General features: G+C 37.6%; 10 protein-coding genes, 1 non-coding gene and 2 pseudogenes across 13 annotated transcripts; 6 read left to right on the plus strand and 7 right to left on the minus strand.

Annotated features, from left to right (window-relative positions):
* Positions 1–4,143: 4,143 nt before the first annotated feature.
* LOC137710596 (agamous-like MADS-box protein AP1) lies at positions 4,144–8,587 on the plus strand. Of its 2 annotated transcripts, none has more exons than XM_068449663.1 (8): positions 4,144–4,523; positions 5,848–5,926; positions 6,449–6,513; positions 6,629–6,728; positions 6,886–6,927; positions 7,181–7,222; positions 7,319–7,434; positions 8,139–8,587. In XM_068449663.1, exons 1-8 carry the CDS (start codon positions 4,339–4,341, stop codon positions 8,275–8,277), a joined length of 768 nt encoding a protein of 255 aa, XP_068305764.1. In that variant the 5' UTR covers positions 4,144–4,338; the 3' UTR covers positions 8,278–8,587. The 2 variants fall into 2 exon arrangements, with proteins under 2 accessions (XP_068305764.1, XP_068305766.1); XM_068449665.1 differs by having other exon boundaries at positions 8,142–8,587.
* A 684-nt stretch (positions 8,588–9,271) lies between these two features.
* LOC137710599 (universal stress protein PHOS32-like) lies at positions 9,272–12,296 on the plus strand. Its single transcript, XM_068449668.1, has 3 exons — positions 9,272–11,158; positions 11,285–11,370; positions 11,802–12,296. The coding sequence occupies exons 1-3, from the start codon at positions 10,819–10,821 to the stop codon at positions 12,090–12,092; spliced, it is 717 nt and encodes a 238-aa protein (XP_068305769.1). The 5' UTR covers positions 9,272–10,818; the 3' UTR covers positions 12,093–12,296.
* Positions 12,297–12,351: 55 nt separating this feature from the next.
* On the minus strand, positions 12,352–15,600 carry LOC137710598 (ADP,ATP carrier protein ER-ANT1-like). The gene is made up of 6 exons (XM_068449667.1): positions 15,368–15,600; positions 14,805–15,083; positions 13,879–14,250; positions 13,293–13,732; positions 13,112–13,216; positions 12,352–12,985 (listed from the first exon to the last, which is right to left on the minus strand). Exons 2-4 carry the CDS (start codon positions 15,060–15,062, stop codon positions 13,421–13,423), a joined length of 942 nt encoding a protein of 313 aa, XP_068305768.1. The 5' UTR covers positions 15,063–15,083; positions 15,368–15,600; the 3' UTR covers positions 12,352–12,985; positions 13,112–13,216; positions 13,293–13,420.
* A 2,770-nt stretch (positions 15,601–18,370) lies between these two features.
* LOC137710597 (hexosyltransferase GAUT11-like) lies at positions 18,371–23,167 on the plus strand. The gene is made up of 2 exons (XM_068449666.1): positions 18,371–18,869; positions 21,375–23,167. Exons 1-2 carry the CDS (start codon positions 18,717–18,719, stop codon positions 22,827–22,829), a joined length of 1,608 nt encoding a protein of 535 aa, XP_068305767.1. The 5' UTR covers positions 18,371–18,716; the 3' UTR covers positions 22,830–23,167.
* Positions 23,168–25,098: 1,931 nt separating this feature from the next.
* Positions 25,099–26,151, minus strand: LOC137710229 (flavonol sulfotransferase-like). The gene is made up of 2 exons (XM_068449166.1): positions 25,267–26,151; positions 25,099–25,233 (listed from the first exon to the last, which is right to left on the minus strand). Exons 1-2 carry the CDS (start codon positions 26,149–26,151, stop codon positions 25,099–25,101), a joined length of 1,020 nt encoding a protein of 339 aa, XP_068305267.1.
* A 492-nt stretch (positions 26,152–26,643) lies between these two features.
* Positions 26,644–27,738, minus strand: LOC137710230 (flavonol 3-sulfotransferase-like; annotated as a pseudogene).
* LOC137710767 (isoaspartyl peptidase/L-asparaginase 1-like) lies at positions 27,651–30,124 on the minus strand. The gene is made up of 4 exons (XM_068449890.1): positions 29,922–30,124; positions 28,858–29,088; positions 28,673–28,759; positions 27,651–28,298 (listed from the first exon to the last, which is right to left on the minus strand). The coding sequence occupies exons 1-4, from the start codon at positions 30,081–30,083 to the stop codon at positions 27,798–27,800; spliced, it is 981 nt and encodes a 326-aa protein (XP_068305991.1). The 5' UTR covers positions 30,084–30,124; the 3' UTR covers positions 27,651–27,797.
* Positions 30,125–30,298: 174 nt separating this feature from the next.
* Positions 30,299–30,372, plus strand: TRNAI-AAU (transfer RNA isoleucine (anticodon AAU)). Its single transcript has one exon. It is a non-coding gene; the product is annotated as a tRNA-Ile (tRNA).
* A 1,342-nt stretch (positions 30,373–31,714) lies between these two features.
* LOC137710523 (isoaspartyl peptidase/L-asparaginase 1-like) lies at positions 31,715–35,639 on the minus strand. The gene is made up of 4 exons (XM_068449568.1): positions 35,412–35,639; positions 33,108–33,338; positions 32,900–32,986; positions 31,715–32,480 (listed from the first exon to the last, which is right to left on the minus strand). The coding sequence occupies exons 1-4, from the start codon at positions 35,571–35,573 to the stop codon at positions 31,980–31,982; spliced, it is 981 nt and encodes a 326-aa protein (XP_068305669.1). The 5' UTR covers positions 35,574–35,639; the 3' UTR covers positions 31,715–31,979.
* A 14,138-nt stretch (positions 35,640–49,777) lies between these two features.
* Positions 49,778–51,141, plus strand: LOC137711416 (protein BREAKING OF ASYMMETRY IN THE STOMATAL LINEAGE-like; annotated as a pseudogene).
* Positions 51,142–51,258: 117 nt separating this feature from the next.
* On the minus strand, positions 51,259–54,204 carry LOC137711415 (protein MICROTUBULE BINDING PROTEIN 2C-like). Its single transcript, XM_068450654.1, has 6 exons — positions 54,101–54,204; positions 53,789–54,029; positions 53,451–53,534; positions 52,465–52,809; positions 51,834–52,052; positions 51,259–51,539 (listed from the first exon to the last, which is right to left on the minus strand). Exons 2-6 carry the CDS (start codon positions 53,999–54,001, stop codon positions 51,387–51,389), a joined length of 1,014 nt encoding a protein of 337 aa, XP_068306755.1. The 5' UTR covers positions 54,002–54,029; positions 54,101–54,204; the 3' UTR covers positions 51,259–51,386.
* Positions 54,205–57,131: 2,927 nt separating this feature from the next.
* LOC137709755 (uncharacterized) lies at positions 57,132–59,790 on the plus strand. Its single transcript, XM_068448733.1, has 5 exons — positions 57,132–57,188; positions 57,367–57,461; positions 57,861–58,451; positions 59,003–59,388; positions 59,512–59,790. The coding sequence occupies exons 2-5, from the start codon at positions 57,444–57,446 to the stop codon at positions 59,624–59,626; spliced, it is 1,110 nt and encodes a 369-aa protein (XP_068304834.1). The 5' UTR covers positions 57,132–57,188; positions 57,367–57,443; the 3' UTR covers positions 59,627–59,790.
* A 4,008-nt stretch (positions 59,791–63,798) lies between these two features.
* LOC137710627 (dof zinc finger protein DOF5.4-like) lies at positions 63,799–65,653 on the minus strand. Of its 2 annotated transcripts, XM_068449701.1 has the most exons (2): positions 64,545–65,653; positions 63,799–64,128 (listed from the first exon to the last, which is right to left on the minus strand). In XM_068449701.1, the coding sequence occupies exons 1-2, from the start codon at positions 65,516–65,518 to the stop codon at positions 64,086–64,088; spliced, it is 1,017 nt and encodes a 338-aa protein (XP_068305802.1). In that variant the 5' UTR covers positions 65,519–65,653; the 3' UTR covers positions 63,799–64,085. The 2 variants fall into 2 exon arrangements, with proteins under 2 accessions (XP_068305802.1, XP_068305803.1); XM_068449702.1 differs by lacking the exon at positions 63,799–64,128 and having other exon boundaries at positions 64,414–65,653.
* Between the last annotated feature and the right edge of the window lie 2,755 nt (positions 65,654–68,408).

Genomic DNA, 68,408 nt, shown 5'->3' on the forward strand with positions numbered 1-68,408 from the left:
TTCACACTTGAACTTTGAATCACTACAAGTGCAAAACAAAAAGGAAACAGATGCTTCATATTAGGGGTGGGCAAACGAGTATAAGAACTGCGGGTTGGGATGGGTAATCAAGGTTTGAGGTTGGTATGGGATGATTCCTAATTTTAAAAAAAGAGAAACGAGGCGGGGCTAGGCTTTGAAATTTTAGGTTCGGACTAGTTCCAAAAGTATGGAAAAACGGGTACTCGAACCGGCTCGTTTGCAAAAATACCCCCGTGTTGGGTATTGTCTCCCAGGCCCACTTCCTTTTATTCTCCCCTGTGACATTTTTGAGTCTCATTCTCGAGAACACTTCACACACACACATACCCCACTTCCCCGTGTTTCCCCCTTCCCAAATCTTTCGAACCTTCTCCCTTGTTCCTCTTCTTTGTTTCTTCTCCCCCCATCTCTGCAACTTTCCTTCCCGAAGCACAAACTCATACCCCATCGAGAAATGATATGCTTTCGCCGCCCTCCTCCACCACTAACTCACCTGTCTTCTCATCCGATCTCGACACCGAGGTAACTCGTTTCCCTCATTTCTTCTAATTTCATCAATTTCTTAATTTTGATTTACAAAATTTGTGAAAAGTTATGAAATATTCAATCGCATATCTGGTTTTTGGCACTCATTGTCTGGGATGAAGATGGTCTTGGTTGGCAGGTATAGGTGCTTGAATGATAGGTTGGGGTTCTACTGGATCTCCCCGTTTGAGTCGTCCAGAGCAAAAAAATGTGGCTTCTATAATTTTGGGTGGAGGTACCGGAACTCGCCTTTGTAATTATTGTTGGAAAAGCAGGAGCAGTTACCGGGGAAGATGACTGGAGTGCTGGTGGGGATGGGGTTGAAATCAGACATGTTTTTGGCGGACGCGATCTGAGTGGAGAGGGAGTTAAGGAGGTAGGCGATGAAGGAGGGGAGGGAGTGGAATGTGAGGTAGGAGAGGCATGAGGAAGCAACACCGTTGTAGTGTAGCCGTTGGTGGTGTTGTAGTGGTTGTAGCAGTTGAGATGGGCTGGACTTCGGACATGTTGTTGGCAGAGGCGATCTGGGTGGGGATGGAGTTGAGGAGGTAGGCGATGGATGAGGAAGAGTTGTAGAAATGAGGGAATGACCCGAAGGTGAGGACATGTGGAGACTCGTAGGAACTAGCCAGTTTCAAGGGTTAGGTCCGGATCTTATTTTGAAAAATCCAAAACCCGCCTTGCCCCGCCCCATGTTATTTATAAATGGATCGGTCTGGTTTCTTCAATTTTGGGCCCGGCCCAACCTGTGCCCACACTTACTTCATATAACTGAATGATGGATGCCCCAAACGTCGATGTCACAGCCAAATTTGATATATGTCATTCACTTTAATACTTATAACTTGATGATTATTTAAACCTGAAACAACAGTATCCTCCATAGTCAAGATGTACAAACCCCCAATTCTTTTTACACGACTAATTATCTTATGAGTTTGAATGTCTTAAAAATAACAATACATGGGTAGAAGTGAGTGGAACAATATAAGATATCAAGTAGTTTTCATACCGACAAAAGATTGCACTTAACATCAAGAACAAGTAAAGCATAGACTAGTGACAAAGTCAAAGTAAGAGAGATAGTGTCTTCACTTTTCACAGGGGAATGTGCTCCATTTGCACTAGTAATATACGGATCACAAATATAGTCATGTAACTCATCAAACACTCTAGGATCACCAGTCACATAATCAGTTAGGGGTGGAAATTTTTACCAAATTACCGTACCAACTGCCTTACCAACCATACCATACCAAATTATTACCAAAAATTTGTACCAATTGGTAATGGTACGGTATTTGTACCGTACCATACTATTTCGGTACGGTACTAGTATTCAAAATCAGTACTGGTGGTATACCATACCTACCAATATTATTAATATTATATTATGTATTTATTCATATAATTATTTGAGGGCAAATTTAATAATAATTATTGTAGAAATGTGAAAAATGTGGAAAAAAAATATATACAATCACTCATAGTGACAAGCTTTACAACTTTCATAAAGAGGTTAGCTTCAAAATCCAATGCTATAATCCATAAACCTTAAATTTATATTTAGCCATCAATTGTCATTTACGCTGTATTCTTCTTACTGAATTTCATTTTTAAAATTTTCATTTTTGAAAACATGATCATCTGGCGGATGTAAGAAGATGAACGTTCAGATCTTTGATATCACGTTTCGATATTTACGGTTAACTGAAATATGAGTCAATGTCATATATTTTGTAGAAATTTTGTAAACATCAAGCAATATTTTTACTAACTGTAAAACTCTGAACATAATATCAACGATCCAAACCGTTCATCTTCCTGCATCCTATAATAGATCATGTTTTCAAAAAAGAAAATCTGAAAAAAACAAAATTTGATGAGAAAAATGAAGTGTAAACGTAAACAACAATCAATGGTTAAATTTTGATCTATGATTTATATGATTATAATGGCGAATTTCAAAGTTAAGTTCTTCACGAAAGTTGTAAAGCCTGTCATTACGAGCGTTTATATATTTTTTACACTTCTACATTAATTAAAAAATATTAGATTTTGGGCAAACTAAGTGGCGTAAAACAAAGTGGCAATTACTATTGACATACCATACCAACCAAACTATTTGGTATACCGATATTCGGTATACCGAAAGTTTGGTACGGTAATGGTAATAGATTTTGCCGTACCAAATATTTGGTATGGTAATTGGTACAAAGGTTTTGATATAGTAATGTACCAAAACCACCCCTATAATTAGTGACCCCAGTATCAATTATCCATATATTTGTTTTACCAAGATGCATAACAATACTTTGATTATATTCATCCATTTAGCTAAACCACGAACAATAAAAGCACAAAAGGTAAGCAGTGAAATTAAGAAAATTTACCAGAAACTGTAGCACTGTTCACAAAAGGTAAGCACTGTTCACGGACGGTAAGCAAGTTACTATTCACAACAATGTAAGCACTGTTCACGGACTGTAGCAAGTTACTATTTACCAGAAATTAAGACAAAAGGTAAGCACTGTTCACGGACTGTAGCAAGTTACTATTCACAACAATGTAGCACGGCACTGTTCATCTTTTTTTTTTTATTTTATTTTATTATTATTATTATTTAAAAAAAAAATTATAATAAATTTTTTATTTTGAAAGGGGAAATCACGACAAAAGTGCCACAAACGGAAATCACCAATATATTATACCAATTACAAAAAATGTTAAGTGTACGACCCCATACGAGATGCTATCGATCAACAGTTAAGCCCGATCTCTAATTCATTACCTCACCCGTAGACAACGAAAATGAAATTAAAAAATAAAAAGCAAGAGAAAGAAACTCAATTCATACCTCCAGCACAGGTAAAAGAATTCTTTTAATCTTTTCGGTAAATTACCTCCTACATGATACTGAATCTTCACCTCTGAAAATTAGTTCCTTAAAAAAGCAGGTATATGTTACTAGTTAATAGTTTTTGACATTAACAATATGGTAACAAGCATGATGGTGGTCATGGAGAGACATAAATGCTTTTGTGAGTCTTCTCCACTTGTGAAAGGATATATTACCATGACGAAATCATCTGATCTATTTTTTAAAGAGGAAAGAAAAACAATGTGGTAAAAATAACTTTTTTTACCTAATTATGGGTATGAATGGAAAAAATATGTGGTTTCAAGCCATTCGGGTAATCACAGTACCTCTGCCCAATCCCAAATCGACAACGTTTTTGACGAAACCACTTTGGTTTCCAATCCCACCCATCTCATCTTACAGCGGTTTTAAAATATCCTATAAATATTTCATATAAATACAAGAAGGAATCTGTCCTCGTATATGGACAGAGAAAGAGAGACACCAAACCACCTACCTTGCTATCTATTAGCTCATTTTATATAAGGAAAATTAATAAAAAAAATTTGAAAATTTTGAGTTTCAAGGATAAAGATAAAATAAAGGGTAAAATAAATAGTACCATAATTAATTTTTTAGTTTAAAAATATGATTTTTTTGTTAAAATAAACTATATCAGAAGCTTTTTGTTAAAGTTTTCTTTTATATATACAAAGAAGAGAAAGAGAGAGGAGAGAGAAAGAGAGAGAGAGAGAGAGAGAGAGAGAGAGAGCAGAAGCCATCTGGTTCTCTCTCCCATTTTGAGGGTTTCTTGGTGGCCTTTCTGGTTTCTCTAAATTAAGAGATCAGTTCACCAGGAAGGACCTTATATATAACTAGGACATTATTAGTTATTAATATATATATAATAATAAATAATTGTACAAGAGATTATGGGGAGGGGAAGGGTGCAGCTGAAGAGGATTGAGAACAAGGTCAACAGGCAGGTGACCTTCTCAAAGAGAAGGTCAGGGCTGCTGAAGAAAGCTCATGAGATTTCTGTGCTTTGTGATGCTGAGGTTGCTTTGATTATCTTCTCTACCAAAGGCAAGCTTTTTGAGTACTCCACTGATTCCTGGTATATATGTACCCTCTCAACTACCCTTTCTTTCAGCTACTATACATTTTTTCCCAAAGAAACCTCGGCCGTACGATTGAAGTTCATTGTTCTACTCGATTATCTTTTTTACTCTGGTTTTTTAGGGCGTGCTATATGCTTCAGTTAAATTATTTGGCAATTTTTCTACCCGTACGTTACATTTTTTTTCACATGCGGTGCTTTTGATATGGGATACCCTTCTTCTGGTTTATGCTGTTGAATTTTCTTGCTTCACAATTGTGTTTCCATTAAATTGATTTTTAAAAAATATATTAAATTTTCTTGAGTTTCTTTTGTGGGGATTTTCTCTCTCTTTGATTTCATGCAAAGACCAGCTGTTCGTTGAGTACCAGTGTACCACTGGAAAGGGCGAGAGAGAGAGACTGGGTATAGTGAGGGTGTGTGCGTGAGAGAGAGGGAGATGGAGAGGGAGAGAGAATATATAATCCTCCGTCCGTATCTATGTGAAGGTAGGATAAACCTGTTCATCCATATAAAACAAAAACGGAAATAAGAATACTTTTCGTGATGATAACATGTGGTGTCTTTTCGCTGATCTACTTGGGGAGAAAGTGGCTAGCTAGACAGGTTACTGTAAAACAGACTGAGTGAACAGATTATTCAAACCCAAATTAATCTGGTTTGGAATCCCTAATTCAATTATTAGGATCTCCCAACCAGTCATTTTAATTATAACAATAAAATACGACGGACTTCCGCTTAATTTGTTGGACTTTTGAAACGTAGCTAGACCAGCTGGAGTATCCTATCTTTTCTTTCTTGTTTTCACACACACACACACACGTGTGTGTGTGTATATAGGTTTGTATGTGTGTTTGTTAACATATATGCATTTATCTGTGTTCAGACTTTATATAAATAGTAATTAATTAATTGTTGTCTGAGAGTAGAGTTTAGATTACACTCCCGCGCAAGGGTTTGTGTGTTATATTTGTTTTGTGAGTGGCATTATTTTCTTAACCACTTGTTTCTACCTTAGCTAGAGGATATCCTGTAAGCAAATAGTGCATCAAATCAGCATGACGAAGCTTATGTAAGACCCCATACTTAAAACTATTTCAGAAAGCTATACCATAAGAAGTTTCTACGCCATGACACCATCGATAATATCGTGTTACCTGTTTCCTTCTAAAATTTATTTTTCAGCATTTTCATGCTTGTTATTTAACATAAGAAACACGAGATTTTTATTAGTTTCATAGTTTTTATATGCATAACGTCTGTCTTAAATACTATGACTACTTACTGGTACATAATTTCGTTTCATTTTTCATATTAACAGCATGGAAAGGATCCTGGAAAGGTACGAAAGATACTCACATGCAGAGAGGCAGCTTCTTGCAAATGAAAATGAATCCACTGTATATGCCGCCACACCCTCCTCTATCATTTATTGAAAGGCAAACGAAATTTTAGAAGCCAAAAGGAACACCATGAATTTGGCATCCATTACTTAGTTGGTGTTAGTTTCCTAGCTTAGGGGCTGTATGATAATCATTTCGTTTGTAGCTTTTAATTTTCACCTTTTCTTGATATGGAGAGAAGGAATGTAATGGAGGAATGTGTAATGAAAGGATGGTGAGGAGAAGGGAGAAATGAAGGAGAATGCAGGAAAGAAAAACTAGAAACGGAAACCTACTAAAAATTGGTTTTTAAGTTTTTAGTTTCCATATTGTCTATTCCATATACATTTGTTTCACTCCTTCCCTTCGTCCACCTTTGCGCATCCCCACACCCCCCCCCCTCTCCTATTCCTAACAAAAGTGAAAATTAAAACTAAAAAGAAATAGTTATCAAACGTGTCCTTAGCTAGCGTTACTTTTCTCGTGTTCTTTTTATTTGAAACAGATCTTTCATGCCATATATTTATTCTTGTTTTATAGGGTAGCTGGACTCTGGAACATGCAAAGCTCAAGGCTAGGGTGGAGGTTTTACAAAGAAATCAAAGGTATACCAAGTTCAAGTATAAGTATCCCTCTTTAATTCCGTTATAATTGATAATATAAAGGTCAAGTAATCAGTACTAAGCATACTACTTTTCACTGATCTTGGTTGGTTTGCAGTCATTATATGGGAGAAGATCTCCAAATCTTAAGTCTCCAAGAGCTACAGAATTTAGAGCAACAGCTTGATTCTGCACTAAAGCGCATAAGGTCAAGAAAGGTAAAACCAATGATGAACAAATTAACCCTCAGAAAGTTTTTTGTTACATAGACTAAATTAATATTGGGTTTTAACTTTTATTTTAAAGCTTTTTCATTTTTATTTTTCCGAAAAAGGTTAACTGATTGGAATATGATGAATTTTTCATCACATACAGAACCAAGTCATGTACGAATCGATTTCTGAGCTCCAGAAGAAGGTAAGCCTGAGCTAGAAGGCATTTTATATGGAGAATGAGAACAACACATCCTTTCCCTAGTGCTACACATTCTTGTTTGCTGTTTTTTTTTTATTTATTCGATGACCAAAACCAAACTGGACTGTGTAAGAGGAGAAGAATAGTGTGCGATTTTCATTTCATTCTATATATGCATGCAAATACATGCATATATAAATCCATACTTCTGTAACAGTAATGGTAGAACATTGTCTGTGTGTGTCTTGCATGACAGGATAAGGCATTGCAGGAGCAAAACAACTTGCTGGCAAAGAATGTACGTAACAATATATATGTAGTGTGTTTAAAAATGTTTAATTTCGTAATTCTCATCGTACTGGCATTGTGTATATTGTGTATTTAATTGAACTAGGTAATGGAGAAGGAGAAAGCAGTAGCTCCACAGGCACAATTGGATCATGCGCAGAAGCAGAGCTTGGACTTCTCCTCCACCCTTCTACCACAGGCATTGCAGTCCCTGAATTTCAGGTTAGCCTTTCCCTGTGTTTAGTTTGGCTTATTTTTATTTTTAAATAGAGATGGAGAGAAAATATATGGGAAAAACGAGGAATGAAGGATGATTGGAAGGTGGTGGGAGGGAGGAGAAAAAAATGTAGATTATATGAAAACAAACATGTCAAGATCCGTCTGATAACCATTTGGTTTTAGCTTTTAGTTTTGTATTTGTGAGATATGTGGAAAGTATGGTTGAAAGGAGGGGTGAGAGGAAGAGAGAATGTATAAGGAATGGTACACAAAATGAACACTAAAAATAAAAAAATTATTTCAAGTTGTTTTCACTTTCAAGATGTTTCATTCAATCTTCTTTATTCTGTTTCTCTCGCTGGCTCTCAATCACCACCCTTCTTCTTCCGTCATTTCTTCTTTATACTTTCTCCGTATCTCAAACATAAAAACTTAAAACTTAAAACCAAAAACCAAATGGTTATCAAATAGATTCTCAAATTTTTATTTTTACTTTCCATTTTGTATGTCATTCCTTTCACATTTCTTCCATGGTCCAACCTCCAGTACTCTTGATTTTCATTGTTTCTTTCTCCCACTACTTTTTCTCCATCTGTAACACTTGTGTTATGGAAACCAAAATTAAAGACAAAATAGTTATAATACAAGTTAAATTAATTGGTTTATGAATGTGTGTGTGTATATATATACATATTATATTGTTGCAGCAGGTCCAATTACCACCAGGCCATTAGATCAAGTGATGGAATATCAGGAGTTAATCAGCAGGATGGAGATGAAACCGCGATTCCACATAGACCTCACACGCTGCTGCCCCCTTGGATGCTCCGCCACCTTAATGAATAGAAGCATTTCATCACCATGAAATAATATATCCAAATAATATTAAAACACCAATTAATCAAGCAAACATATTACACTTATGTATGTATAACTAGAAATTAATTGGTATGTGCCTGATCAAAACCCTAGCCTCGATCTAGCTCCAAATGTGTATCGTATGTTGGAATTCAATTACTGGAATTAATAGCCCAAAAACTGTGTTAGGGGTTGTCTACCTCTTGTAATTAAGGTACTATTTTTCAAATTAACTTGGGACACGTCCATGTACACTTTGTCCAATATGGATTTGATATGCTGCTTAATTTTTCTGTTCCTTCTGGTTTCTGGCAGCTCGTGTGATTGAGGTGAATCTTGCAATATCAATGTTTATAGTATTAACGTCATAGATGTGGATTATATCAGTTAGTTATATATATTACCGTATTTTAAGGAGTTAAGTATAGATCTAGTAACTCTATAAACTCTATGCATAGATTACATCAATCTTGAAGTTCTAGTGCCACAAGTTGAACCTGTGACTGTAGATTAGCTATGAGCTGGCTAGCTAAATGTTTAGGGGTGTGCTATCCACACATCCCATTTTACTTCTCACACACCCATTGATAATTTCTGTCCGTTGATATTCTTCAATTCATGTAATCCGACAACTGAAAATTAAAAATGTGTGTGAGAAGTAAAATAGGATGTGTGAATATCACACCCAGTATTTAAAAGTACTATGGACCAAACCCACATTTTAAAAACAAAATGTAAATATATAACATTGTAGAGTAGTTGGTCCTCATTATTTTAGTGGTACAATAACTGCAATGTGTGCGTTCCTACGTTATCAGTTCTCAATAGAACAGAGCAACTTTCATGGTGCACATACACTATTACCGTGATCTTCTATGTGGTAAAATCCTTCACTCTAGAGTACAGAGAGGAAGTTACATACATACATACATACATATATATATATATATATATATATATATATACACACATATATCAGGAACCCAAGTGCAACTGTAGAACTATATGTTTCAACCCTAATGACTTTCATTTAGCTTTTTTCTTTCTCCTTCTTATTTAGTAAAGGAGAGTGAAATCGGACTCCAGACTAATATGTACGTGAGTAGAGAGAGTAGAATTCCTTTACCACATACACATGGAAACTTTGCCCAAAGACCAAACTAGTAGTGTGAACCAGTGAGTGGCTGATCATAGACATTAGAGATAATATGTACTTCCTAATCCAAACAAAATCATCATGCAGTCTGCCACTTCTGCCTTGCACTTAGCCATATATAGCAGTATCATTATCTTCAAGAATATATTACAAATTAATCATGCGTTTGATCTTTATCTCCTAATGATTTGTGTTTTCTGTTGGCTAGTGATGTATTGCTAACGTGGAGCTAAAAATAATCAAGAAAAATATGGAGGCGACATGTGGATTTTTGGGTAAAAACGAAAAGATTATTCTCAGGCATATTGGAACTCCTACGTGCGAGCAATAAACAATCATTACTCAATCAAGGTCAAAAGTGATCAAAATAAGTATTCATTCAAAACCAGTTGTTGGTTTGGGAGCCAGACTTGTGGCTAGGAGGAGGCTGAAATGTCTCTGTGAGTTTTTCCGGCCCCCATAAGGGGTGGATAATTGTGGCGTGCCACCAGTTGTCCTCCCTACAAGAAAAAACAAAAGAAAAAAAAAAAAAAAAAACTCAATTGAAGTGGAAACTATTTGTCTATTCAATTACCATGCTCTAATAATCTCTAATTTATTTATTTTTCTTCTAAATTATTGAATTTGAAGTGTTTCGTATAGGAAGCTTACTTAATTATATACGAAAAGCCATTGTAATTTAATTTGATTTATTTTAGTTTGATAACGCAAAAGGTGCGAGAGAGTTTATGTGGTTGCTATTGTTCAATTTTTCTAATGTAACATTAAACTTCATAATTAATGTTACACCTTTTGTCTACAAAATGTTCGGATTGTACGTTTTTATTTCTTTCTAGTTGAAAATTTGTGTTTTGCTATCGCGATTGGCCTAGGAGTGTGCCCTATTAATCTGAGAGATTATGACATGCTTAATTTGATTTTAATATTGGGAAATGATGCATCTCTAAACTCCTTGACTTGTTCTCTCGTCATACAAGCGTACTCTACTAAATTCGGATTTATATATCTATGCACGTTATACGTATCTAGTAATTTAGGGGTGATGGGCACCCTGTATGAAAAAGTATAAATATCGTACCAATCCATTTTTTTTTGGGGAAATTAGTCAAACTCCCAGCTACTGGTTTTCTTCCAGTGTGGGATGTATGGGAACAAATAACTATATATGAAATGAAGCCTACAAATTAATTCATGGAAAGCACGTTCAAGAAGTGGCCTACCACATAGAAAAACAAAACAAATAAACAAAACAAGGAACAAATGCCCTTCAAAAAAAACAAAAGGTTAATTCCAAGTCTAGGCCTAATTATTTGTATATATATACATGCATAGCCAGCCATTTTTCCCACCGGCAAAACCAATATTATCAACAAATGAGCAGGAAATATGCAAGACTGTGTGGTGCCCGGCCGACTGTTTGTCTTCCAATCCTTTCACTGTCTCACAGGTCGAAACGCAAGTCTAGACGGCGTTCCGGTTCCGTCGAAGCTACTACTGATCATAACAGCACAAAGTTCTGGAAGAATATTAGCAGCAGGGGGGATGACGACTTGGGTAGTACTGCAGAAGATGTGAAAAATGGGAACAAGATAATGGTTGTTGTGGATTCAAGCCTTGAAGCTAAGGGAGCTCTCGAATGGGCACTATCCCACACTGTGCAACCCCAGGACACCATTGTTCTTCTTCATGTAGCTAAACCCTCCAAACAAGAAGGTCAGAAAACTGAGATTAATCTTCTTCTTTTTTTTTTTTTTTTTTTTTTTTTTAAATTATCTTGTTGCATTGATGTTAATTAACATATAAGCCTAATGTGCTAAACTAATATTGATTAATTTGCAGGTGCAGACTCAAATGGGAGCACTAATTTAAGGGACTTTGAACTGCTTCGCTCGATGAAAAATGTGTGCCAAAGGAAAAGGCCTGGGGTAAGTTTAATTCACAAATTCTGTGTTTTCCCCAATTTTGTTTCTGTATAATAGCAAAACTAGTAATGAATATATCTAGTGACAAAATGTGAGTATCTGACCCTGATCAGTTAGCAGTGAACGAGAAACTCTACGATTATTTAAACATTTATACAGGGCTTTTATTTTTCCGACGTGGTTGGATTTTACTCTTATGTGCATAACCATTTAATCTAATAGCACACAATCTCCATTATAAAAGTCCTGAGTTAAATTTCGCAGCGGAAAATAGTATACTTTTTAACTCATATCAATAATTTTGTCAATGTAGATCAATCATAGAGATGCCAACTACACACACACACAAATAAAGATCTTTATTAAACAAATGTGAAAGGGTGTACCATTATCCTTGATATTGCGTTTGTATTGACTATTGAAAATTGAAATAGGTGGAAGTGGAGGTAGCATTGCTTGAAGGGAAAGAAAAGGGCCCAATAATAGTGGAAGAAGCTAAGAGACAAATGGTGTCCCTACTTGTTCTTGGCCAAAAAAGAAAGAGGTCGACGTGGTGGCAGCTAATCAAGAGGTGGACAAGGAGCAGATCATCAGGGGAGGTTTTTGTGGAATACTGCATTCAAAATTCTGCATGCATGACGATTGCTGTGAGGAGAAAGAGCAAGAAATTGGGAGGTTACTTGATCACCACTAAGCTTCACAAGAATTTCTGGCTTCTAGCTTGATTGAAATGCGTGAAAATCACAGTTTGATGTGTGCACAAAATTTTTTTTATATTGAAATTCAAGAAAATGTTTTTGCATACATGTCAAATTCTGATTGGAAATGATTTCCGCACACTCATTTGCTTGTCCATGCACACTCTTGTTTATTTCTAGCATTTTGATATAATAAGTCAAACGAAAATTGAGAGACAAGAATAGACAAAGATGTGCAAAAAGAGAAATTTCCAATCCTTGTTCATTTTCAATGAGAAATGACTATCACAAGTAAAATGGGAAGTATTTTCCAAGCAGCAATGTGGAATATATGGGTTTTGATATTGTGGTGCGTATAGGGTGCGGTGCCGACAAAAATGTAGCACTCCTCTGCTGTCTCCCCATACAAGACATGGTTGTGGTGACTACAAAAATGCTGGTAAAAATTGGATGTCAAGGAAACGTGTTTGAATTTAAGTAGCCCTGGTTGGAGATTTTAAAAATCATATAAAAAGATCAAAGACAAGAAGTTACAGGGATTTGGTTGACTTTGCATTGTAGTTGTGGACTCAACCCTAAGTGATTGACACCAACTGCATAGCAGCTTCTAAGTTCCATCTCTGAAAGTACTTGTACCAGACATTGTAATTTTAAGTCAATCTCCTTCCCTCTTGTAATTCACAATCAAAACATCAAAACCAAATCTCATGGCAATTTTGAGATGAATAGTTTTTCTTCGCAAGCAATTTACTTCAAATACGAAGGCGGAGCGAAATCATATTCTCTGTACATTTTGAATAGCAGAAAAAGAACAATGCTTTGAGAGTTGAACGCAGACGTAAATTGGAAGACAAGAACAGCTTCTCTGTATTCCATCTTCACTCAGCATTACGTCTCGGCAGTGAAAATCTAATTCCCATCTGAAAAAGAAACTCCATTGAAATTGAAACAGAATGATTTCCATGCGCAAATGTGGTATGTGTAGGTTAAAATCGCAATCCTACCACTGGCAATGCAAATAATTGAGTATAATTATTCAACTTCACCTTAGGATTTTCCTTAGGCATTCCAAGAAGCAGCAGTGTCAATTTCATCAACAACCTTCCTCACCTTGTCATGCCCTTTTCCTCTTTGCCTCTTTCTTCTTAAATCTGTTTAAAATATGTGTAAGAATGAATCAAATGAAGAGGTAACACTAGTATACAAATCTGATGTCGTGACATTTACTTGAAAACTGTTTGTCGTGGATCAAACGAATGACCATGTCTATGCGCCATGTCTGGCCTTTCACTTCAATACTCTTTGATGTAGCTCAAAAGAATAACCTGGTCAATCTATGTGCCACGTCCCGGCCCTTACTTCAGAACTCTTTGATGTGGCTCAATAAAATAACCCTTTCTATACGCAACTCTCTGGAGCTGGTCATATCCTGCAAGTACCCCAGCTCCGGCAACTCCTAGAAGCATATTTGCAGTTACTCCTCGGAACAGTGCTTTGAAACCCTCAAGGTGAACAATCTCCCGAAATGCATGCAAGGCATTGCGATACTTTGACGGTTGTCCTGACGTTAGCATCATTCTCCGCCGAATGGTATCAAATGGATAGGCGCAGACCCCAGAGACTGTTGTAACACTCCAGCCAAGCAAAAAACTAGCCAAAAAATTCCCCTGTAAAAATTCAAACGATATAAACTTTGAGGCACGGGATCATTTGAGGGTTTTCAAGGAAAGCACATTGGTAGTAAGAACCAATGATTTAGACAAATGCGAATACATTCCTTTTTGAATTGTTCGGGTAATATTGAGATGCTCACCTCCAAAGGACCAACCAAAACAATAGGCTTCATGGTGTCATAAATCCCAAAGTACATTCCTCGATACATTGTAATTCCAATAATTGAAGCCCCAAAACCTCGATAGAGCCCCACTATTCCATCACTTGATAAGGTTTTACAGTAAACATCTAGAATCCCTCTGAACTGGTGTTGACCACTAACTGCAGACCCCCTCCCATCGGTGCCTAGCCGCGTACGGGCATAGTCTAGATGATATAGAAATAATGAAGTAGTTGCTCCAGCAGCACTTCCTGAAGCCACATTTCCAGCAAACCACATTATGTACCCATCTTTCTCTTTTGAGCAGCCAAAGATGCTTTTGAAGTAACCTCTAAATGCAAAGTTGAAAGCCTACAAGCATTCCAAATTATGTTCGGCGAGGACTGTCAAAACAGGACATTCATTTGATTTAACACAGCATACCAAAGTTTCCAGGTCTCAAGAAAAATGTAGAATGTGCAAACTCTCCACAATCTTATGCAATGCCGACTGATGTAATTAAGAAAATAAGTGCTTTTCTATAACAAAGATGGTAAGGTATTCGTAGACTTTTTATCCAAAACACAAATAGCTAAGACAAATGCGTAAAGCATCCTATTTTTTCATACAACACACGAATACAATCCGAAATTCAGCGAACATTTCTGATAGTCACATCTCCTAAGCTGAACTGATTTCTGAATAAACCATTTCGGTGCAAGAATCAGCAATTCGACCAAGGGAAAAACGTCTTGAAAAGTTAAGACGCATTCTAAAATTTGCTTGCTTTAATAGAAAACTAAACAAATACACACTAATACGCAAGCACTCAATAGTTTCACTACACAAGTACAAAAACACTATTTAATCACTAAGAATTGATCATTCAATAGTTTCAATGTGGGAGAGTGACGCAGATGAAGTACCTGAGTAGGAAAATATCGAATGACATTGGCCTGGTTGCCTCGCCAAAACGACAACACACCTTCCTCTCTGAACACCCTTGCAAAGCAATCACTAACACCCTTATAAGGTCTCTTAATCTGCCCTCTTTTTATCATCTCTCCCTGATTCTGCAGCAGAAGCTTCACTCTCTCAATGGGTGCTGCTGCACTCTTTGACACCAATGCTGCCATTCCCCCCATCACAAAATCCACAGAAAACTTCTCAGACTTTGTTGCCATTGCCAAGCTCTCTCTCTCTCTCTCTCTCTCTCTCTCTCTCTCTCTCTCTCTCTCTCTAGACCTGAACAGTTCAAGCAAAAGCAGAAATGAACCAACAACCCAATCAAATAGGTGATAAAAATAAATCTTTTAGAAATCAAACCACCACCCCATGAAGGAAAAAAAAAACATATAATGTCATATAAATTTCCAAAAACCAACACTTTCCAATCAATTTTCCCTTTCAGTCAAGAAAAAGCATGAAACTTTATATCCCAAAAGCTGCTGGGAAGAATATAAACCAAAAATTAGAGATGGGTTTTTACATACCTTGAAAATTTATGGAGAGAAATTGAAGGGAGAGAGATGGTGGAGTTGGTGGGTGGGCGTGGTGGGATTGCCCTTTTAGGGACGGATAATGGGCTGCTCTCCCACCACCCGAATTACAAAAGCGAATTACAAAAGCGGCTTTTTTCAGAAGTAAAGTTTGGAAATTTGGTGGAATCGCAATTCGCCGTCGATGACTCGGTTAGCCGGCTTCTGGCTTGGGAGACGACTTTTTGGGTCGTTGGATTATGTGGATAAAAAACAAAACTGAAAGACAAAAAAACAGAAATAAGTTGCGTTTGGTAGCTAAGAAAAAGGCAGTTTAGTCAAACACGGCCTTGACTAAAATTGGCAACATCTTGAAGTGGTACAACCAAGATTGAGCTATCAAGATTAGAATTGATAAATGAACTACTTTTTAGTTTAAATTGCATTTTGAGTTGTCATAACTCATTACTTCAGTCTATATTAACATCTTCGTTAAATGAAGTGATTAATTTGTCAAAAAAACATCATTAAAAAATGATCATGTAATCGTTCACTTAACAATTTAGCCCCGTCTTCTGTTCTTCACAGGCCAACTCTCTACAATGGCAAAACCTTCAACCGCACTTGCACTCCTTGTGCAGCTCAGGACATGACATGTTACGACTGCGACTAGTGCAGGCCGGACACTAAGAACACACTTCTTTCTCCCCCTGTTTGTCTCCGGCCAACTCGCTTCACTGGCGGAACCCGCAACCGCACTTACACTCCTTGTGCAGCTCAGGGCATTACGTGCTACGACTGCGAGTAGTGGAGGCCGGACGCTAATTAAGAACACACTTCTTCGCGCGCTCTGCCTGTTCATCTCCGGCCAACCTGCTTCAATGGCGTAACCTGTACCGTAACCCCGGATCCTCATCGTGTGGAACCTGCATTGTTGAAGGGGATAAACAAACTGTAGCAGAACCTTTTATTACTCAGATTTTTTATTTTTCATAGTGCAGGCAACGAAGAGAAGCACATCGGATCTCCTAAAAGTGACCCGACAATAGTTAAATTTAAGGTTTGCTCGAATCTAGTGACTTTGCTCGAATCTGCTATCTAGTTTGTTAATAGTTAAATTTAAGGTTTTGCTTGTCGGTTCAGACTCCATAGCTAACACTTGAGGTGCAATAACTGGTTGTTAGAGACACCCTAGCTACCCGACAATGCCAATTGTGTATGCAAACGCTACTTCAGATTTTGGGTAGATGAAAACCATAATTGTAGAAGGGGAGCAGGAAATCGAACCCAAAATTCGAGTACATGAGTAAATACTCGTCATAATTATATTGGAACACTTTTTGAAAGTTCGAGATACATTGATCAATCACTTTTATGCATAAATTTTTCAAGTGCTTTTATAAACTTTTCTAAGTGTTTTTATAACCCATAAGCACCCACTACAAGAAAAGTGAGCAACAACTATCATAATTAATAACTATTTTGGTAGTTGTTGCTGAGGTAACAATAATGTTGCCCATGAGAAAATTGTAACAAAAAATTCAAATATATATTCAACTATACTATTTGCTCCTTTGTAATCAAGTCACGAGTTTAAGTCGTGGAAACATTCTTTTAAAACAAGGGTAAAGTTGTGTACGATCAGGATGGATGGAAATAGGGACCAAAATGGTACCAGGACCACCCAAGTCCAAAAAATATACATATGAAAGTCTTCCAAGGAGCTTCCTAATGTTGGTACGAGTCTTTTTTTTTTTTTTTTTTGCATACTAAATGTTTCATGTAATGCATACTAGGCATATCTCGACAGATGCATTGACAACACTCACAAAATTCTCTCTCTATCACTCATTAGATTGTCTCGGCATATACTAATATATGTTGACATGTGTGCAACAAGCTCACAAAATGTTCAATGAAATGTCTTAGTGAATAAATTGATTTTTTTTTTTTTTTTTGCGCTCTTCATGCTCTGTTTTTATCTAAAAAACTTGTATTTAACATTGGGACCCACTAAGATTGAAAATCTTAGATCCACCACTATGTACAGTAAACGTTCCCCTCCTGACCATCATAAGTAGTAGAAAACCTTGTTGGCTTGAGAGTGTATTAGTCACCATTGATGTGTACCTATTATCTACTTTTTGGCACAATTTTCTCATTTTCAACGTCATTATCACCCGGCAACAATTACCAAAATAATTACTAATTATGATAGTTTTGCTACTTTTCTTATAGTGACTTCTAAATCAGTAAAATTTGATCTTAAATATTATGAAAGCATTAACCATCTAAAAAGATTGTCTAAAAAGTGCTTAAAATCTTTGTAAAAACACTTTTAAAAAAACCCGTAGCATATTTGTATCAACCTATTAGTTTCTTAACAATGTGAACAATCAATGTGAATAAAAAGTTCGAACTCATAACTTTTTTCTGTATTACAAGGACAAAGAGCAATACCACCGTACTCTAACTTGGCCTGTAAGGGTCATTGGAAATTAAATCTAAAAATATTACAATAAAGCATCATTAATTGCATGGTAATAAGTAAACTTCAAGCATTCGTTCGAATTCATCGAGAAACGCAAAATCACACAGAGATCATATGAGAACAAATTCTCAAATCATATATTGAGACAGAGAGTATGATGCTCTTGAGTTGATTGTATCACTTAATCACTATCAAGATCTCATAACACCAAATGAAGTATATTTAACAAATTAAACCGCTATCAAATCATATATATTGTTCATTAATACATAACCATTGGTACATACATGTAGTTAAAAAAAAAAAAAAAAAAAAAAACCAGAAATGGGTAGATTTGCATAATTGCATGGCAAAATTTGTGGAAATTAATATGATCGCAACCTTCTTATTTGGGAATTTACAGGAAAAAAATCACATGGTCTGATGCGGCGGACTTTGTGACTGTTTTATTTTCCCTCCCCAAAACTTATCACACACCATCTGCAATCTCTTGTCTGGTTAATATCTTCCGCATTTGCCGAAACACACAGTGCCGACGACAGATCGCAAACTCGATCACTCTTTGCTCCCTCACCCAAGAGCTAAACGCTCTGATTGTTCTTGCCCATCTCTTCAAATTTTCGATTGATTCGAAGCTGCCCGCCAAAGAGTGGGAGGAAAATACTGATTCGAAGGTGTGATTTCTGCGTAAAGGTTGCGTTTTGATCCATTTTTTGGGTTAAAGACGGCATTTGGCGGATGCCCAAGTGAGCAAAAACCGAGCTGATATGCCTGGAGGGCGGTTTGCGGTGGTTCGTTGATCGAATCTGGGACATGTGTCGGTGCGGATTTGTGATTTGGTGGTGAATTGTGGAGGAAATTAGTCAGAGATGCGGAGGCGGGCGGCCGAGTATCGGCGCCCGGTTCGACGGAAGTTTTCGAATTGGATCTGGGCGCTTTTTGGGATCTTCTCCGTTGCAGGCCTGGTTTTGTTAGTTGTGAACCATAACCAGCATGAAGATCGGGTCGAACAACCCGTGCTGGTATGATTGCTCAGCTCTCCCATTGCTGCTTCTGCGTGTGTGTCTTTGATCTTGATTAGATAAACTGCGTGTTTAAGTAACATTTTAATTTGGTGTTGGTGGATGGAAATTTGGTATGCTTGAACTCTGTTGTTTAAATCTATTTGAGGTTGTTTGATGGCGAAATTTCGGATGAAGTATCGAAATGCAAAAATTGGGGTTTTTTCTCGTTTGGTTAGACATTCTGTTGGGTTGGAATGTTGATATATGCAGTCAGGGTGTATATAATCCTTTTGTGAGTGGATCTCTAGTTGCTGGCATTTAGGAAGGAGCTCAACAGTCCTGTAGCGGTAGCAATTCCGGCTGAATCAATTGTCGCTTTGTTATGATATGATCTTTTGATTTCTGGCTGTTACTGTTAATATTATGTTTCTGATTTCAAGTCTGGATTATTTTTATAGTTAGCAGTTCCATTCTCAAGCTAGAGATTATATACGGATTGCAGACAACAAACGTCCATGCTAGGAGTTCAATAGAGTTTCCATTCTCACTGGTTCAATGTGCAGAACTGTATTTTTACTTGCTGCTGGTTGGGGTTAATTTACCGTTCCTGTTGTTGGGTGGTAGATTATCTAAGTGGTTGTGGTTTCTACGAGGAGTAAAACAGGCTGCCAGTTGCTTGGTGCCGATTGCTAGACAGAAGTTGTGTGCCGGGGCATGGATTGATAGACCCCGAACTTCCCTTGTTCATATCTTACCACGGGATGGCCTTCCATGCCCCGAACAGTGTGATTTTGATCATTGGGGAATTTTTGTACTGGTTCTCCCTTCTTCCTTCTCGTTTTTCTGTTTTTTCCTTTTGCATCTCTTGACTGTTCCTCTATGATCAGTCCTTGCTTTCATTTTGGAGTTTGGCGTGTGTGCCTTTTCTGGTTGTTCGTTTGGGCTGAGGCCTTAATACATTACACAATTTAAATCTTACGATGGGGTGGATAAAGTAGATTGGTAAGCACACACTTTGTTCTCACAAACCCAGATGTATATTGTCGTTATTTGTGATTATTTGATAAACATCTTTTTTTTCGTTTTTATTTTGTCAACTGAATTGTTATTTGTTTGTTTGTAGTTATCGTTGCTTTTGTAGGACCTTATGAATCTCATTGGAAAAGTCTTCCATGTGCTACTTCACTTAGAGATCAAACTGTTTCCCACATTTAAGTTCCTGCCAAATTATATCCTTCGGAGGATAGAACTTCTAATTGACCATTTGACATTGGTTTTATCTATTTGTACAATTGTAACGTGCAACAGAGAGAGCACAATAAGAAGTGGATGCCACTGGATTTTCATGGTTCCACAATACTGTCTTGTCAACAATCACACATGGTTCTGTGTCCTGTCCTAGGAGATCCTTTGACAAGGCCATAGATGAGCTTATTGGAATTGTGCAATGTGTTGCTCTTAAACACCTTAGGCGAATTGTTCTTGGACTTTTTCTCGAATGATTAGTTTTGTTATGGGAAGTTTTTTATTTCCTCTCTAAACACATGATTTATCTAGAGCCAAATTTGTGGTAATACAGCTATATGCATCAAAATGCGTTATCCTATTGTTATAAAGCATACACTAAATTTTTGCCCTTCATTTATAAAGTTCAGCACTTCATAATTCATTTACTTTCAGTTCCCCTTCTAATGAACGTATTGACTGCTTCCAATGCATTTGGAATTTTCGTAAGACAACGGTCTGATATTCCTAATTCATTATGTGTTTGTGTTCTAATTAATGCAAGTCCTAAATCATAAAATACTGTACAGTTAGCTCTCAATTACTCTGATGTGTTTGAGCCTGTGGTGAGGCATGAGAAGCAGAACCATTCCATGCTATTCTCCCCTTCGTGATAACAAAATTTAGTTGGTCATTAAACAATACTTCATTCCCTTCATCTTTTTTCACGTCTTCTTAAATTTGAGAAAGTTCTAGTCATAAGCTAACTTGAATTAACAATATAACACTGTGGGTTATATGCAGCTGAACCTTGACCCTGTCCTCATAGAAGTAATTTGACAGATAATGTCAAAATTTGGATGGTCTCAAGAGGAAAATGTCTGAACTTGTGTGTTTTTGATAACAGATGATGAATAATCTGTTCATCATTTTTCACATTGAGCCAGCTATTATGGTTAGCAATATTTTCATGCTTTGTAGGTCATATTTATGCTCTTATCTTTTGTTTGATTTGTACTGTAGGAATTGGAAGCGAGGTTCTGAATATTGTTATCCTGGTTAGAAAAGTAGATGTTTTTGCTTTAGTGTTGGAATTGGAAATGAGGTTGTGAATTTTATTATCCTGGTTGGCAAAGTAGACATTTTTGCTTTTCTTAGATCTCCCTTCTCTTAGTATGTAATTGGACCTTTAAAAAAGTGTATTTCCTCTTAGGTCGATGTGAATTGACTTTTGTTACTTTGTGATGTGGCTTGTCATTTTGTTCAGTGCCTTACTTGAATGAGACCGCCCTTTTGCAGGAGAGAAATACGAGACTTGAGCAGGTTGCTCATGAGAGTTTAAATTTTACTGAAGAAATATTGAGTGCTAGATCGTTTTCCAGGCAGCTAGCTGAGCAAATGACACTTGCCAAAGCTTATGTTATTATTGCCAAGGAGCACAATAACCTTCATCTTGCTTGGGAGCTTAGTTCAAAGATCCGAAGTTGCCAGCTTTTGCTGTCAACAGCTGCCATGAGGGGGGAGCCTGTGACACTAGAGGAAGCAGAACCAATAATTAAAAGCCTATCATACCTGATATTCAGAGCCGAAGATGCACATTATGACATTGCAACCACAATAATGACAATGAAATCCCATATCCAAGCCCTTGAACAGCGTGCAAATGCCGCAACAGTTCAAAGCACAGTATTTGGGCAACTAGCTGCTGAAGCATTACCCAAAAGCCTCCATTGCCTAAATGTTAAGCTGACAGCTGATTGGCTTAAAAAGCCATCTCTGCAACGACTTGCAGATGAGAAGAGGAATTCTCCCATACTGGTGGACAACAATACCTACCATTTCTGCATATTTTCAGACAATGTGGTTGCCACCTCTGTGGTTGTCAACTCCACTGTCTCCAATGCTGACCATCCAAAACAGCTGGTCTTCCACATTGTCACAAATGGGATCAACTATGGGACAATGCAGGCGTGGTTCCAAAGTAATGATTTCAAAGGGTCCACAATAGAAGTGCAGAATGTTGAGGAATTTTCTTGGTTTAATGCTTCTTATTCTCCTATCATGAAACAGCTCCTTGATGCAGATTCGCGAGACTTTTATTTTGGTGGATATCAAGATATGAATGTTGTGCCAAAGCTGCGGAGCCCTAAGTATCTATCTTTGCTCAATCACCTTCGATTCTACATTCCAGAGATCCATCCGCAGCTGGAGAAGGTAGTTTTTCTTGATGATGACGTTGTTGTCCAGAAGGATCTGACCCCACTTTTCTCGTTGGATTTGCATGGAAATGTGAATGGAGCAGTGGAAACTTGTCTTGAAGCATTTCATCGTTATTACAAGTATCTGAATTTCTCAAACCCAATCATCAGCGCCAAGTTTGATCCACAGGCATGTGGGTGGGCCTTTGGTATGAATGTCTTTGATTTAATTGCTTGGAAGAAAGCAAATGTAACTGCACGGTATCATTACTGGCAGGAGCAGAATGCCGATGGGACACTTTGGAGGCTGGGCACTCTTCCGCCTGGCCTTCTAACATTTTACGGTCTGACAGAGCCGCTTGATAGGAGATGGCATGTATTAGGACTGGGGTATGATCTGAACATTGACAACCGATTGATTGAGAGTGCGGCAGTGGTTCACTTTAATGGGTTCATGAAGCCGTGGCTGAAGTTGGCCATTGGCAGGTATAGGCCTCTCTGGGAGCGGTATATAAATCAAAGCCACCCATACCTCCAAGATTGTGTCACAAGCTAGAATGTGCTGCTTCTCGATTGCTAGTAATTCAGATCTCCGAGACTTTTAAACTCTCAATGCCGGAAAATATGGTTCCCGTTATTGTAGTCAGGAGTACAAAATTTTGAAGTAAAGTTTACCAGACAGTTATAATTTTTTCTTTTCTTTTCTGCATCATAGTTCCCTGAAAGGAAAAGAGCATTGTTTCTTATACATTTAGAAAGTTTACATGTACCAGGTGAAGAGTTGTGAGAGCTAAATTGATTTTTGCCTGAGATGGGGTTTTCTTTTCCCCCCTCTCTGCAAGCTGTAGAATTATTTGTTCCTTAGCAGGTGTTTGTAATAATCTTTCAGCCTCATTTAAGTTATATTATGCAACTGAACCAATTTTTTAGCAGTTCGTTTATTGACATAAACTGCAACATCTGGTTGTCTTAGTGGAGTTGATTTTTTTTATTTTTTATTTTATTATTCTTTTCCTTCTACAATGACTTGAGAAGGAAGAAATGAATTCTGTTAGATATTGTTAATTAACTATTCATTTGCCGCCACTCGTAAGTTGAAGTTGTTAGGTTTGATGAGTTTGATTCTAATTAATTATAGTTTGTTCATCGTTTGGCTTATTCCAAATCTCTCATTTTCAGCCTTAAAGAATGGGAGATTCGAACAAATTGAGAGTTGGAACCAAGTAACATGTATATTCATGATGAATTTTATTTATTTAGCATGTATATATGACTAAACGATCTTCAGTTCATATAAGCTGTTGTAGAGATAATCTTTCAATGATGATTAAGAAGCAGAACAGTTTCAATTCATATGATGAAAATATATTATTCACAATTGGTGGATAAGGCAGTGCAGCCTATGGGGTGATTGCAAGTATATTTAATTTCAGCCATTAAAATGGTATCTCTCAATCCAATAAGGAAGTTTATATAGTGCCAATGATATTCCTCCACCATGTAAAAAGCTTCCAAAACCTGTGAACTTTGTGTGCTGCATCCTGAGGTGCAGTTGCCGCAACCGGAAAGATGTTCTTATTTCCAAGTGGAGGTACATGAACGAATTGAGGCCCAAGGAACTTGAATCCCTCTCGCTAGAAGAAGCGTTTGAGCTTTTCTGTCGAGGAGTTTCCGACGTTGGACCCTTTTGGGATCATGTGTTAGGCTACTGGAAAGCAAGATCGGAATTTCCCGACAAAATATTGTTCTTGAAATATGAGGAAATGATAAAGGATCCCATTGTTCATGTGACGAGATTGGCTGAGTTCCTCGGCCAACCTTACGCGGCGGAGGAAGAGAGCAAAGGGTTGGTGCACCAAATTGTAAAGCGTTGAAATTTGAGCAGTTTGGAAGTTAATAAAACCAGCAGGCCTAAGCAACAGCTTCCTCAGCATGTTTCTTTTTTTTTAGTACAACGATAGACTTTATACTAAGAGAAGGGAGGAGTTCGGCTATCCAAGCATAGTTTTAATAAAGGGAGAAGTTGGCGATTGGAAGAACTATTTCACAGATGAGATGGGAAAGAGTCTAGATCAGATCACAAGTGACAAGTTGAATGGTTCTCGTTTGACATTCGGCACTGCTTAGTTAAGCTAATTTCTAATTATTTGGCATCAAATAGCAATTAATTAATGAATGTATGTGTTTCAATTGGGCCTACGTACAAGCACTTAGTGTCAACAATATTTAATCGTTGGGTTTGATCCAACAGTTCTTAATCATCACTCAATTTAAGCTATTGAACAAATCATACAATCAAATATGTGTCGATACTGAGTGCATACTCATGAAAAATCGCCTAGTCACAGTCTTACATGTGCCTCTCAACAATGCATTATATTATTAACTTTGTGTTGGAGCATTTATTAATTTACTTTCGATATGCAATAATTATGTATAATTTCAAGCTCATGCACATGGAGTAATTTCAAATTGTCTATCTGGATTTCACAATACATGTATGAGAAAATTGTGTGGCTTCAAAATTCAAGTGTTACCGATATTTTAACCCTCAAATTTGATTTCTATAGTTGTTAAATTTTTTTTTTTTAATTTTAATCATTCATTTTTCGTACCACTGCATGCTATGATTAAAAATTACATATCAAGAGAATTAGGCAAAATATTACTTATTACTAAAAATACTAGACCTTAAAAAAAACGATACGTTAAACAGGGAAGAACCATTACAACGTTATTAATACCAATAGCAGCTACCTGAATGGCTAATCTTTCTAACGGTTTGAGTTATTTGCTGGTTATAAAGGTAGATACGCAGCTTGATTCTAAAGTTCCAAACCAAAAGTGCCCAACTTTTCTTGTGTGATTTTGTCAAGACGCTCGAGCATCTCAGGTGTCAGATGGTTCTTGGAGTCTCCGACCTCACCTCGCCGGAAGAAGGCACTGTTGTCCACCAGTAACTGGTTTTGCCTGGTTTGGGACGCCACATGGACTTGGAATGTCCCACTTTTGTTCACCTCCAAGTTACTCAAATTCTCAAAACTGCACAACTCTATCACTTCTTGCAGCACACCTTCCCTCTCTTCCTCCGACGAAAAAGGATGCCCCATGAACTCAGCCAGCTTCTTCACATGGTGCATTGTGTCCCTCTTCATGTCCTCGTACTTCACAAACAGCACCTCATCAGGGCGTTCCGTGCTCGCTTTCCAGTACCCTAAAACATGATCCCAGAAGGGGCCATTAGTTGAAACCCCATTGCAAAACAACTCAAATGCCTCTTCCATAGAAATACTTGGTGATTCTTGAGGTTTTTGGTTATTTTTTGACGCAAACTGCTCCGAAAATTTCCAGAAGGAAACAAAAACATCTTTAGGGTTCCTAGCAATGTACACAATCCGACCGCCCAAAACGGATTTTGGTAACGATGAGTATGGAATGTGGGTTGAAAGCAACCTAGGTGATGCTGCAGGAAGAGAGTCTAGGTACGTGATCGGATTGGATCCAATCATGTGCTCTTGGTCGCGTACTTCTAAGAAGGGCACGCAGTTATGTGGATTTTTGATGAGCAGCGGATGAGATGATGGTGATAATGATCCATGGTGCTTTCGGTTTACGATAGCAATCATGAGGGCCTTCATCCAGGTTGTGCCCGACTTTGGAGACGATGCCAAGAGAAAGTCAGTCTCTCTAGCCTTGAACCATTGTTGTGCCCAAATGGTACCTAAAAGCCAAACGCTGGAATACCAAAACCCTTGGTATTTGTAGAAACACCCACCAGCTCCCCAGCTTTTTTCTTTCGGGAGAGTTGATAGCATTTCTTCTAAATTTTCGGGGACAATCATCTTGTTTTCCTCTACTTCTCGATCACCTGGAGCCATTTGTACTATAGTCCGAGGAAAGGAGAAGAAGAGGTGAAGAACTGGTAAGAACTACATGGCTATATATAATTAAGGTTGGGTACGTAGTAACTGCATGGCTTTAATTTCTAATGTACCGTCTTCTACTGCAACAGACATGTATTGATAGCTATCACAGTCGTTTGTTTGTGTCTTCAATTGGTATTTAATTTTGATTTGAGTTTATGATGTAATATATTGATTTGCAAACGTTTCAATATAGTCATTAATTAACATTTCCTTGAGTCAGTTTTTTAACAATTGATTTTGAACTGAACAGTCTGAACTGTTCTTGAGGTATAATTAGTGCGAATTTATTTCTTCGCACATAACTTCGAATGCAAGTATGAATGATTTAATCACTTTAAGTTATAAGCTCGGTTTCGGATATTTTGAATATCAATTGATAAAAAGACGCATTAGCTCAACAACCATTACTCAATAAGTTTTGTAGCTCAAATTGGCTGGAAAAATAAAAATAAACAAATAAATCTCAATCGGGTGAAAATTTAGGGGTAAAACAACATGTCACCCTTACTCGTCAAGTTTGTAAAACTTCAAACAGGATGCCCCAAACTTTTGCTCAGTAATTTTGTCAAGATGCTCGAGCATCTCAGACGTTAGGTGATTCTGTGAATCTCCAGTCTTCCCTCCTCTAAATAAGACATCGTTGCCGAATTTTTTATCGGTTTTCCGCCCCACTGATACGTCCCACTTTTGTTCACCTCCAAACTGCTCAAGTTCTCAAAACTGCAAAACTTTATTAATTCTTGCACAACCTCTTTACCATCCTTGCTTCCCAGTACCCCAGCACATGATCCCAAAACAGGCCTGCAAGTGCAAACCCTTTGCAAAACAACTCAAATCCTTCTTCCAGAGAGAGAGAGAGAGGAAGTAGTCCATTTCTATTCGACCTTACTTTTTCGGAAAATGCCCTAAAAGAAATGAGAACATCTTTCGGGTTCCTTGCAACGCACACAATCCGTGTATGTGAATCCAAAGTAGAGTTTGGCAACAATGTATGGGAATGTGGGTTGCAAGCAATCTAGGTGAGGCCATGGAGTCGAGATACTCAATTGGATTGTCTTGGTGAACAAGCAAATCCATGTAGGGCACACTATCATGAGGGTTCTCTGTGAGCAATGGATGTGACGATAATCGTAGTCTTTCCGGTTTTTTATGGCAATCATGAGGGCCTTCACCCATGTTGTACCAGACTTCGGAAAGGTGGCAAGGAAAATGTCAGTGTCCCTAGCCTAAAATTCGGTTGTGTCCAAGTCACACCTTCAAGAAAAACCTGGGCGTACCAGAAGTTTTCGTATTGGTAGTAGTGCTCAGCTCCCCAGCCTTTATCTCTAGGGAGGGTTGAGATAATTTCTTGGAACTTTTTTCCCGATCTTGTTCTTGATCAGCATAAAGAGCGACAGAAGCCATAATGTAATAAAAAGAGACGAAACAATTAATCGTGTAACTAATTAATCTAATTCACAAGAATCACAACATTTTATAGGGTGAATTTGCTAGTCATACCTCATGAAAGTAGACAATGTCGCAATTTAAGTAAGTCATCATGGTGTGGAAAACGACAATTCTACAATTTCAGTAAATCAAGCAATGAGACCACATAGTCAATGCTTATCCACTCCATTTTCCACAGAATTAGGCCATATTGCAATCTCCGAATACCCATCTTCAGTAGCGCAAGCTCGAAACATACCAGTGGTATTGAAAGGCATCGTGACTTCCCCTGCGGCAGACACAGCAACCAGCCCTACATTGCCTTTTGGAGTACCCTCCTCCACGACATAAGCTGCTGCTTCTTTGAGAGAAACACCTTTAAACTCCATAAGAGCTGCCACATCCCTTGCAACTGTGCCACGAATAATTGCTTCGCCTTTGCCAGTAGCAGAAACTGCGCAGAGATTGTTGGCATATGTCCCTGCACCAATGATGGGTGTGTCCCCAATCCGGCCAACCATCTTGTTGACTAATCCGCCAGTGGAAGTTGCAGAAGCTAAATTTCCGAAACTATCAACAGCCACACATCCAACAGTCCCAAGTTTACTATCACCATCAGCGTCTGGTGTTTCTTTCTTCTCATCTTTGTGAAGGGGTTGTGTATAATCAATCTGTACACATTTGTGACAAAAATTACCAGATGTTACAAACAAGAATAGCTATAGGTTAACGTGTGAGGTAATTCAACTTCCCAACTCACGAGCCTAGGATTTAGACAAAAAATACAAGTGATACTGGTGGGGTGGGGGTAGACACTACTAGGCCCTTGCTACTATCTGAGGGTTCAACGATCTTAACTACTTGAGCTACAAGCCTTTTGCAACTTTATTGGTTATTGGGTATTTCAACTTCAATTACATTACTCTCCTACTCCTACATAAATTCGAAGTTGCAATTGGGGTTAATCCCTGTATTAGTATCTCTCTTATCACGTGACATGTTTACACACAAGAATCTCCTAGATAAGGGGCCAAGAGACAAATACCTGAACTCTCTTGGCTTCTTTTGCCTGACTGAGCCTTTCTATGTTCTCCGGGGTAATGAAATGACTCGAATCTAGTGTCTCAACACCCTGAGAAATTCAACAAAACCCCATTAATTTACAGGAATTTATAGCATCAAGGGAAAGCAATCAAATCGTGAAATTGTTGGTGAGAGAGAGAGAGTAACCTGTTCCCTAGCAAAGGCTTCTGCTCCATCAAAAGCAAGATAAATGTGAGGAGTTTTCTCCATGACCAATCGTGCTAAAGAGATGGGATTGACGACAGTGGTGAGTCCAGAAACAGCTCCACATCTCTTTTTGTCATCCATGATGCAAGCTTCCATTTCAACTGTGCCATCTGTGGTTAGCACTGACCCCTTTCCAGCATTGAAGTGTGGAATGTTCTCTAGCTCCCTAACCTACACCACCAACACAATGATCACACACAATCCTCATCCATAAAATTACGGCCAAACAATTATTGTAGTCGGTGTAGTTTGAGTGAAGTTCCACTTCGGCCTCTGTAGTTTCAATTGTCATGATTTAACCCTTTCAGTTTACTAGATGTTGCAATTCAAGGACAATAACCTTAATTCCAACATTTTTTTCTCCACCAATATTAGCACAAGAGAGATGTGTGAGGATACGTTGAGCTATTTGGTGGTGATTTCGTCAACAGAAAAAGGATGTAATTAATTTAGTTGTCTTCTGTGCAACAAGTATCTAACTACAAAGTTAAATCACGAAAAACTGAAAATACAAGGATCAAAGTAGAACTTTGACAATTAGTTAACTGAAAGAGTTAAATCGCAAAAACCGAAACAACGGAGATCAAAGCAGAACTTCGAATTGCAACTAGTCAACTACACGAGTTAAATCGGAAAAACTGAAACTACGGAGATCAAAGTAGAACTTCAAATTGCAACTAGCTAACTACACGAGTTAAATCGCGAAAACTGAAACTACGGATTTCAAAGAAAAACTTTGAATTGCAACTAATACTACACGATTTAAATCGCGAAAACTGAAACTACGGAGATCAAAGTACAACTTCGAATCGCAAATAGTAAACTACACGAGTTAAATCGACCAAAGTGGAACATCATCCAAACATAATTTGGTCCAAGATTAAATGAGATGATCCAGTAATAATAAAAGGGAAGAGGGTTATAAGTGAAAGTGATTTACTTTATGCCGAACAAATGAAAAAGTTTGATGATTTGAAGAGGAGTTGGGAGTATCATTACTTTACCACAAGCTCAACGACGTCCAAAGGTGGGGTGTTGGCTTTGAGAGCTACGACGCCGATGTGGAGGCTGTGGCGGAGGCCGGCCTCGCGAGGCAGGCGGCGCTCAGGTGGAAGAGAGAGCGGGATGTCACCTGCGCCGCCGTGAAGTGCTATTGCCCACCCCATCTCTCTCTCTCTCTCGTCAGATTTGAGATACTCAAGTGAAGTGAGTCGTGTTTTGTCCTGTGCCTAGGTTGTTGTTGTTGGAGCACCTCAGTTGTTTGGTGGCTGAGAGCGACATTATTTCTCTTGTGGGTCCAATGACCTTAGCTTCTCGAAGGAAACGTCTCGTTCATTACGATAGTATTATTTTGGGTAGCGACCAAAGCACAACCAAAACTGGCCTATTAGCTCAGCTGGTTAGAGCGTCGTGCTAATAACGCGAAGGTCGCAGGTTCGAGACCTGCATGGGCCATTTTCTTGTTTTAGAATAATTTTTTGTTTTAATGCTGGGCACTTTCATAGTTTCTACGTGTTTTTAACCAAAGTGGAGAATCAAATTATTGTTATGAAATACCCAATGTTGTCATGAAGGATCCATCATTGGGCTACACAAATTAATTAAAGTATTAAGTGTTAAGGTTAGAAGATGCGACTACCAACGAATAGTTTTATATGATCTTCCTCCGTCTGAAGAAATCATTGCCGAATTTTTTATCAATTTTCGGCTCCATATGATACACCCCACTTTTGAGAACTTGATACATCCCTCCGCCAACCTCTTTAAATGGCCTTCTGTGTAAGCTTTCAAATCCTCAAACTTTAAACGTAGCACCTTATTAGGGTTTTCCAAGCTCGCTTCCCGGTACCCCTAGTACATGATCCCAAAACGGGCCTGCAAGTGCAACTCCTTTGCAAAACAATTCAAATCCTTCTACACAGAGAGAGAGAGAGAGAGAGAGATGAGGTAGTCCATTTATATTCGACCTCACTTTTTCGGAAAATGCACAAAAATAAATGAGAACATCTTTCGGGTTCCTTGCAACGCATGCAATCCGTGTATGTAGAGAAATTTTTAATTATAACGAGAACACAAGTGGTACACCACGTGTTTTAATAGAAATAATAAAATTTTTTATTTTTTAAGTTATTAACTTTTTAGCACACATATCACACTATTTATTTAGTGACACGTGATGTACCATCTCATGTACTGGTCACACTTTCGGCAACGATGTGTGTGGGATGTGGGTTGCAAGCAATCTAGGTGAGGCCAGAGTCGAGATACTCAATTGGTTTGTAATGGTGAACAAGCAACTCTATGTAGGGCACAATATCGTGAGGGCTTTTTGTGAGCTATGGATGTGACGAATAATCGTAGTCTTTCTAGTTTTCGTATTGGTAGTAATACTCAGCTCCCAGCCTTTGTCTTTAGGGAGGGTTAAGATAATTTCTTCGAAAGTTTTTTAACCGATCTTGTTCTTTATCAGCACAAAATCGTGTAATTAATTAACCTTATTCGCAAGAATCACAACATTTTATTAGGTGAATTTGCTAGTTATGCCTCATGAAGTAGACAATGTTGCAATTTAAGTAAGTCATCATGTTGTGGAAAATGATAATTCTGCAATTCAAGCAATGAAACCACATAATCTGTTAGTGTTTGAGTTACTTTTAAGCTAAATTTCTCTACGTATTTGTAATCAATTCAACAATTAATTGAAATGGATTCAAAGATTGAATATCAGAGATGATCTTTTGAGAGAGAAGGAGTACGTTGCTCCTCAAATCTACGTTGGATTCAATCCATAAAACTCGACTACAAACCAGCTATATATCTGTTGCCAACCCATCAAAGCATCGTGACTATGATCAAGTACAACTCACATGGTTTCATTTAACATATAACAAAGTGGACACATATCAAGTTATACACCATTGAGATGTTATAATCTTGACCCTTTATTACAAATATATAAACTTAGCTAAGAACAACACTTAGACATTTCAAGCTTCTTCTTCTTTCTTATTGCAACAACCTTGAATGCTTGATCTAGCTGCCATGCTTATGCTCCAACATAATCAATGCTTATCCACTCCATTTTCCATAGAATTAGGCCATATTCCAATCTCCGAATACCCATCCTCAGTAGCGCAAGCTCGAAACATACCGGTGGTATTGAAAGGCATCGTGACTTCCCCTGCAGCAGACACAGCAATCAGCCCTACATTGCCTTTTGGAGTACTCTCCTCCACGACATAAGCTGCTGCTTCTTTGAGAGAAACACCTTTGAACTCCATAAGAGCTGCCACATCCCTTGCAACCGTGCCACGAATAATTGCTTCACCTTTGCCCGTAGCAGAAACTGCGCAGAGATTGTTGGCATATGTCCCTGCACCAATGATGGGCGTGTCCCCAATCCGGCCAACCATCTTGTTGACAAATCCGCCAGTAGAAGTTGCAGAAGCTAAATTTCCGAAACTATCAACGGCCACGCATCCAACAGTCCCAAGTTTACTATCACCATCAGCGTCTGGTGTTTCTTCCTTCTTATCTTTGTGAAGGGGTTGTGTATAATCAATCTATATACATTAAAAAGTTGCAAGACATTATAAACACGAACAGCCATAGGTTATTGTAACTCTAATGTGTGAGGTAATTCAACTTCCCAACTCACAAGCCTAAGATTTATACAAAAAAATACAAGTGCTATTGGTGGGGTGGGGGGAAAGCAATCACAGGTGCTCGGATGCAAGGGTAAACACTACAAGGCCCTTGCTACTATCCGAGGGGTTAACGATCTTAAATACTTGAGCTACAAGCATTTTGCAACTCTATTGGTTATTGGGTAATTCAATTCCAATTACATTACTCTCCTACTCCTAGACAAAGAGAAATTCGAAGTTGCAACCATGGTTATATTCCCGTATCAGTATCTCTCTGATCACGTGACACGTTTACACACAAGAAACTCCTAGATAAGGGGCCAAGAGACAAATACCTGAACTCTCTTGGCTTCTTTTGCCTTGTTGAGCCTTTCTACGTTATCCGGGGTAATGAAATGACTCGAATCTAGAGTCTCAACACCCTGAGAATTCAACAAAACCCCATTAATTTACAGGAAAATATAGCATCAAAGGAGAGCAATCAAATGGTGAAATTGTTAGTGAGAGAGAGAGAGAGAGAGAGAGAGACAGAGAGAGAGAGACCTGTTCCCTAGCAAAGGCTTCTGCTCCATCAAAAGCAAGATAAATGTGAGGAGTTTTCTCCATGACCAATCTTGCTAAAGAGATGGGATTGACGACAGTGGTGAGTCCAGAAACAGCTCCACATCGCTTTTTGTCATCCATGATGCAAGCTTCCATTTCAACTGTGCCATCTGTGGTTAGCACTGACCCCTTTCCAGCATTGAAGTGTGGATTGTTCTCTAGCTCCCGAACCTATACCAACACAATCCATAAAATTGCGGCAAAACGATTATTGTAGTCAGTGTAGTTTGAGTGAAGTTCCACTTCGGCTCTGTAGTTTCAATTGTCATGATTTAACCTCTTCAGACTTTGTTTGGCAGCTTGGATTGTATTGATTATTTCAGTTGGATAGGATAAATAGTCGTTAGATAGTACTGACTAGGTGTTTGGTGTAATATCGGACTAATGATCATATTATTTAGACTGTGTTTGGTACAGTATTGGATAAAAGGAATTCAAATATTATTATTTTAAGTAAAAATTCCTGATTAATGGAAAAAAAATTGTTTTTACAGTTAATAATATTATATATATATATATATATATAAAAAAAAAAAATATATCCCAAACTTTTAAAAATATAAAAAGCCCACATAATGGGTGGTTTTCCTTATTAAAAGTTAAAACCATCAGCTGTCCACCTCACCTCTTTCACATCACCCATCCACCTTGGGTGGTTTTCATAATTAAAATCCTCAGAGTCTATGGGTTTCATAATTGAAATGTTTAAGTCTCCCGTCCACCTTGGGTGGGTTTCACATCACCCGTCCACCTTGGGTGGTTTTCATAATTGAAATGTTTAAGTCTCTCTCTCTCTCTTCGCACTCTCTACTCCCTTATAGTCACAGACGAGCTGCAAAAATTCATTGGCAGCATTCTCTTTTCCCTCATCTTCACAAAGACGCGTTGTAGAAATTCGCCGGAGCTCTGCTGCTACGATTAGAAGTTGTAGATCCATTGCGAAAATTGCAGGAAGTTTGGGATTTGCAACGAGATTCAAACCGCCTAGACTGCCGCCTCAGGCGCCTAACGAACGCCTAGGTGGCCGCCTAAGTCATCCCCGCCTAACTGAACGTTTTGGCCTAATCGGGTCGGAGCTCTGCCACCTAGCACCTAGGCCCTGCCTAGGCTGATTTTTAGAACACCGTTCACTTGGCAGTTGCTCAAGGCAGGCCTGACCTTGTCCAGCTACTTCTTGAATTTGAGCCTGATATGGAGACGGGGAGAACAGAGTTGGCTAGGAAAGACGAAGATATGGTGAGAGAAGGAGACGAAGAGAAGGGCGACGGCGAGGGAATTCAAGACAGAGCCCAGTTCATGCAAGAGAGAAGGAAAAGGACCCGACTAATAATACGCCCATTTTGGACGGTTTTGGTAAGAGGGTGTATGCAGTGTAAAATAAGCGGATCAGATTAAATTAGTCTGGTCCAATAATACGAGAGAACACCAAACACTCGACTCCATATTAATAGTCATATCCGGTGTACCAAACAAGACCTCAGTTTACTAGTTGTTGCAATTCAAGGACAATAACCTTAATTCCAACATTTTTTTTTTTCCACCAAATTAGCACAAGAGAGATATATGTGAGGATAAGTTGAGCTATTTGGTGGTGATTTCGTCAACGAAAAAAAATGACTTAATTAATTTAGTTGTTTTCTGTGCAACAAGTATCTAACTACAAAGTTAAAAAACGAAAAACTGAAACTACAAGGATCAAAGTAGAACTTTGAAATGCAATTAGTTAACTACAAGAGTTAAATCGCGAAAAATAGAAGTACAATTTTGAATTGCAACTAGTCTACTACATGAGTTAAATCGCGAAAACTGAAATCACGGATTTCAAGGAAGAACTTCGAATTGCAACTAGTTAACTAAACGAGTTAAATCGTGAAAACTGAAACTACGAAGATCAAAGTAGAACTTTGAAATCCAACTAGTTAACTACACGAGTTAAATCATGAAAACTGAAACTACAGAAATCAAAGTAGAACTTCAAATTGCAACAAGTTAACTACACGAGTTAAATCACGAAAATTGAAACTACGGAGATCAAAGAAGAACTTCGAATCGCAAATAGTAAACTACACGAGTTAAATTGACCAAAGTGGAACATCATCCAAACATAATTTGGTCCAAGATTAAATGAGATGATCCAGTAATAATAAAAGGGAAGAGGGTTATAAGTGAAAGTGATTTACTTTATGTCGAACAAATGAAAAGGTTTGATAATTTGAAGAGGAGTTGGGAGTATCATTAATTTACCACAAGCTCAACGACGTCCAAAGGTGAGGTGTTGGCTTTGAGAGCTTCGACGCCGATGTGGAGGCAGTGGCGGATGCCGGCCTCGCAAGGCAGGCGGCGCTCAGGTGGAAGAGAGAGCGGGATGCCACCTGCGCCACCGTGAAGTGCTATCGCCCACCCCATCTCTCTCTCTCTCTCTCTCTCTTCAGATTTGAGATACTCAAGTGAAGTGAGTCAGTGTGTTTTGTCCTGTGCCTAGATAGTTGGAGCACTTCAGTTGTTTGGTGTATGAGAATGATATATAATACTCAAAATTTCTCCTGTGGGTCCAATGATCTAGGAAGAGATTCTTTCCAAATCTCTTCCACCAAGACTACCGAATCAAGTGATCCAGGTTCTTGAAATTTAATTCAACAGTTAAAAACAGATGCTCATTTTAAAAGTTATAATAAGTTGAACCGTTTGATCAAATTTCAAGGACCCAAATCACTTGATCCGGTGACCTTAATGAAAGAGAACCGAAGAGGATCTCTTTCCCAATGACCTCAGCTTTTCCAATATTTGACTCAAATATCTCGTTCATTATGATAGTATTATATTCGGTAGAGATAAATGAACATCCAAAACTGCCCTATTAGCTCAGCTGGCTATAGCGTCATGCTAATAACGTGAAGGTTGTAAGTTCGAGACCTGCATGGGCCATATGTTTGGAATTTTTTTTTTTTTTTTTAAATAATTTTTTGCTTTAATGCCGGACACGTTTATGATTTCTACGTGTTTCTAACCAAAGTGGAGAATCAAACTATTGTCATGAAAGACCCAATGTTGTCGTGAAACATCCATCATTGGGCGACAAAGATTAATTAAAGCATCAGGTGTTGAGGTTGAAAGATGTGATTATGAGACGGATACTTTGGGCAAAAGGGGTACTGGAAAACTTAAAAAGACTTGAAAATATATGAGCATTTTCTTTTTTTTTAGAATAATTTTTTGCTTTAATGTCTGGCACTTTTATGGTTTCTGCATGTTTCTAACCAAAGTGGAGAATCAAACTATTGTCATGAAAGATCCATCATTAGGCTACAAAGATTTATTAAAGCATTAGATGTTGAGGCCAGAAGATACAACTATAAGACGAAAGCTTAAGGCAAAAGGGATACTAGAGGACCCAAGAAGACTTGAAAAGATATATTTTTTTTAAAAGATATGGACATTTTTTTTTTTTTTTAGAATAATTTTTTGCTTTAATGTCAGACAATTTTATGATTTCTACGTGTTTCTAACCAAAGTGGAGAATCAAACTATTGTCATGAAAGATCCATCATTAGGCTACAAAGATTTATTAAAGCATTAGATGTTGAGGCCAGAAGATACAACTATAAGACGAAAGCTTAAGGCAAAAGGGATACTAGAGGACCCAAGAAGACTTGAAAAGATATTTTTTTTTTTTAAAGATATGGACAATTTTATTTTTTTTAGAATAATTTTTTGCTTTAATGTCGGACAATTTTATGATTTCTACGCATTTCTAACCAATGTGGAGAATGAAACTTTTGTCATGAAAGACCCAATGTTGTCATGAAAGATCCATCATTGGGCTACATAGATTAATTAAAGCATCATGTGTTGAAGCTGAAAGATGCGACTATGAGAAGGAAACTTAAGGTAAAAGGGTTACTAGAAGACTTGAAAATATATGAGCATTTTTTTTTTACAATAATTTTTTACTTTAATGTCGGGCACTTTTATTGTCATGAAAGATCCATCATTAGGCTACAAAGATTAATTAAAGCATTAGGTGTTGAGGCTAGAAGATACAACTATGAGACGGAAGCTTAAGGCAAAAGGGATACTGGAAAACCCAGGTAGACTTGAAAATATATTTTAAAAAATGATATGGACATTTTCTTTTCTTTTTTAGAATAATTTTTTGCTTTAATGCCAGACACTTATATGGTTTCTACAATGGTTTCTACATGTTTCTAACCAAAGTAGAGAATATTCAAACTATTGTCATGAAAGATCCATCATTGGGCTACAAAGATTAATTAAAGCATCATGGTTGAGGCCAGAAGATGCGACTTTGAGACGGAGGCTTAAGGCAAAAAGGGTACTGGAAGACCTAGGAACACTTGGAAAGAGATTTTAAGAAAAGATATGGAGTACTTGGAGCTAACAGAAGACATTGTTCAAAACCAAGCACAATGACGTTTTAGAATATATACAGCCAACACCAGTGGCAAAGCCAGGAATTGACGGGGGAAGGGGCGAAGTTAAAAGATTGCAAGGTTCAAAAGAATAGCAACAACCAAATCCTTTTATATAGTAATGTCTTCCATAATTTATCAATACAAACAAATTACAATTGTTGCCGGCGAGGTTTCATATCATGAAAACGTCTCAAAATAGCCTCATTATCAATAAAAGAAAATACATCTCTCTCAATCATTGATTTCCCATTACGTTATGCAATAGTGTTTTAACAATCTTCATAGCAAAAAATGTTCTCTCCACTGAAGCAGTTACAACCGGTAATACCAAAGCCAATGTAAGAAGCTTATACACTAACGTATAGCTTGCACACCTCTCGGTCTTCACCAACTCCTTTGCAAGATCACCAATTCCTCTCAATGATGAAAACTCACTATGCATCTTCATATCGTGAATGTAATTGTCAAGTTGAATTGGAAGATTCATGAGGTTCATACGATCAAAATCTTGAGGAAAAAGTTGGGCTAGACAAACTATTTTTGCTTTGTCAAAAGATGCAAAATTATTCACCGGACTCAAACATGTCATACAAAGAAGCAACTCGGTGTTTACCTCATTGAAGCAATCATTCAATTCCTTTAATTGCATTTCAAGGACTTGAAAATAAAGGTCCACACGATAATAATGGAAGTTTTTGTTTCCTAATTTGCTCATTATGCTTGGAAATAAATTGCATAAGCTCCAAATAATTACCCCTATTACTTGATTTCAACGATTCATCGTGACCACGAAAAGGCAAACATTGTCCCAACAACCATCTTGTGCACTCAAGTGAGGCACTCAATAAAGTATGATAATTAATACGAGCTTCATCGGTTTGCTTAATCACAAATGTTTGAATGTGTTGTTTTTGTGTCATCAAATCTCTAGCTTGTTGTACATCTTTATTATGAAGGCTTCCAACACCTCCCTCATAGACTCGAAGATTTTTGGGTCCTTTCTTCCAATTCGTAAACCCTTTCTCAATGAAGACATCACTTCCAATGCTACCCATTTGATCGAAATCACATTTGAAAAGATAGCAATAACGGCAAAATGCAGCATCTTTTAATATACTATACTCCAACCACTTAAACTTATCAAACCAATTGGTGATAAAAACATCTTTTGTTGCTAACTTTTCTTGGCATGATGTGGTCTCTAGGTTGACAAGGATCATTTTGGAGATAGTGTATACAAATTGCTTCATGATAATTAGGTGGATAATCAAGCATTCGACGTCTATGTCCAAGGTCTACAGGAAGATTAGCCAATATTTCATCCAACTCAATGGCCTCACTTTGTTGTGAACTACTCGAAATATTTGAAGGATGACTTCTTGGAATATTTGAAGGAGGAGGAAGACTACTTGGAATATCTGAAGGAGAAGGACTACCTGAAATGTTTGAAGGAAGATTTAAGCATTGTTTCTTATAATACCGTTCTATTACATAATTGTAAAATGGAAAGAAAATAAAATTCTTAGACTCTTAATCCTAGAATAAACTACACTAATATGCATAATACCAACCAACAATTCATTTAATCAATACCAATAAGCATACAAATTATTCAATAAATAAAAATTAAATTCAACTAATCATATGAATAATTGTATACATTATGTGATAATTCAATTAATTAATCAATAATCAATAATTCAAATTTTAATTTTCACCCTAAATAATAATTTCATATCAATAATCAATAACCAATAACCATATTAGTGCATTACCATATGATTCTATACCAATTAAACAAAATTCTTATTAAATAATTAATTAGGGTTAGGGATTATAAATTTAGGAATTAAAAAATTTATCTTTAAAGGCTGGAAGCCGGCGGCTCAGTAACTGGAGAGTGGCTGGTGGTGACAGCAAAAAGCCAACGGGAATTAGCCAAACAGGATTAAAAAAAAATTATGTTCCATTGCTGCTGGGATTTTGAGGGGTAGCTTTGCTCTCTGTCTCCGATTGTCAAATGAGAAAGGTTGAAAAAGAAAAGGGGACACGCGGGACTGAGAGGGAACGGGGGCGGTCCCCCTATATATAAATATATATATATATAGTAGATTATTTAGATCTAATTCAATGGCCAGCACTAGCTCCAGATCCAACTTAGGAACTATACCAGACATTATTAACGAAGAACAAAAACTTGATTTTCAAACTGATGAAAGTATTGATTTTAGTGATTGGAACATTCCAAAAGTTTCAAGCAAAAATATTTACAAGAAAAAATGGTTTTTGACCTTTTTTAAATCTGAACATCATGTTAAAACAGTTGAGAAGGCTTATGCTCTTAGTAAAGAACATGAGACTTGTCAATTATTTTCTCAGGAACAAATTAGATCCCATAGGAAAGATGGTCATAATTATATTCATATTGGTTTGGTTCAAATTGTTGTTAAACCATTAACACGAAAAGGTCTTAATACCTCTATTCTTTTGTGTCTCCGAGATGCTAGATTCACTGACTTCAGTGATAGTATACTTGGAATGATTGAATCCAGTCTTTACAACGGACCTATCCATTTTGATTGTTTTCCAGACCTCACAATAAGTCTTTCAGATCCACACATGTTGAAAGCACTCACACTCAACATCAAAACTTCAGTATACCAAGTCCTACAAGGAACACAGCCTTTGGCACTTATTTACAGAGTTTATTACAAAGTCATTGGCACAAACATGAATTTTCAAGCTTTAACCAAAAGTCCTCGAGACCACACTCTTTTAATTCAAACAGCCCAAGAAAATGCAAACATCAAAGTTCCCAGAACCATTAAATGATCAGACATCAGTCTACCCTCAGATTGGTGTTTAATCAACGAAAGTAAACTGGTAGCCATACAAAACAGCCTTGTCAACCTTGACAATGTTGAACAATATTTTGATGGTACGGTCAAAATTAATTTTGATCGGCCAGCAAGAAGATCTTGTGAATCAGTGGATTCGCATAAATCATTTGCTTCTAGCAAAAAATCTTTTTCTGGATCCACGTCAAACGATAGGCTGGGGCGAGATCAAGATTTAATAAAGTCTTTGGTCAACAAAAAATTAAAGGAACAAGAAACTGCCCAACAAGAATTAATCAATGATTCGATTAAATTAAAGTATGTCGACACATCTTCACAAGTTGCACACCCTGTTTATCACCCTCCAAATCAAGAAAAACCAACTTCGCCAACAGCTTCTGATTTTGAAACAACATCGGTGAATCACCAATTACTTGTTTTAAACAAACCACACAAAATCCGATGGAGGAAGTTCAAAGCTGACATCGAATATGTTGAAAATATCCCCAAAAGAAATATTTTCAGAAAAAAGTATTGTGATGAAGAAAAGCTAGCCATCTATGCTGAATGGAAAACTTTTGTAGAGCAATACCAATTTGAAATACCATTTTTTGATTACATTGAAAAACATTATGAAACCAAAAGCAATCTTACGGTTGTTACCAAAGAAAATTGGGTTAAGGAGGATAAAACTTTGATTTCCTCCAGTCATCCTCCCAAAGAAACTATTTTGATTTCCACTGGAAATACTAGCATTTCAGCCACTCCTTTCAAAATTCCAAAAGAAGATGCAGGTTTTAAATTCATCATTGAGCAGAACAATTTCACAAACCAGAGTCTTCACACTATTGGAAAACAGTTGGACAAAATTGAAACCAAAATCGACAAATTGTCTCAACCAAAATCTTCTCAAAAAGAAAAACCATTAGTGAATTTCACTAATACTTCTTCAAGTTCTACTGCTTTAAAGTCCATGACTACTTTGCAAAAAATAGATCAAATGCTCAATGAGCTCAAAAAAGAGAAAGTTGTTAATGTTTTACAAAATCATGATGTTTCTGTCGAAGAAGAAAAAACATCCACTTCAGATACTTCTTAGGAAACAGAAACTGATATCGCTATTCAGAAAATTGTAAATATTTTTCAAAATATTGATCTTCAGCCCACTTATGATCTTAAACGTATTCGTACTAATTCAGTCAACCCCACTTCTCTTACAAAAAACTGGTATCCCAGACCAACACCTCTAGACCTTCAATTTGAGGAAAGAAATATTCAAAACCAATTTTCAGTCTCTGCTGACAAGCTCTATGAATGGAATATAGATGGACTATCAGAACAAGAACTTCTCAACAAACTCCAACACATGTTTATGGTTGCTAATAGCTACATTTCTAATCACAACTTTACACAAACACAAATTGTAGACCTCTTAGTCACTGGTTTCACGGGAATGCTTCATTCCTCGTGGGAGAGGCACATAACTTCTCAATCTAGAGACGAGATACGTCATGCGGTCAAAAAAGATAAGGAAGGGCTTCCTATCTTTGATGAAACTATAGGACAAGGAATACCTGACGGAGTAAACACCTTACTCTACACGATTATAGAGCACTTTATAGGAACACCTAGCAACGTCACTACTCGTATCCACGACCAACTGAGTAATTTAAGGTGTCCAACCTTAAGTGATTTCAGATGGTATAAAGATATTTTTATTTCCAGAGTCATGCTTCGTGAAGAAAGTAAACAATCTTTTTGGAAAGAAAAATTAATCAACGGTTTACCAAATCTTTTTGCTCACAAAATTCAAAATGTTTTAGTAAACGAAGAAGGTATCATACCCTATCATACCCTTACTTATGGGAACATAGTTAATGTTATCCAGAAGAAAGGATTGAAAATGTGTATTGATATGAAAATTTCAAAACAAGTCAACAAAGACAAATCTATTGCCAAATATGAACTTGGAACGTCTTGTGAACAATATGGTTTACCTCCCATAGCCCCTTCGCACAAGAAAAACAAAACTCAGCACACGAGCAAGTTTTCTAAATCTCATCCTAAATTTTACAAAAACAAAACGTCTTCCACCAAACCTTTTCAAACCAACAAGTTTTATGAAAAACCTTTTCAGAACCCCAAAAAGAAATCTTTCCAAAAATCCAACAAACATTTTCAAAACAAAAAAGGAAAATGCTACAAGTGTGGAAAATTTGGTCATTTTGCAAATGAATGCAAAGTCAAGAAGGCGATTAATCAGCTGAAAATCTTTGATGAAGAGAAAGTACAGCTTATCCAGGTTTTAGAACTTAGAAACACTGACTATAGTCAATCAGATAAGGATTTGGAATTATCCTCTTCTGGTCATAGTAGTTTCAGTGAAGTTTCTTCGCCAAACATTAAGTTTGGATGCACAGACACTTGTTGTAACAAAATTTCAGTGCTTAATAAGCAAGAAGAACAGGAAGAATTTCTAATGGAATTAATAAGTAAAGTCGATGACCCAGATTTAAAGTCTTTTTATTTGAAAAAACTAAAAAAGCTAATTTCACAACAAGAACCAGGTACTAGCCGAACACCTCATCAAAAGATTTCTCTCAGTACCACTTTGAAATGTTTTAATAAACCCAAAAAGGAAATTACCATCAAAGATTTACAAAAAGAAGTCAATCAGATTAAATCGGAAATTAGGTTTCTAAAGTCCGAAAACACTGAAATTCGTTCACAACTCAGTAGAGTCTATACTCAAGCACTTGTTAAAGAACACGACAGTTCTTCTTCAGATCACAATTCGGATACTCAGTCGAGCAAAACTTCTTCAAAAGATTTAGTTTTAAGTCTTTTGGATAAAATAAGAATTAGAAAATGGTATTCTAAAATCAAGATAATAATCGAAGATTTTCATTTAGAAACCATAGCTTTAATTGATTCGGGTGCAGACTTGAATTGCATTCAAGAAGGGTTAATTCCTACTAAGTATTATCACAAGTCCACTGAAATACTTAGTGCTGCAAATCAATCCCGATTAAGTTAAAATATGAAATTCTCAAAGCCCATGTTTGTCAACAAAATGTTTGTTTTAAAACTCCATTTGTTTTAATCAAAAATATTTCTGATCCAGTCATACTGGGACTCCCTTTCATTGCTTTGATTTATCCCTTTAAAGTTCACCATAACTGTATCACAACCAAGGTTTTTGGCCAAAGAATTACATTTGAATTTTGCATGGAAACAGATCTCAAAAAATTGAAACAACTTCAAAAAGACAGTGTTTCAAAAACCATTAACCAGATCAATGCAAAATCCCAACAAATTAATTTCTTACAAGAAGAGATTAAACACAAAAGAATTGAAGAACAGCTAACAAATAAGCATTTGTTAGAATCCATTAGCCAGTTTACCGATAAACTTGCCAAGGAAATCTGTTCCGATATCCCCAATGCTTTTTGGCACAGAAAATAACATATTGTTAAACTCCCTTATGTTAAGGATTTCATTGAATCACAAATTCCCACAAAAGCACGACCTATTCAAATGAACCAAGAAGTTTTAGAGTTTTGTAAAACAGAAATCAACCAGCTTCTGGAAAAATGAATTATTCGAAAAAGTAAATCTTCATGGTCATGCCCTGCTTTTTATGTTTAGAAAAATGCAGAATTGAAACGAGGCGTTCCAAGATTAGTTATTAACTATAAACCTTTAAATGATGTTTTGGAATGGATTTGATATCCAATCCTCAACAAAAGAGATTTAATAAAGAGACTTTCTCAAGCAACTATTTTTTCTAAATTTGATATGAAATCAGGATTTTGGCAGATTCAAATTCATGAATCTGATAAATACAAAACTGCTTTTGTAACTCCTTTCGAACACTATGAATGGAATGTAATGCCTTTCAGCTTGAAAAATGCACCAAGTGAATTTCAAAATATTATGAATGAGATTTTTAATCAATATAGTCACTTTTCAATTGTTTATATTGATGACGTGTTAATCTTTTCAAAATCAATAGATGAGCATTGGAAACATTTGCATTTATTTGATAGAATCATTAAGAACAATGGGTTAGTTGTTTCAGCTAGCAAAATTAAGTTGTTCCAAACCAAAGTTAGATTTTTAGGTTATCATATCTATAGATCTACTATCCAGCCAATAGACCGAGTCATCCAGTTTGCTGATAAATTTCCAGATCAAATTATTGATAAAACCCAACTTCAGCGCTTTCTTGGATCTCTCAACTATGTTTCTGAATTTTATCCTCATCTCAGACAACAATGCAAACCTTTGTTTGATCGTCTTAAGGAGAATCCTCCATCATGGTCTCAAAGTCATACTTCCATTGTAAAACAGATCAAAAATCATGTCAAGACTTTGCCCTGCCTTGGCATTCCAACTCCCGACTCATTCAAGATAGTCGAAACTGATGTTTCAGATATTGGTTATGGAGGTATCCTCAAGCAGAAAACTTCTTCCAAAGCTCCTGAACAAATTGTTCGCTTCCATTCAGGAATTTGGAATCCTACATAAAGTAATTATAGTACTATTAAAAAAGAAATATTATCTATTGTATTATGCATTAGCAAATTTCAAGATGATTTATTAAATCAAAAAATTTTAGTTCGAGTTGATTGCAAATCTGCAAAACATGTTTTACAAAAAGATGTTCAAAACATTGCATCAAAACAAATTTTTGCACGCTGGCAAACCATATTAAGTATTTTTTATTTTGATATTGAATACATTAAAGGCAACCAGAATTGCATCCCAAATTTTCTAACCAGAGAATTTTTGCAGGGGAAGAATGGGTACTAATCAGAGAAGACTTCCAGCTACTCTCACCCAAACCCCAGCACCAGTAAAACATGAATTTATTCCCGATTCCTCATTGGCTTTAGCCATCACAAACAGATTCACTCCATTGGGTTCAACAATAGGAAATATCCGCCCACACTACCAAACAGCACTAGCTACCCCTTATGATCCATACTATTCTGTTCGATCTTCATCCCCTTCAATACCAAAAACACCTAGCTATGCTAAATCTTCACCTTATGTTCAAAATCTCAATTCTGAAAAGCTTTTTAGCATTCCACTTCATATTGATAAGAATCAACCTCCATAACGCATTGCTAAGCTTCTTCTACCCCCAAATTTCTATTTTCTCCCAACAGAATCCTACAAAAGCCTTAAATTTTACCAGGTCATTCTCTCTGAGACAGAAAGCATTGCTATTAAACCCATTTACAGCACCACTCACCAAAACAAAATATTGTACCATTAGAGCCACATTGGAAAATTTCTCACTGACCAAGAATGGGGAATCCCCCTTTATCATACCAAACCTCTTCATACCCAACATGTTCTCATCCCGAACAATCATTATAATTATTATGATTATATCCAGGCATGGACTAACATTTTTCTGTACCAAACAGATGATTTTAGTCACTCATGGTTCATAACTTTTGACAAAAGTTTCAAATTAAGATTCCCAGCTTGGTTTCCAGATTGGTGGGCTACTCATGGCCCAAATATTGCTCTTATTCCAGATGACCTTCGTCAAGTTATCAGCAATAGCTTCAAAAGTAAACTTGATCGTAGTCGTTTCGACAGCAGGGTCTCCCTCTTTTCTTTGTTCATGGCCAAGTACAAGGTCCCATGGATTTTGAAATGGAACTTCGAAGCAGACAATGGTGGCATTTTCAGATCCCGATGGGTGAAATGGTGGGACAAATTCAACCACCAGAAGATCATTGATTTAGTAAATGCAGATTTTCCCCAGGGTCCAGCTCCATCAATTTTTGCACCTTCATCACAAGCCTTGCCAGACAAGCAGCAATTTCCTGAATTACCAAAAGCTCAGGAACCAGTTCAATCTTCATCGGACATTAGTCCATCATCCTCTCTCAAAGGAAAATCCAAGACTTCCAGATCCTCTGGTTCGAAGAAAGAAAAATCTTCAAAGACTTCGCAATTCCTGGATTTGGCCCAGCAGCTTATGGCAGAAGCAGCAATGCTGCAGAAAAAAGGAAGTTCAGACTCAGACTCAGATGCTTCTAATGCTTCGTCGCAGCTTCCCGCCAAATGGGCGGATCTCCCAGATGCCCAAGATCCGTTTGAATTTTGAATTTCAGAAGCGTAATATTTTTCCATGTGATCGTATCTGAAACAGCATCATCAGCAGTAGCTGTCATCATTTCAGATTCCTGACAAATCACTATTCACCAACAGTGAAAAGCAGACAAATCACTGTTCACCCAGCTTTTCTGATAACGGAGCGTGATTCCACAGTGAATTTTTCATAATTCACCAGCCTTTTCCAACTACCAGCACATGCAAGCGGGATTCCTGGCTCAATGTTACCTCAATCATTCCTCTCAGCACCATAAAAGGAGAGCTCATTCTCATAGGAAGGGGACTTAGTTCCAAGAATCTCTCTACGTATTCGAAAGAACAGAGAACATTTTCAGTGAAACATTAAACACTTGTAATACATATTATTATCCAGGATGCCTGCGAGCTCCACCTTGTTTATGATCATCATCTGCCATTAGGCAAATCAGTTTGTAATTTGCAGTAAGTTTTAATAAAACTTATTTTAAAAATCTACCTGCATCATTAATTTAAAACCATTATTTTCATGAATATATCACCTATGTTTAACTTGATCTTATGTCTTCATGTTATTATTGATCATCCATGGATATTCCGTTTCAATCAGCCTCAGCTCTTTCTGATATATTATATTGAAATGCTACTATGTTTATATGTATTTTACTTCTGCACTCTTAATTCTATGGACGGTTTTACCTCCTACCAGTAGTTCCGCCCCATTTGGTAATATATATATATATATGGGGACCACCCCCGTTCCCTCTCAGTCCCGCGTGTCCCCCTTTCTTTTTCAACCCTTCTCATTTGATATATATATAGGGGGACCGCCCCCGTTCCCTTTCAGTCCCGCGTGTCTCCCTTTCTTTTTCAACCTTTATCATTTGCCAATCAAAGCATATATTTCAAACATACGAAACGGAGCCGTTTTGTTTTATTTTTTTATTTTTTTTTTTTTACCAGGACCAAAACAACGTCGTTTTGGCCTAGACGTTAAAAAACAAAAAAATAAAAAAGGGCAATATGCTGCTGTGCGCAGCAAAACCAGATCACCCGACAGACAATGAGGGGTTGAACCAACGCTCTAGTCATGTTTTCCAGTGAGGGGAGGCCAGCGCCACTTAGTAGAATATAAGAATTGGTTGTTATTGTTACATCAAATATTGAGGCCACTCAAGCTATCGTACGGAGATATCAAATCAACCTTCTAAGGGACCATTACATGCCTCTTAAATTATCAGGGAAAGAAAACCACATAGCATAAAACTTTTCAAGTTACTCTCATTGCTTTTACCTTCAAGTACAAGGATTAGCATTTTCATCAGCAGATTTACATTATGTTGGAATCCCACATCGGTGGGGGTAAAGAAAAGTAATGACTTTAAATAGAATTACCCCACTCTAATTAATACTGAGACCTTTTGTGGTAAAACCTCATACTTGACGGATTTGGCAAGTGGTAAAGTTGAAGACAATATCGGTGTCGTTAAAGTGGGGACCCCACGGGCCCGTTGTTCTAAAAATTTCAACATGGTATCAGAGCCCACAGTTACGGGCCCGTGCAAGCCAAAGACTTGTCACCAGGAAGTGTGGGCTTGGAAATAAGTTTGGACTTTTAACATAGAGCTGGCCCCTAAGTTCTTAAGAATCACTTCTTGAAAAAAGATTGAAAACAAGTTTGGACTCCAATCGAGCCAACCTCTGAGTTTCAATTGTCAAGGCGATGTGTGGATCTCCACGTGTGAACCACTAAATGGGATTATACGAGAGGGGGCGTGTTAGTAGTCCTAAATTGGTGGGGGTAAAGAAAAGCAATGACTTTAAATAGGATTACCCCACTCTAACTAATACTGAAGCATTTTGTAGTAAAACTCAACACCTGATGGATTGGACAGGTGGTAAAGTTGGGATCAATATCGGTGTCGTTGAAGTGAGGCTCCCGGGTCCGTCGGTCTAAAAAATTTCAACACATTATCCGTAATAGCATTGGTTGTCATCGACGTCTGTAAAGAAACAACATTAGGGTTTAACAAATTAACTAATATCGGAGTTGATCACAACGATACAGCGTATACAACACCAACAGTTTTGTCTTTGTAGATTCGCTATGGGCTTGCAAGTTCCTGAAGAATCAGCAACCTAACAATGCAATGCAAACAAGTGGTTGGTTTAAATGTCGTCTTCTGAACGCCCCAAAACTAAACTGGTTGAGCTTCCGCACAAACTAGGGTGTGCTGACACAAAATTATATAACGAAAAACCAGATTTATCTTCTAAACCCCACGCCCACGGCGGTCTTGTTTCTTTCACTCATTGAATCAAGTTAATTGCATGCTGCTGAGAACAAACTGGTAGAGGCACGAGATGCAAGTCACCAAATAGAAAAGAACCACGAACGTCGAACTTTTTATAACGAGATAAATGATAATTTATAATTCTAATTGAAAATCTTTACCCTGCAATGATCGCAAGGATTTGCTCAAGTTGCAGTAGAAAACACAGAAGAAGGATCACTTCCAACTGTAAAGAAACAAACAGCTATTTAGCTTTCCAACTTCAAGGGAAAGATTTACGATGTGAGCAAAGCCGGCGAAGTCTCCTTTATATTAGAGCAGTATGACAACCAACCCCAATGCTCCCTTATATACATGTGCCGGCCTCATCAATGGCTACAAACCTAATGTTATCCAATATGAAATCAATCTCTGTATTATAATTGGACCAAATGCAATCTCCTTCCCCCTTAGGTACTAACTGGATGGAGGCACCAGTTAGTGTTGCCAGTCACTGGAGGCACCAGTTAGTGTTGCCGGTCACAGGAGGCACCGGCATGTTTAGGGTTGCTGGAGAATTTTGCATTGCAAGAACTCATTCCACTAACCAAATGGACGCGATTATTGGATACAATGTCACCCACATTAGATCATAAAGTAATAATTTTCGGTGTGACGATTACACCGGTATTAATGTACAACGATTTGTTTTTGGCATTAATTAGGGGATGGTTTGTCAACCATAATAATTAAATAATTTTCTTTTCTTTTTCGTCTTACAATGTTTGGGAACATAACTGACTAAGTACTAATTATGGATTAACACTGTAACTCCCTTGGTCATTCATCCCCTTTTTTCAAATTCAAACAGTTCATTTGATTTTTGCCTCTCTCTCTCTCTCTCTCTCTCTCTCTCTCTCTCTCTCTCTCTCTCTCAAATTAAGACAATCAAAATGTGCAGCACACCATGGACAATGACAGGCTAGTGAGATGGCGCGTGAAGGACTGGGCTTCGTGTTTCTTGGCTTGCAGGTTTCTTTTGGGTAAGCGCAACAAATCGATAAAACATTCAAATAAAACACCATAGTAGATATTTGTTTTTAATTATCGTAGTTTATTTCGGATCGGGTAATCTTTTTTGTTTTTCTTCTTCTTTTTTGTTTATATAGATGATGAACCAGCTGATAAATGTTGCCCTGCAACGCCGCAATTGCCAATACGAAACATGGCTTTCGATATGCTGGGCGAAAGCAGAAGCAATGAGACGGGGAAAAAGATGTCTAGGCAAAAAAACTGTGACAGAGAGCGACGACTAAGACACAGTACTAAACAAGCTAAAGACACAAGCTGCAGGCCACGTTTTTCAGATGAGGAGTATATAGTGTTCTGCTTTAAAGAAGATGGAGCATTTGAAGTTGTGAAAAACGACAAACTGGAAGCGTCGAACACCATAGATTGCGCGTCAAGAAACTCACCGAGGCCTGCCAATGGGAAGGTTAGTGAATTGCGACGATGTTGATTACTGAGAGAAGGGGAAAAAATTTATTTGGTTAATTTCTTTTGCTTTTGTTTGATCAAAACAGCTTAGCCATGGGGAGGATACAAGAGCAGTTGAAAGGCGTAGCAATGAGAAGAGGTTGACTGAAAAGGCTTATGATACTTACCCTACAAATGATGAAAAATGTATCATCCTTGACCAAAAGGTAGAGAACCTTCTTTATGTTTCTAAGTTTATATTTTTTTATTTCAAAGGAATACGCATTTTAAATTTTCTTTATAAACCACGATTTATTTGTACGAAAGAATTATGATTTTCGTGTAAAAGTAAGTGTATTTATTAAAAAAAAAAAAAAATCTACCTTATATCTTCGTTTCTTGAAATATAATTATTTTACAAAGCACGAGGAAGAAGAGGAAAACCGCTCGGGTCAAGAACCACCTCCGAGTAGAGATGTCAAGGATCGTTCGACCGTGTCAGTTGAATCAAGCGATTCAAATCAATCGGATGGCAGCACAAGCTCTTTCGCGTTTCCGGTGTACGTTACAATATACATTGGTTTTATAGTATTGTTAGACAATTAACTAACACATGATTAATTCCTGATAATGTTTGGTAAAATCATGACTGCAGGTTGGGCAGGGAATGGAATGGCAGTCCTGTGCAAATGCCGATATCAGAAGCTATGGACTTGAGAAAGCACAAGGCTCGCTGCATCGGCTTTTGGTTTCAGTGCCGTCGATTCTGAAATTCGATGTGTTTTTCTCAAATATTTTCCCCATGAGGTTAGATTAAGCATAAGCAAATTGTTGTGTCTAGTGTAAGCAATAAAACAATCGCGATTAACGGTTCATATGTTCGTGCTTGTAACTTTGGAGAAATCACGTACGATTATCAACAAAAAATCCCGTACTCTATCATGCCGAAAACTAGATAAACAAGAAAAGAAAGACTCGCATTTCACATAACCCAGCAAAAGGGAAGAAATACAGTAAAAATATACAATAATTATGCAAACTGCCGCAACGCAAAGCCGGTCAATACCTAGTGGCACTAAACCTAAATCATGTGAGAACTAATGACTGAAGATGTAACCTGGCACTGGCTGCAGCGGCAATAGATTCTTCGTCTTGCTTTTCTTTTGCGGCAGCAACAGCAGCGATATATGCTCTTCTAGCTTCTTCCATTTTCCTCATCTGTGCCTCATCCAAATCATCCTGTCCATTAAAGCAAGGATCTTTAAGTTGCAAGGAATGCAGCATCCAACAAGCAGATACCCATGAACAAACAATTCTCAACACATGCGATTGGTTAACCACACACAATAAGCAAGTAATGAACAACAGATATCTGAAAATTTAACGGTAATGATACAGGAATCTGATTGCAACGATAGAGGTGTCTCAAGAAATTAGTTAGCATACAATAAAACAAATGACAGGACGAACCAAAAAACAAAAAATATAAAGGAAATTAACCACCATATCCAGGGGATGGGGTTGTGAACTTACAATGTGAGGAAGATGATCCATAGTACGCGTTGAAATATCATAATCTTCACCGTAGACAATGGGATCAGCTTTCATCAAGCTTTCAAATAGGAGCATAAATGACGAAATCTGTCCTTGCAAGGAGTCTTGCTCTCCTTCGAGCTTCTCCACTTTCCTGTTGGATGTCATCACTTCCCACTGTAACTTTTCCAAAGCAGCTTGCTTGTCTGCAAGCTTAATCTGTGAAAAACGACAGATGTTAATAACGTTATAATTTGCAAAATAGAGGTGCTGTGTGCATCAGAGAGAGAGAGAGAGAGAGAGAGAGAGAGAGAGAGAGAGTCCTTGATGATATTCCATTTTAGGCAAGCGGCTATGTTGTGGTCTAGATTAAACCGAAAGTAAAAAAGAAGATCCGAAGATTAAATAAAATAATAAAGAACACAGAGATCTGTTTCTGCATTACCAAGGGTAATTTTTCAAACAATAGTGCCAATTTGGAAAAGATCAAAAACAATGTCACAACTAACATTACAACCACATTCACTAGTCCAAAATTCCAGAATGACTAATGTCATTAGGTATCACAAGGAAATAAAATATGATGAGAAATCTCTAATCAATGCCATGGCACCAAGTGATGCACACATACCTTTGCATCAGAGAGTTGTTGCTTAGCAGCCTTTATTACCGCGTCTTTTTCTGCAACTTGGTGCTTATATTCATTCAGTTTTGCTTGAACAGCGTTCACTTGGTCCTTTGAGATCTCCGATGACTTTAAAAGTTCCTCCTTCTCTAATACTTTCTTTTGCAAATCATCAACTTGTACCCTTAATGTATCCAACTCTTCTTTTTCCGCTGCCAAAGCCCTTGAGGAAAAACTTGAAAAGCTGTCAGCATCAAGGCAGCCAGCATTTTTGCTTGAGTCCTTGTCTCCATGATCCCTCTTCTGTCTTGCGGGAATGGATTGAGCCGCATTCCTCCCTTTTTGTTCAACCTTTAGAAGATAAGAAGAGAGGAACATTAGGAACCCATTTGATGAATCATGCAAAGAAATTAAATTGATCGAAGTTAGAAATACAGATGACTTTAAAACCCTTAAAAAATGGAATTGACATACGAAGCAAGAGCTTGACAATCAAAATGAAATCCCAAGGATGATTGGTAATGGTAATTTGGCATCAATAATCCATCTAATCGAATGAACTTCTTAGATTTTGCATTAATTCAAATATTTATTTCACTACTTGTTTCCTCATAAAAGGAATATGCATAACAAACAAACCATAAAGGAAAATAAATTATTTGAGGCCTTGAAACACTCTCAGATATCAAACTCTTCGAAGTTCGAACGACCACAAACAGTAGTTCAACATCACCAGTTTGACATGCCATTAATGTAAAAGTAAAATGGAGATAGTTTTACTACATTTGGATTTACTGCAACTAGAACACTAATAAAAAGCACAAAACTTTCCATGATAGATCACAGTTGATTGTTCCTAAATTAATAAAGCTATCAAAACAATCTGAGTAGCAAGCATTACTTGTGTGCATAGTAAATGTAACAAATTAAAGAATGCCATTGTTCATCATAGAGATTAACAATCACAACTTCAGAAAACCGAAACATCATACTTTTTTGGATAAGGATTCTCTTGAAGGTGTCTTGGTGTAGGCCACCGAACCCCGCCGCGTAAACGAACTGCTAGCTTTCCGATCCTGAAAGATTTTTTCAATGAACTTGTGAGTAAAGAAGCAAAAAAATCACTAATTTCAAAAACCCCATTCCAATTTTTTCAAAACCCAATCAGAAGCAAGTAAAGCAGCAATCTTTAAAACTACCCAATTCATCCCAACCCAGCCAGTAACGGCTACTTTCCCAAATTTTCTCGGCCGGCAACCAAACACACTGGAAAGAAAATCCCAGAAAGCCCTGAAATTCACATTCCAAGAGAGAGAAAGAGAGGAATTACGATGAGGGACTGGACGAGAGGGACGATCTCGACGAGGTCTTTGAAGAGGACGCGATCGAGATTGCTGTTGGTGGAGGTGGAGGAGTGAGCAAGTGAGGACTGAGTCGAGCGGTGGGTCGGGGACGAGTTGGCATCCCCGGAAAGCCAGGATTTTGGGTCCCCGAAATTACTGGAATTCTCTTGCGATTCCAGGAAGTGCTGCGGGTCGTACATCCTCCTTCTTCCCCAATTTGTTTTCTTTCTGAAAATAAAATTCAAAAATCAAAAGTTGCACAGAGAGAGAGAGAGAGAGTGAGTGGCAGAGTCGCAGACCGTGTTTTCAAAAACTGTTTCCTTGTCGGACAGCCGATTTCTCAATGAAATTGGAAACTTGGCCAAAATAACTATTTTTCAAATCTCTGAATTGGAGATTTTTTGCTATGTGGTCGATTTTAGTTACGATGTCGTCAAATTTTTACAAGGAAACTAATGGAAATGGTTTAAAAGTTTTGAGTTTTAACAAAAATAATAAAATAAAGGATTAAGTGAATAGTACCATAATTAATTTTTTGAAGGCAGATTGTCTGCCCTCCCACTTCTCGTGCCCTCTTGTTTTGTGTGATCATCGTTAAACCACGTCAACATTTTATATTACTATTCTTTTTTGTCTTATTATCTCTAAAAAAAAAAAACATTATAAAATGTTGATGTGGCTTAACCGTGATCACACAAAATAGGAGGGCACGGAAAGTGAGAGGGCAGAGAATCTGCCTCCTAATTTTTTAGCATAAAAATATGATTTTTTGTTAAAATAAACAGTACTAAGTGTTTTTCGTTAAAATTCTCTTTTTTATAATTGTGTTGTTGATACTTAATTGATTTTAGGAAACTTAAACGAAAATTTCTCGGTGTTGTTCACTTTAACGAACAATCATATTTTTACATTAAAAAGTCAATCTTGGTACTATTCATTTTATCCTTTATTTTATCCTTATCGTTAAAATTCAAAGTTTTCAAGTCATTTTCATTAATTTTCCTTTAATTTTAACCATTTGAGACATGTTAGACTTTCAAAAACGCTTTTTAAATTTTATCATAAAAATTAGACTTTTCATTCAACATTCGGTTATTGTTGTTGTTTGTTCCAAAGACTCTTGCTTTCGAAGACTGAGTTTATGTTTTTTGTAATGTTGGCTCCTAATGCTAGAGAAACTAATCTAAATTTTGTTAACTAAATACCATGAAAATTAATGATTAAATTATTACTTAAGTGTTAATTAACGTACTTATTTCTTATTGGTTACGTGTCATTTATTTTGCAAATTTAAACTACGTGGCATTCTTTTCTCTCAAATTGTGGTCAACTCCAAAACTTGCTCTTGAAGGACTTGCGCTTGTAATGGTACTAAATAGCAGATAATTGTACTTATTTAGCAGGACAGGTGGGACTATCCCAAAAAAAAAAGGAAAAGGAAAAGAAAAAGAAAAGGGAGATGTCACCAAGGAAACATGATCTACAAGATTTCGTGTTGGTTAAAGTGACAGTTCAGTTGCTATAAATTCCTGCTTTATTCATTCCTTCATAAGTATTCAATGTTTTAACTGTCCTTTTAATTGTCATGTTCCTTCTGCAACGGTTAGCTGCCTCTAAAAATGCTTTATATATGACTCAACAGCCTCAAAATCTTGGATTTTGGATACATTTTTCGTTTATACGAACGATACTTGGGGTGAGAAAATCAAACACAAAACCTCAAGCACATATGTAAATAATTGTAACGGCTTTAGTTGCGAGCTTCTCTCTCGATTCTAAATACCTGCATTATGATTGAGTATATATGTAGATGCAGAGCAGCACTGAAGAATCTGCTTCGGATTGTTCTGGAGTGATAAGAGAGGTAGGTAGTTTTGTTTATCAATTATAATCTAATTAAATGATTTTTTGTTGAGTAATTCAGGTTGTGAAAAGTTTTAGTAATTGAGAATTCTATTTTCCAAATATGTGTTATTTTGGTATTTCGGTGGTTTTTCTTTCAATCTAATTGGCCTTATTCACGTATATACAATGAGATTATAGAGTGTCATTTTCATTCTCTCCTCCTCAAAGGTTTTACTTCCACATCTCATCTATATAATAATGACAGAGGCAAGTGTAGAGGGATAAAAACATATACCATCGAAGAATCAAGTTTTATAGAATCCACCCAAAAGGTTATTTGATTAATATTGAATTGATGATTACAATAGCAGTCACAGGGCTTAAATAGACTTAGACCGACCATTGGGAAACTTGGGGGAGTCTAAGGAAATGTACAAAGAGGTCTTAGGAAATGTAAAGAAATTAATCAAACGTTGATCAAAAAGTCTGAGTTTTATTACAAACTTTAAATGCGGTTTTGGAAGTTTAAACAACCTTGGATAACTAAAATCCATGTAAATAATAGTAAAACTGTGTTTTTGAACCAGGACGTCGCGCTCTTTGCAAAAAGGTATCATGGGCTCAAAACGAAGCTCAGATGCTGAATGTGTAAATTCCCGCGGTGTCCTTTTGTCATCTTTCAGATGTTGTACATCAAATAACCAGAAAATTTTGAAAGAAGAAACGTTGAATCATGGGTTTTTCTCTTTTTGGCAATTTATTTAATGTATTAGCCTAAAAAAGAGGGCAACATAAACCAGAAAATTAATTGGGAGAAGAAATTTAAATCAGTGTTATATGTGATGTTCAATTCACCTAATACAAGTAATTGAAACCCCAGCCATGTGTGTTAGCACAAATACACAAATTCCCATTGCCAGGTAAGCAATGCTTATGTGGGAATTTTTCATTGGATTTGTTACACAAGTTTGGAAGTTATATAAATTTCTGCATTTGCTTCTGGTAAAAAACTGTCCAAATTCAGGATGCTTATCTCTTAAATTCATTCTTTGTATTGAAGCGGTATTATGATCTAATCTAAATTACAGGAGGAAAATCGAACTCTCGAGAACAGAGTTACCCTGCTTCAGCCAACTTGGTTACACTTTGCTCATTTAATCATGAAGAGTTTTCAGTAAAATCTGTTTGCTTTTAGAAGACAAGAAGAATTGGACATCTTCTAACCTCGTAAGCCAGATTCTGCTTTTTTATTTGAATATAAAAGTGCTTTTTTGCAAGTTCTTATGTTGCTTCCTCCTAATTTCCCTGCGGTAATTCTGTCTCAGGATTTTTTTTTTTACAATTTCACCTGCATTCTTGACTTCTATTTACGTGTATTAAATTAAACAGCATAAGTTTTAATCTGTTGAAACAAAACCCTGCCTCTGAAGTACGATTTTCGCTAATGCAGGTCGCGGAAGGATTGTTAAAATCTGGATTGTTTGGAGAAGGTTCTGATGAAATGGTGGAGCCTTCTGTTTCATAATGTTTAGCACCTGCCAGGTGAGTAGCAATAGTTGCTTCCTCCTAATTTCCCTGTGGTAATTTTGTCTCAGGATTTTTTTTTTTCCAATTTCACCTGTATTCTTGACTTCTATTTACGTGGATTAAATTAAACAACACAAGTTTTAATCTGTTGAAACAAAACCCTGCCTCTGAAGTACGATTTTCGCTAATGCAGGTCGCGGAAGGATTGTTAAAATCTGGATTATTGTTTGGAGAAGGTTCTGATGAAATGGTGGAGCCTTCTGTTTCATAATGTTTTGCACCTGCCAGGTGAGTAGCAATAGTTGCAACACTACAACAGTTTTAAGATTTAATCTTTACGAACAAAAGGGAAATCAGAATGAAATTATGAAGGATAAAGGTTCGATTTCATACTAACCAAAGTAAATATACCTCAAAATTTTGAGTCTGAATTTTGTTTCCTTAACGTTAGTTTAAACAAATGCAAGTTTCTGCAAAATATGTGTTGGCATTACTGAGCAGGATGTGTCAAAGTAGTTCCAAACCTTCTATATCACCGCCCGAAAAAACCTATGTGTGCACTAATTGTTTCTTGACATGGAAAATTATTTGACCTATTAATTTGATCAGTTGCATAATACCAGTCTCGTTGTTTTTCGTTACTAATGGCAAAATAAGTTTTAGCTTTTCTTTCGTATTGATTAGCAGTTCAATAGGGTGTCCATGGATGGCCATTCAACCATGGTCTTCCAGCCTGTTTACAAGTCCTTCAAGTTCAAAAGTTCCGAAGTCATGAAGGGATTGAAGGTGGAAAAAAGTACTAGTTCAAACGATAATGATAATCTGTTCATTTCTGATTTGCAAACTCAAGACAGTGAGGTGGTTCTGAATCCACATCCAGATGATAGTCAGAATATGCGCGCTATAAGCGACGCCGTGACAGCTAGTGATTGCGCAGCTTGGAAGGATTCTGCTAGAAAGGCTGCTATGGATTATGACTTGCCAGAGTTGGTTGCATTCCTTCAAGGGAGCAGCAACTACCAGTTGTTCAAGGACATCTGCATTGACAAGGAAGTTCGATGCGAAGATAAGTGTTCCGCAGAAAACTGTGAATTCTATCATAGTAGCATTGCTTGGATACTTGATTCTGAACCGGACAGCGAGAGCGAGTCAATTAGAGAATCTCTGGACTCGGAGTCGTCCACTTCAACCAATGAGACTGACTGTAAAAAGGATGATCTATCAAATGATCATTCAATCAAGAAGATCATATCCGAAAAAGTGTTTTTGGTTAGACAGGTAAGTCGCTAAATATTTCGTTGCTCGAACTGAATCCCCTTGAACATAAAATCTTATTTGTTGCATCTTCGGAAAACTGTCAACTAACGCTTCACTTCGAGTGAGTACGTAGGATGAAAATGCTTACAAATTAGGTTGCAAGTATTGAAGGATAATATGCTCATCTGTCATGTCTTAAACAGTCGGAGGAGATTAATGCCACCGACGACATTACAATTTATTAGGTTTAAGGGTCAGTATCGGATGGCAAATCCTACCAACCGGTTGGATTTTATTTTACGCGTTTAGAGACCATTAAAGTTTGTGTCTTTTTCTGAAAATTTTTATGTGATAATTGGTATTATAAAAGATGGAGAGTCAAGAGATTGGTTTTAGTTTCTTCACTGTCACGTTTGTGTCATTCTCTGGACTCGCAAACTTCCAGCACGAATTAATGCTCGATCAACACTGCATAAATCGAGCAATACGAACACATACATATTGGAACTATCTTAGCCATACACTACTCATACATACTTAATTGATTCCGTTTCTGATTTCACGTTGTTTAGGGTCCAAGTAACGCAGTCTTGGGCGCAAACTCAATGGGATTATCTATAACTAAGGCAATGGGTGACAACAGAAGGACAAGCAATGCTTCTGTAAAAGGTGGCCTAGAAAATACAAGCGGAAGCGAAGAGTTTCATGCCTCAGAAATGGAAAACATGTTGAGGCATGATTCGTCCCAAGATGGGTTGTCAGATGGCCTAGCAGAATCGAGTCAACGGCACCAGCATTGCAGCGGAGAATCCAGTTCCTCTGCATACGAACTTCCTTCGGGCTCGATTTCATACTCGGGAGGAATACCGGGTTTTGGCAGCATTTCTCTTCGGTCGGGCAGCATCTCTTTTCGGTCGAGCAGCAGCACAACGAGCTCTCGGTCTTTCTCTTTTCCCATGTAAATTCTCTTAATTTCACTAACCCTAATTTTTACTGCTTGCTCTTAAATATTTTCTCAGTTATTGTAATATGTGGATAATCTCATGTAGTTTTTCTATTTGAATTTTGACATGACGAGCAGATTATCCTCGGAATGGAATGGCAGCCCGGCGAGAATGGGGAGCGCTGACCATCGACAATTACACCGGCACCGACACCGGCACTGGGGGATGCGATTTCTCTGCTGCAAATTCTGAATGTCACACACACACACACACACACACACACTTCATTTTCTTTGCTTTAATTTTTCGTCCGGGATGTTAAGCCTTGTGCAGCCTTGCCTTATAGATCATACACACATACGATCTGATGTAAACAATAACATCATAATACAAGTCCATTTGAAAATGTTTGGATTTCTGCATACATCAAGGTTTGCTGAATGCAGTTTTATTAATTTCATGTCCTATTGTTTACTTGAAGTGAATTTTATGGCCTCGTTCGGTATCTAGGATTGGATTTGAGTGAATAAATCAATCACTATATCGACGGTATGTTGAAGGAGAGTGTGAAAAATTGCGTCCAAATTGAAGATAAAGAATGGATTACTCGTTAATTAAAGTTATCCATGAAAGTCCCCCACAAAATGGTAAGTTTACGACGGATAAATTTTTTTCATGTCCCATTCCCTTAAAATGAAAAATCATCCATTCTAATTTAGTCATAGACATCAACTGAAACCTAAGATTATTGATGAGCATGCTTCTGTAAATCTTTGGACTTATGAAAAGCTTTTAAGTGCTTGTGATGGTCACAATGTACGTAGTGTTACTAATTCATGGTTGATATGTCATGGACCTACGTAATGTGTTATAACATAAGTTGATTGGTAATACACATCGGAGTGTGATATATATAGTCCCACTTTCAAAACCGTCACCAAACTAATTTATTAACATAGCTAGATCAATACTAAAAGAAGCTTAGAAGTTGGAAATTAATAACTGAATAAAATTAATCCATACATGATACAAGCAATATTAATAGAAGAAAATTCAAACACAAAATTTCAGGTGCAAAAGATAAGCAGTCAGAACAACACGAGCTACAAACCCGTTGTAAGTAAATGCAATACTTACCGCAGTGGGTCAAAACCATAAATTTTGCCCCCAACTTCCTCCTCAAGTTGATGACCTTAAAATTCTTATATAGCCAAGCTCCATTTTCAGAAGGCTCAAATGTTTGGTTGAAAGTAGACATCCGTATGGCAAACATCCCAAACTGTGAATGTCAATCGATAAACGTCACGAAAACGAAAAACCGACGACAGCCTATCTGCCCAACTGTGTGAGGTTCTTCTAAGTTTTAATTACTTGCAATGTGAAGTCACAATCCATGCCACATTGTTGCTTTGACGCAACAGGGTCCATGGCCTATTTATTCGTAATTAATGGCAGCTCTTGGGCAAGAAGAAAGGGCAAACAGGTCACATCTTGATCATCTGGGCTACAGTTATGGTAGCGTACTGTTGTGCCCCGCTCATCGACCATTGCTTGCTTGGACCAGTGCAGCTTGCACATGCGTCGCAAACAATGTCGATTGATATCTTATCGAGGACGTTGCAGATTGAATTAGGACAGTCAATCATGACTCAAAGCAACGTGTCTGCTCTTTATACTAGAGTTTTAATTTCCTTCCAAAGTGCAAAGTTTCAACATACCATTGATTGTTTAGTTTAATTTTGAGTTGTTATTAAGAAGATGTAGAAATTGTGATGCGATGAAAAGGTCAAGGATTTGAATGCGCAACCACTAAGGAGATGTGGAAACTGAAACATGACCAATAATTGATGATAACAAGAGCAGAGTCACCAAACCATGATATTATCCAAACACGAAGTGGAATTAACACTCTTAACACGCATTTTCACATCACATCACAGCTCGTGAGGTGGGAGCACGGGAGTCGGTTGGCCTCAAAATGTGATTTAACCTATTTGTGCTATGAAGAAAGTTAAGATTTCTCGCTTGAATAAGTAACTCAAATGTTTATAAATATATGCAAAAGTCTTTTAATTCTCCGATATAAGATCAAACTTTAAACAAAAATCTTCTCACTTCAAAACTCAACGTACCTTCACATATAATTCTGACTCCGTCACTCGTTTACAAAAATACATAAGTATTATATTCCTTGAGTCCTGAGTCATCCATAACCTTCCCCTTATCTCAATATCATTGGCATGGTTAGCCTAATCAAAACATATAAATTTGAAGTCCATAGTTTATGCATGTATATTGCAAGTTGTGAGGAACCTGATGAGGCACACGGACACCGAATGCGTGACTCATGGAGAGAAGAGCTCTAGTCAGTCAGTCACTGAGTCAGAGGCCACTTCCGGTTCTGAACTTGCCCATCTGGACCCCACTCCCTTCCCACTCAGTAGTACCCGTTTTTACCAGTCCCCACCAACCCACCTAACTAACCTACTATGGGTCCATCACCACATAGTATCCACGTCATCATCTCCACCATCTTCCACAGCTCACTCCAACATGCACATGTTCGTATGTCTATCTGCTAATCCACATCCGTTAGTTGAACTAGAGTTGACGAGGAGAAGAGATCAAAGTCATCGGATCAAGTAATTCAGATCTTCGAAATTTCATCCAACAGTCAAAGATTATTATAATTTTTAAGAAATCAAAACAGGTGAACCGTTGGATGAAATTTCAAAGGTCCGGATTACTTGATCTGGTGGCCTTGGTGGAAGAGATCCAGAGAGAATCTCTTCACGTTGATGAGAAGTAGCTCTGTTTAAAATATCAGTATTAGTCGAACATTGAGGTGTAAATTTGTAAAAATATCGATATATTATATCGATATTGAATTGGTTGTCTTCAATGAACATGATGATAATTTGCTAAAAAAACGTTGGGATTTGAAATAAAACTTTAAAGAATGTCAAACACTAGTTTAAACGAAATATAAGAGTTTCTCCGATATTTAAAAGATTCGAAAATATCAACGAAATTTGTCGGTTAGCAGAAAATTTAGAGTTTCTCATATATGAGATGAAATTTAGTTTCTCAAATCTTTCTCTAATTTTTCCGATATTCCACAGAAATATCGACTGTATCGAAGAAGTTTCAAACATTGTCTCTGTGTAACAAAAACACCAATATCTTCGTGGTGTAATAGATCAGTAATACAATATCACATATTAAAACATTTACGCATAATATTATATTATTGACTAAAGACTCCAGGTTTGACTTCCTAGCATTTCACGAGGAGCATGTGAGTTGTTCCCTTAGTTAAAGAGAGTAATTAGGTAGTTTGGGGGGAACAACTTATCTACAATTAGATTTCTATATAGCAATACACTAGTAATGCTACCATAAGTAACTTTCACACGTAATAGTACTCGATCAAACGTAAAATATACGACTGTTGTGACGTTCTAGTTAGTAGTTATGATAAGTTTCTTTCAAATCAAGTTTACATATGGATAGGTTTTAATACATAACTAAAATATAAGAGTACACTCTTACATTTTCGTGTTGTCGTCACTCTCAGTATCACTCACGTCACACGATAGATAATATAATCCGATTGCATTCAAGATTTTTCCCGATTGAGCACTCAGTTGCCAGTGACCATACGTGAATACGACTCTACAACAGAGAGCAGAAGAGAGCCAGGACAAACCGACCCTCCTCAGTCCCTGGCCCATAGCGCAGGCCCACGTGGCCACTTCCACTATCTTCCAAACCTCCCCTCTTCCCCATCCCCTCCGCCACGTGGAGTCATAATCGCGCATGGGACTACTTCCAGTTCCCGATCCAAGTGGGCCCCCACTCCCCTAACCAATTTGCCAACTGACTCTCCTCAGTGCCCGCGCACTGCCCCCCGCACCACTCCTCCGTACACTAATATCAACACCCGCCAAAATTAAAAATAAAAATAAATATCTCATTAAAATTATTTTGTCCCAACAGTTTTGATAAATTTATTTTTTAAAATTATGCGATGATATTCATAAATTTTAAAATTTAAATTTATTTAATGAGGGTGAATAAAAAATAATTAACCTAAATGCAACCTAGTTACCGCCATTTCACTGTTAATCCTTGATGACGTAGCAAATCCTTAAGTGCCTGTTTGAATAAAGAGCTACTAATTATAATTAGGAAGTGACTACATAGACTATGCATATATGAGTAAATTAACGAAGCATGACTGAAGTTAAGCAAGCTGATTAAATTGGATCGTTCGTCTTCTCGTACTTGAGTTTGTAGTAAGCTAGGCGCCGCGACGGGTTAGAACATAATGCCCTAGATGCACTAGGCGAATTTAAATAAATTTATTATATTTTATGTAAATAAATATCAATTTATACTTAAAATATATATAAACTACAAAATAAAATAACATATATATTATGAATTATTAAAACATAATGAAAATAGGATGCCTAGATGAGTTTGGACAAGCTAGACGGTCTAAACGGGATGTTAGACAGACTAAGCAGACACCTCAGCAAGTCCATCCGTCCTTTCTTAGTTTTCAAATACTGGCTAACCGTCTAACGCCTAAACGGTGCTAGCAGGAATTTTTAAAACAGTGGTAGTCGGTAACTAGATAAATACTGCAGATATGAATAACTTAACTGAGGTCCTCGACGCAGGACGCGAATTAGATTACGCCATCTTAACCAAGATCGAAGCGTCCGGTCATACCTAAGTTCGAATTTCTTCCTCGTAAATTCAAAACAACATTTCATCAAAAAAGCTGAAATTAAGGAAGAAAGTGATCCCAAACACAAAGATCACAGTAAGCAATTATAATATTTCTCTCTATATATTTGATTAATTCAAATCGAAATACATGAGACAAAACCCAAAAAAACAAAATTAAAATTAAACACTAACACCAAGTTAGTTGCAGATGAGCCTCAAGGGGCAAGAGCAAACCCAAAAAACATTCCAAAATCATCAAATAAAACCTCAAAAAATACCCCAAAGAAAAAAAATTATAATTATATAAAAAATTTACATTATATATTCATAATTTTCATAAAAAGACCCTCTCAAATTTAAATTTCTATTAACCAAATTTGAGATTAATTTTTTTTTTTTTAATGGATGGTTAATTAGAGAGAGATTTTACGGGAGGTAGAGAGTAGGGTGGTCTTGATCAGTCCATTGACTATGACTCCAGTATGCTTGATCAACGGTGTTAGGAAGATCAAACAAACCTTGATCACCTGATCCCGGTTGCCAATCCAACGATCCAAATCCTCCTCCTCCTCCGCCGTGGGATCTGTTTTGGAACACTGATAGATCCACCTGCACCGTCTGATCCAGCAATCCACCGCTGATCTCCTGCATCTTCACTCCCTGGTTCTGCTGCCCCCATTGGTTTTGATGAACTTGATTATGATCATGATTGCCTTGCTGATTAAACGGCGAGCCGTTGATGTTTCCGAAACTAAACGGCATGTCGTTGGAAGACGTGATCAAGCTGGTGAAGCTCCCGATCTCCGAGAAAATTCCGTTAATCTCCGTACTATGATCTAGCAGCGCTGCCGCCGAAGCGCCGGGCTCAAAGCCACCGTTTGCGCCGCCCTGAGAAATGAAGAAACTGGATTCCGGATTATGAATATTGCTCAGTAAGTTTGAAGCGGAGCCGGTCGAAGACGGCTCTGAGATGGCCTCCGTGGCGGCAGTGGCAGCGGCCGCAGTGGTGTTAGTGAGGCTGGAGCTCTCGCTACTCGAACGAGAGCTGGATTTGTTCTGATCGGCGCTGTTTGGTTGCGGTGGAGGAGGCGGCGGGGATGATATCGGCGATGACGAAGATGAATTTTTCGTCTTGGAGCGTTTAGTTTTGCGACATCCGCCTCCGACGGGTACGTTGCGGAGGACGCCGCCTTTGGTCCAGTAGCGGCGGCAGGCCTTGCAGAAGTGGCGGGGCTGGGAGAGGTTGTAGTTGTTGTAGTAGCAGAACTTGGTGTTGAGAGAATCGCACCGCGGGCACTTCAAGGCATGCTGGTTCGGGTGCTGATGCGGTCTCAGCCGCGCGTCTCCTCCTCCCGGGCCCCCGAAGAACCTCCCTCCACCTCTCACTGAATGAATGTCTTGCATTTCAATTACCCAAGTTGACAGACTGCTGAATTTTTCCGAGAAAATTGATCAATTTTTGAGTTTTCCGGGAAAAAAGCTGATGGAATTGCTGAATTTTCCGGGAAACTTCGCTCACATTTGCTTACTTCGAGTGTGCAATCTTTTCCTTCTCACACACACTGTTTTGAGTTGTTATTATAGAGAGAGAAAGTGAGGAGCGAGAGAGTGAGAGGGCGGAGCGTTAGAAAGGGAGAAAGAAATTGTAAGCTGCGAACGCCGACAAATATCCCTCTCACATATCTTTCCCAAACTCATTCTTTTTTTATCTGAAATTACCAAATTCGCCCCACGACACACGCAAATGACACTGGGACACTGACCGATGCTTGGAGTGCTTAAAAAGACCGAAATAGCCTTACGAATATCAAAATACTGTGAAACCGTGGGAGAGGAATAAGATCGAGCCGTTGGTTGACGACACGTGGACGGCGAGAGGGGAGCGGGACTGTCGCCCTGTCGGCCACCCTAATTTTATCGGCTGAGAGGAGAGAATCTGGTGGAGCGGGTGCCACGTTGCGGAACGCTAGTGGTGAGTTGTGGAAAGTACGCGGAGGTTACTGTGTGATGTATCTGACGTGATGTTGTCCTCCTGTTCAGAGGCTTCGTGTGTTGGAAGTAGTCTTCTGATGTACGGTCTACGATGTACCCTTATATATGTGATAATCTAAATAATTACATTGTTAAGATTAATTAACAACATGATAAGATAAGGTTATATTTTTCTTGTGTAGGATTATTTTAGACCGTTTATATTTTAGAATGAGAGGGTAAATACATTCAGGGGCGAAGTCAAGATTTTAATTCATATGTGACGTCCTTGTCGTGTTTCTAGAATTTATATGTACAATAGAGATAGAAGAGTATTATTATTGGTTAGTTAGGGTGATTCATTCGTTTTATAATGTTATTGTTACATGTAGAGAGATGCAAATAAGAAATTTTAGACTGAGAGCAAATACAACAAGATAATTAAAACAACATGGCCAACAAAATTTGAGCCGGAGCATGCTCTCGGGCACTATATAGCTGAGTAAAATTAAATTTGTACACAAAATTTACAAATTAAATGATGTGTCACCAATAGAAAATGCATGTTTATCAATGTTTAATTAATAATCTAATCATCAACTTCCATGTTCTTTAATTTAAAAAATTTGTCTGCAAACTCAATCTCCCTAGTATTACTCCTATGTGGCTTCGCCTCTGGAATCAGTTGAAGCCAATCTTATGTATGAAATGTATAAGTGTTGGATGAGAAACTAGTTCTGTAACAACTCATAAACACCAAATATGCGTCCTTCATGGTCCTCTCGTACGAGGGGAAAATCCTCGCTATGCTCTAACACCTCCACTATATATGGACCAAACTATCTCACGACATTGTGAACCCAGCTCGAACAGTCCAACCCTTGAAACATACTACAGCCACAGGTGGTGAATTTACAAATATTTTGCAAATTTAAAAACAAAAACATGGACCAATGTTGTGACATCTCATATCGCCCAGGGGAGTGATCCTTATATGTATATTCCCATCCTTACCTAGCGCGAGGCCTTTTGGGAGCTCACTGACTTCGGGTTCCGCAGGAACTTCGAAGTTAAGAGAGAAAGGGGCTAGAGCAATCCCATGATGGGTGACCCACTGGGAAGTTGCTCGTGAGTTCCCAAAAACAAAACCGTGAGGGAATGATAAGCCCAAATCGGACAATATCGTGCTACGGTAGTGGAGTCGGGCCCGGGAAGTGGTTCCGCCTGGGGCGGAATGTGACAAATGTCCCCAAGCAATTAGTGGGATCTTTTATCTTGGATTTGCATTTGGTAATTTTGCACTAAATTATTGGCATCAATGACTCCATGATATTTCTCCATCTCTTATTACATATTCTTCTAGCGCCAACTGCCAAGCACTAGAAATAAAAATGAATTACTACACGCGAGAGTGGGACCTTCACGACTTCCTCTCTAGCCAACAATTTATCATCAAAACTTGGATGGGAAGGTTGCGTCGTTAAAATAAGCATCGTATTGCCAAAAGGAGGAGGTTGGATGAGGCATATTGCCAAATATTTTAGACAAAACTTGATCAATGAATACTAAATTATTAAGCTCCTAAAAAATAGAATTAAGAAGGCTATCCTTGGTTGTTCACCACCGTTTGGGGGAGCAAGTCACACACAAGTCAAGGGTAGCGTTGTTTAGAGTGTGAATTATCGAGAAATTAAGGGACATGGTAAGATTCTTTTCCCGTCATATTCTCCTTTTTTACAGTTTTCTCCTATTTAAACGGTCACAATTAAGCCACTTCAATATCTTGTGTTGACTTTTTTATAGACAGAAATAAAAAGAGGAAAGTGAGAGAGGAGGGGCGGATAGGGGATTTGGAAGGAAGATAATTCTACTCCTTAAGTGACCTAGCATGCGCTTATAAAGAGGTGAGTTATTCTTCATATTGTACATTGGTTTTATGATGGACCCTCAACTTCTTTTATGATATCAGAGCATATTAACTCACAAATTGAGCCTAACATCTCATCCGCTCCCCCGTCACCCATACATATTGCTCATGTGTTAAAGCTTAAGTAACTCTGCATATAAAGAGACGTGTTAAGATTGTAAATTCCATTTTGAGGTTGATGGATGCACATTAGTGCACCTAATTATATTCAGTAACAAAACTTCCCTACTAACTAAAAACAAATGATTACTTTCCTATTTATGATCATGAAACTTGTCATTTTGGCAAAGAAATCAACCAACTAACCTTGAATTCAAATTTTAATTGATCCAACGCATACAAGGACCGAAAAATTATTGCACCAAGAGTCTAATACAGTAGCTATCTAAACCCTCC

The sequence above is a fragment of the Pyrus communis genome, chromosome 12 (assembly GCF_963583255.1).
Source record: "Pyrus communis chromosome 12, drPyrComm1.1, whole genome shotgun sequence".
NCBI lineage: Eukaryota > Viridiplantae > Streptophyta > Magnoliopsida > Rosales > Rosaceae > Pyrus > Pyrus communis.

Excerpts from the sequence above, each read along its gene's own strand:
- LOC137711415 (XM_068450654.1), bottom strand. The coding sequence starts at position 54,001 with ATGTACGACCCGCAGCACTTCCTGGAATCGCAAGAGAATTCCAGTAAT. Across the intron at positions 52,810-53,450 it reads GAGAATCCTTATCCAAAAAA|GTTGAACAAAAAGGGAGGAA; the intron begins GTATGATGTTTC and ends TATCTTCTAAAG. Across the intron at positions 52,053-52,464 it reads AACAACTCTCTGATGCAAAG|ATTAAGCTTGCAGACAAGCA; the intron begins GTATGTGTGCAT and ends CGTTTTTCACAG.
- LOC137710596 (XM_068449663.1), top strand. The coding sequence starts at position 4,339 with ATGGGGAGGGGAAGGGTGCAGCTGAAGAGGATTGAGAACAAGGTCAAC. Across the intron at positions 5,927-6,448 it reads CAAATGAAAATGAATCCACT|GGTAGCTGGACTCTGGAACA; the intron begins GTATATGCCGCC and ends CTTGTTTTATAG. Across the intron at positions 6,514-6,628 it reads GTTTTACAAAGAAATCAAAG|TCATTATATGGGAGAAGATC; the intron begins GTATACCAAGTT and ends GTTGGTTTGCAG.
- LOC137710598 (XM_068449667.1), bottom strand. The coding sequence starts at position 15,062 with ATGGCAACAAAGTCTGAGAAGTTTTCTGTGGATTTTGTGATGGGGGGA. Across the intron at positions 14,251-14,804 it reads TTCGATATTTTCCTACTCAG|GCTTTCAACTTTGCATTTAG; the intron begins GTACTTCATCTG and ends GAATGCTTGTAG. Across the intron at positions 13,733-13,878 it reads TTTTGGTTGGTCCTTTGGAG|GGGAATTTTTTGGCTAGTTT; the intron begins GTGAGCATCTCA and ends GAATTTTTACAG.
- LOC137710229 (XM_068449166.1), bottom strand. The coding sequence starts at position 26,151 with ATGGCTCCAGGTGATCGAGAAGTAGAGGAAAACAAGATGATTGTCCCC. Across the intron at positions 25,234-25,266 it reads ACAAAAGTGGGACATTCCAA|TTACTGGTGGACAACAGTGC; the intron begins GTCCATGTGGCG and ends AGGCAAAACCAG.
- LOC137709755 (XM_068448733.1), top strand. Across the intron at positions 58,452-59,002 it reads AAGTGTTTTTGGTTAGACAG|GGTCCAAGTAACGCAGTCTT; the intron begins GTAAGTCGCTAA and ends CACGTTGTTTAG. Across the intron at positions 59,389-59,511 it reads CGGTCTTTCTCTTTTCCCAT|ATTATCCTCGGAATGGAATG; the intron begins GTAAATTCTCTT and ends CATGACGAGCAG.
- LOC137710597 (XM_068449666.1), top strand. The coding sequence starts at position 18,717 with ATGCGGAGGCGGGCGGCCGAGTATCGGCGCCCGGTTCGACGGAAGTTT. Across the intron at positions 18,870-21,374 it reads GGGTCGAACAACCCGTGCTG|GAGAGAAATACGAGACTTGA; the intron begins GTATGATTGCTC and ends GCCCTTTTGCAG.
- LOC137710767 (XM_068449890.1), bottom strand. The coding sequence starts at position 30,083 with ATGGGGTGGGCAATAGCACTTCACGGCGGCGCAGGTGACATCCCGCTC. Across the intron at positions 28,760-28,857 it reads AAGCCTTTGCTAGGGAACAG|GGTGTTGAGACACTAGATTC; the intron begins GTTACTCTCTCT and ends TGAATTTCTCAG. Across the intron at positions 28,299-28,672 it reads AAGAAGCCAAGAGAGTTCAG|ATTGATTATACACAACCCCT; the intron begins GTATTTGTCTCT and ends AAATGTGTACAG.
- LOC137710523 (XM_068449568.1), bottom strand. The coding sequence starts at position 35,573 with ATGGGGTGGGCGATAGCACTTCACGGTGGCGCAGGTGGCATCCCGCTC. Across the intron at positions 33,339-35,411 it reads TGGACGTCGTTGAGCTTGTG|GTTCGGGAGCTAGAGAACAA; the intron begins GTAAATTAATGA and ends GTGTTGGTATAG. Across the intron at positions 32,987-33,107 it reads AAGCCTTTGCTAGGGAACAG|GGTGTTGAGACTCTAGATTC; the intron begins GTCTCTCTCTCT and ends TTGAATTCTCAG.
- LOC137710627 (XM_068449701.1), bottom strand. The coding sequence starts at position 65,518 with ATGCAAGACATTCATTCAGTGAGAGGTGGAGGGAGGTTCTTCGGGGGC. Across the intron at positions 64,129-64,544 it reads CACCCTACTCTCTACCTCCC|AAATTCGAACTTAGGTATGA; the intron begins GTAAAATCTCTC and ends TTTACGAGGAAG.
- LOC137710599 (XM_068449668.1), top strand. The coding sequence starts at position 10,819 with ATGAGCAGGAAATATGCAAGACTGTGTGGTGCCCGGCCGACTGTTTGT. Across the intron at positions 11,159-11,284 it reads TAAACCCTCCAAACAAGAAG|GTGCAGACTCAAATGGGAGC; the intron begins GTCAGAAAACTG and ends ATTAATTTGCAG. Across the intron at positions 11,371-11,801 it reads GCCAAAGGAAAAGGCCTGGG|GTGGAAGTGGAGGTAGCATT; the intron begins GTAAGTTTAATT and ends AAATTGAAATAG.